Below are 72,089 nucleotides of genomic sequence, written 5' to 3'. Positions count from 1 at the left end.
GGTACCTCAGTTCTTGAGAGTGGCCACAATAAGGAAGCCAGCCTTTTCTCTAGAATTACAGAATAGTTAAAGTCTCCATGTATCTTCCTAAGATGTCATCTGGCATTTGTTATTACTCGGTTATGGACTGGCTTTGAATATTTTATGAAATATTTATGGCAGCAGGGGATGTGGGAATCATAAGAACAAAGCTACACACAAGAAATTGAAGATCATGCCAATTACCAACAGGATGAAGCAGTTTAATCAAGATGGCCCCAGCCCTCCCACTGCCATCGCCCGCCAATCATCTTTTGGAATTGTTCTAGCATGTTACCTCTATGCACAGGATCATGGATTCAAAGCTGGAAGGACCTTTAGAGGTCTTTTAGTCTAACCCCTTTATTTTTACAAATGAAGAAATTGAGGCACAGAGAAGGGAAATTACTGAAATCATAGGAATTTCAGAAGTCATCTAGTCCCACTCCATTTTACAAAGGAGGAAACTGAGGCCAGGGAAATGAAGTGATATTCTAAAGGTCATGCACAGGATCCTCCATCTAGAACTGGAAAGCACCTCAAAAACTCTCTCATCCAACCCCTTCAATTTACAAAGGAGGAAACCAGGGCCTAGCCAGGAGAAGCCTCTTACTGAAAACTGCAATGGCCCTCTCACTCTTTCTATTGTAATGTGAGGCCTCCCATCATATCCCAGGCCCTCCTCTGCCCCTTACTAGGACATGAGCTCACCAACGTACTATGATATCATCCATCTTTAAAAAACATAAAACTTCTTCATTTCTTAAAAGAAATATTAAAAAAAAACCTTTATTACCTCCTCACGCTATCATTCTCTAGCTCTTCTTCTTTTCCCTGCCAAACACCATTAGAGAATGATTTAGACTCAGTGCCTCAGCTTCCTACTTCATCACCTTAATGAAACTGCTTTCTCCAAAGACATTTTCTCTGTGCTTGCCGTCCTTGATATCTCTCCAACTTTTGGAACTCTTGATCACCTTTTCCTTGGCGAGGATCTTTCCTTCTTGTTTTTTAGGGACACTGCTCTCTTCTGGTCCTCTTTTACTACCAGTACTTTACTACCTTCTCACTCTCCTTGAAAGTGACCTTTTACCCCTCTGCCAAAAATGGGCATCCCTCAAGTCTCTGGGTCTAGGTTTTCTTTTCTCTCACTACAAACTACCTTGGTGAGCTCATCAGCTCATCTGGGTTCACGGTTGGTCGATTGGTTGTTGTCCTTCGGACTCGAAGACGATCAAAGGGACGTCAGAGCTGAGTTACAGTGTGCCCGACCGTGGCTGATCAGACCAATGTGAGCTCGGAATGCTTTGCCACACACCGGACATAAATAGTCCCTATGAACATCTGGGGACAGATTGACAGCTGGAAGGGTTCATTTTATAGTTCAGAAAACCGAGACTGAGAAGTTATCCCCAAGATCACATAGCTAGTAAATAGCCAAGGCTGGATTCTGGGTTCAAGTCCAGTGCGGAATCTATTACCCTATGGTTTAGTGACCTTAGCTATAAAAAGTGCTCCCAAATCAGTCTATTGAGACTTATTTCTGCATTACCAACTAACTGGATATTCATCAACACTTCAATCTCAATACATCTAAATTGGGATTTCTTATCTTCCTATGTAAACCTTTATTTCTCACCAAACTGACTCCTTGGGATTTTTCCATCACGTTCCAGAAACCTCTTCTTCCTAAAATATCCTCTATAAAAATGCTCATCCCCTTTTCATCTTTCCCATATTCTATCTTCCCTATTAGAATGTAAGCTCTGGAGGGCAGGACCTGTCTTCATTTTGGGTGATTTTTTAAAATTCCCTGGTACACAATAAGTGCTCAACAAATGTTAGTTGGCTATCTTCCTGACATGCCTTTCCCCTCCAGATTTTCTTATTTCTATTGAAGACATAACCATTTATGCAGTCAGTCAAGTTAGTCACCTCATCATCCTTGACTCTTCCCTCTGACTTCTGCTCCATGTTCAATCACTTGCCCATGTCTTGTCAATTCTGCCATCTATTCCCTTCTTTCCATCCATATAACCAATATCACCAGTCAAGTGAAGTTCTTGAATAAACCTCTTAATGGGGTTTCTCAGCTTCTACCATGAAGCTGCCAAAGGAATATTCCTAAAGGGCGGGTCTGACCATGTCACTCTCCTGCTCAATAATCTTCAGTAGGTCCCTGCTGCCTCTAGGATAAAATACACAATCCTCAATCTAGTATTGAAGGCCACACTGGCTTCCACTCACCTCTCTAGCTTTATTTTACACACTATCATTAATTATACATGTATATGGTATGCATACATATATGTATACTGTATGCATATACTGTGTGTGTACATATATATGTATGTATGCGGTGTGTATATAATGTATATGTATGTGTGTGTGTGTATACTCTATGTATACATATATAATATATACATTATAGTCAAACTAGGCTATATTCTGCATCCAGAACTCATTCTATCCCCTTCCTCAGTGCATTTGTATAGGTCACTCCCCATGCCTAGAAATCACCATCTCTTAGAGTTCATATTTTCCTTTCAAGATATAGCTCAGAATACCTCCTTATTAAAGAAAATTTCACAATCTCCCCAGTTCTTAGTATCCTTACCCACCTCCAATTTCCTTTCATTCATTTATATACAGCATCCACCCCAAAGAACGGAAGCTCGTTGAGGGTAAGGACTGCTTGAAAAGATGAGAGAGACTGCAACCTCCATGATTACCAAAGTTGTTGTTCAGTTGCATCTGACTCTCTATGACCTCATTTGGGTTTTTCTTGGCAAAGATATGGGAATGATTTGTCATTTCCTTCTCAGGCTCATTTCACAGATAAGGAAATGAAAGAAAACACGGTTAAGTTTCTTGCTTAAGGTCACACAACGAGCAAGTTTCCGAGGCAGGATTTGAACTCACAAAGAAGCGACAGTTCCAACTCCCGGCTCAGGACTCTATCAGAATCCTAAGTCCTAGACCGAATCAAATTGTTATCAACTTATCTGTAACTCACAGCAATCCAAGAGACTGAGACAAAAAGGAAAATCAGTTACGGGACAAGAAATTCAGATGAGTTTGTACCATTTGACTCTGGGTATGCTTCCCTTCAAAGGCAAGTCCTACAATGTCAGAGCCAGAACTCTTGCCCACTGTCTCCCTCATTCATGTCTTATTTTTGTTGTTTATTGGAGACACAAAGCCTCCCATAAATGATCGTTACTGTCTAGGCTATTTTAAAAATGTTAGGATATTCTCTCAAGGCTGGGAATCAATAGAGTACGACTTTTGGAAGCTGGGTTTTATTCACTTGTGATGCAGTGGGTTGCAAATGGCAGTTTGAGTATGTGCAAACACAGATAGGGATTAGTTCATCAATTGGAGTGTGTGGAAGTAGTGGGAATGACTCAGTGCATTATGAGGAGGGCATCAGCGAATGCTCCAGGTGAGGGGGACACAGCCCGCCTCTGACCCGGATGCCCTAGAGGAATCGAGGCTCTGGAATGAGTGAGCAGAGGCTGACACATTCTCCTGGGACATCGGGTGTTTAGATTGGATTGTCCAGGGCCTCGATGCTGAGCCCCTTAGAGTAATGTAAACATTTGCGGGGAAGGCGTGATGCCAGAAAGAACTGACAGAACTTAAATCTAACGGGAACAGTTGTCTCTGTGTGGGAAAAGAGCGTATCCAAAAGGACAAGAGCAGACCCGGCACCAGAGTGGGAATGTGTCTATACCAGCCCATCTTACCTACTGAATTGAGAGGCAAGCATCAAAGAATTACCAGAGAGCCGGCCACCTGGTACAAGCAGTCACCCTGAAACATCAATTCTTTTATGGAGATGGTTGGTTCTCCCTTCCCTTGCCTATCTCTAGCACTGATGAGCAGGCACAGTGAGGGCCCACCGCCTTCTCTTCTGACTCAGCCAAACTCATCAGATCATGGGCCTACACACCGTGAAAAGCTCCTGCAGACAATCTTTGCAATTATCCAAAAGGCCAGACTTCTCTGAGAAACCACTGAGGCAACTGGAAATTGAAGACTGGCATAAGAGCCCAGGTCTGCCATGCTGGGACATGCTAAGAAGTAGAGTCTGGAGAACACTTCATGTTGCCCAAGAGAGATATGAAACGGCTCGGAAGAAGCAGGGCTATTTACTTGTTGAGTTCTGAGTCATAAAAATCCCATACGCTGGGGTAGACGATCGGCTGAGACTCCGCTCCCAGCTCTCCCCAGCAGCTCCCGCTGAAGCCAAGAGTGTGTGTCAAGTTCATTTCATTCCTCAGATGTGACTCCATGAGGTCCACAGGGAGCTGAACTTCCCAAATCTATCAAGGGCTCATTTGAGGAGGTTTTGAAAACATGTCAAGTGCACATCTGCGAGTCGGGTATGAGCATAATTGGGGAACAGTTAAGACAATAAAGCTTCCAAGTCAGAGGGCAGCTGGTAAATTAAGCGGCCATTGATATTATAAAGAACCCAAGATTGTGTATTCTCATAATGAGCACGGGGCTCAGGCAATGCCAAAATGATCTCAGGATATGATAATGGATGCCCGCAATGATCTGTATTGAAAATAAAACCTCCATTTACTGTGGGTTAACCTCTTGGAGTCCACCACAAAGAAAAAGTACACATATCTTCTTGATATTTTATCAAAAGGAATATAAGGAGGAGCAGCTAGCCCTGAATCTGACCTCAGACATTTAACACTTCCTAACTGTGTGACCCTGGGCAAGTCACTTAACCCCAATTGCCTCGGGGTGAGGGTGGGGATATGTGTGTGTATATATATATATATATATATATATATATATATATATATATATATATATATATATATGGAGACAGCAGAAATTTAGGAAGAGAAAAACAACAAAATCAAATCAAAACAGCCTGGTGACATGATATGGGTTCAAGTCTGAGCTCTGAAAATTGTCATGTGACAGTAGTCAAATTGTTTAACTTCTTGAGGGCATGAGTTTACTCCTCTGCCAAACAAAAAAACAGAGATCCTTTCCACAGTCAGAGCTGGGATTATATGTATGACCTCAGACAAGAAATTTCACTCTCTGGGTCTCAGTTTCCTCTTCTGTAAAATGAAGGGGAATTTTAATGTAATTACATTGAATGTAATTACACCTCTCGAGTCGCTTCTAACTCTAGGTCAATGATGGCATGAAATAGTAAGAAGATGGATTTTGGCCTGTACATCTTTCAGTCCAATCTGAACCTGAAGGAACCAAAGAAGGAAAGACAGCAATGTTCAGAATGAACTGATGCTAGTGGAAACCCTAACAATTAACCCATTCGTTAATTTTCTTTGTTAGTTACTTTGGAGGAAAAAAAAGGATCAAAGAAGGGATCAGATTCCTGCTTCAGGTGGATGGCCTGAAGATAGTGGGAGAAGAGAAGGTGGAGCTGTTTAAATTCTGATTTTGTTTTCTTATCTCTGCCAAGGAGATTGATCTTTCCATTGGAAAGTGGGGAGAGATGGGGGAGAGTTAATAGGAAATTAAAACCCAAGATACTCAAGGGAGATAGAGGAAGTCTTCAGCTGCTTTGGGTGAGTTCAGGGAGCCCAGTATAGATCAACCACGTTACTGCAGACTGAAGGAACTAGCAAAATCTTTTAACGATTTTGGGAAAAAAAAAACAGAAGTATCAGAGGCCAGGAAAAGAAAGGATAAATGATGTTCTGATTTCCTAAGAAGGGATGAGAGTGGAATCTGAAAACCACGTTCGCTGACTTCCATTCTTGCCCATATTTTAGGAGTTATCGAAAGAAAAGTTGGTAATCATCATGAACAAAGTCGTGATCACAAAGGCTGATATGACGATGATGATGATGATGATGATGAGAGCTAACATTCCTCTAGTGCCTACTATGTGCCAGGCACTGTGCTAAACACTTGACAATTATTATCTCATTTCATCTTCATAACAATCCTGGGAGGTAGGTGAGGTTATTATCCATATGTTACAGAATGTTAGTAAGGTCAGGCCAGACATTGGGGAAATGGCATAGTTACGGCTTAGTGATACTTTAGCACTGCATCTAATAGTCTCTCACATTAATCTTGGAGAGAAGATGAAGATTCATAAACTAGACTCTAGCCACTAAATAACAGCAAGGTTAGATGGATTCGGAACCGGTTGAATTACCAGAATTACAAATAATAGTCATTGATATTTTGAGTCAACCTGGAAGAAAGTCTCAAATGGAGTGCCTCGGGGATCACTTCTGAGTTTTCTCTAACTTTTTTTTTTTTTTTTTTACCAATTTGTCCTATTTGGATCCAAAAATATCTTTGTTGTTGACAACATGGAAAAGAATCTCAAATTTCAAGTGAAATTTGAGAGTGTTTTATTTAACACTAAATCTGGAGTTAGAACACCTGAATTCAAATCTTGCCTCAGACATTTATTAGCTATGGATCCTGGGCAAGTCATTTCTGTCTGACTCAGTTTTCTCAATTGCAAAATGAGGATAATAATAGCATCTACTTTACAGGGTTCTATGGGACACAGTTTCCTCAATTGTAAAATGGGAAAAATAAGAGCATCCACTTTACATGGTTGTTGTGGGATCAAATGAGAGAATATGACTCACCCAGGGTCACATAGCTATTAAGTTTCTGAGAGCAGAGTCAGACTTGGGTTTTCCTGCCTACAGATCCAGTGCTGTATTGCTCATGACATCTAGATGGCTAGGGGCAAGGTGAGGATTTGAACCCAGGTCATCTGCCGCTGGATCCTGAGCTCTTTCTGACTGCCTCTCATACTCTGTCTCTCTCTAAAACTGTGCTAGGCACTGGGGATGCAAAGAGACAGTCCCTGCCCTCAAGGAGCTTCCATAGTAACAAAGAGTTTACATCGATCCACTGGAAAGCAAGAAGATCCCAATTTGCTGAGTAGTAAGGAGCTTCCAAGGCTGGAACAAAGGAGGCCTCAGGAGCCACGGGGACTGGGACAGGGAAAGAGACTTTGTCTGGGAGGTTGCTGCAGGCTCGGAGCCAACTGCCGGCCGAGGGGACAAAAACAAGCAGCGAGATGGCATTGCAAGGGCGACCCTTGGATAAGAAGGCCCCCGTGGCTGGACCTAACACAATCATTGTGGCCCGTAGCTATCTTTATAACCTTGGGAGCTTAGGATGAGTGTGGAGGAAGTGATACTGAAAGACAAATGTGGAGCAGCCACCAAAGTGACAGGAAGAAATAGCCCAAGGGGTGAAGATGGAGCATCTGCTCAAGGGAGGTGACTATCTGCAAATGGAAGGGAAAAGTCATTGTAACTAGTGGAGGCAGGTGAGGACTATGGGAGGGAGTCACTGTTGGAAAAGGGGGAGGGAACTGGGGAGAGAAAGCGGGGCCTCTGCAAATGGAAAAGAAAGATCACCATCTGTAAGGAGTGGGGAACAGGGGGAATATGGGGGGGAGTCACTGTCTGAAAATGGGGGGAACTGATTGAGGGGGAGACCAAGGCCACTGTCTGCAAAAGGCAGAAGCCACAGAGTTTGTTCACGGCCAGGAGGATGAGTGAAATCACTCCGGCCATTTGCTCTCATCAGGCACAATCCCAACTCTGCAGAGCCAAGCTGTTCTTTCTCTCTTCCCTTCCTGACAGGCTCTTTCCCCAGTGCAGGGGACGATGTTCTTGCCACTAATTGGACAGGCGGGTGGGATGCACCGTCTCTCCACAAGCACGAGCTGGAGCAGCCAAAGGGGAGAAAAGAAATGGGGAGAGCTTAACCTGATCGTTTTCTGACTCCCCCTCCACCCAGAGCATCTCTTAGCAGAATGTGATAACAGCTGGGTCCTTGTTACTAGATGTGAACGGATGTGGTCACTGCTATGGCCGGGCTTGAACCAAAAAAGTAAAGAAACAACAGAACGTCGCATTTGGGAGGGACTTCTGGGATCGTTTGGTTCAGTCATCTCATTTGAGGAGAAAACTCAAGCCCAGGAAGGTTAGATGACTCGTTCACAGTGTCAAAAAGTTAGTAAGCATCAGATGTGAAATTTGAACTCAGGTCCTCCTACCCCACATCAATTGGTCTTTCCACTACAGTACAATGGCTTTTAGATAAGAAGCGGAATCAGGGCATGACCCTAAGCCTCTGGACCCTTAGCCCATTGCTCCTTCCTTTCCTGAATCAAACTGTGAATTTCTCGCTCGACGTGCTTTTTGATTAAAAACACCCATTAGTAGAATGGCCTGCTGGAATAGGGATTCAGTCACTGGTCAGGAACAGTGTTTCTCTAATTGTTTTTTTCCTTCTTTCTCTAATGTGTATAAATGGGCGCTAGGTGGCGCTACAGTGGACAGCATGCGGGGGCCGGAATCGGAAAGGCCTGAGTTCAAATTTAACCTTAGACCCTTACTAGCTATGTTACCCCAAGAAAGTCACTTAACCCTGTTTGTCTTAGTTTTCTCATGTGTAAAAATAAGCTGCAGAAGCAATGGCTAAGCACTCCAGTATCTCTACCAAGAAAATCCAAAATGGGACCATAAAGCGTTGGACAAGACTCAAAAAACAACGGAAAGACGACAAATACATGTAAATCTCTTTCAAATTAGATTGAAAGGTACTTGAGGACAGGAGCTTCACATATCTTTTGCCACTTCTGCACTCCTTCCTCTCCCTCCATGACTGGGGACAGTCATGGGGTCCAATAAATACTTCTCGATTTCATGAAAAACAAACTAACTGGGCAGTTAGGTGGTACTGGGGACAGAGCACTATCCCTGAAGTCAGGAGAACCTGAGTTCAAATCTAGTTTCAGGCTTACTGGCTGTGTGACCCTGGGCAAGTCACTTAACCCCAATTGCCTCAGCAAATGCAAAAAAAAAAAAAAAAGCTAACCCTGGTAGAAATCATGGGCTCATAGATGCCTAAGACCATAGATTTCTAGTTGGAAGGAAATTGGCTCTAATCCCTACCCTGATCTCCTTCACGTGGTGCTTTAATCATCAATGTTAATCAGTCTTTTGGACAATCTTAGTGTCCCTTATCTGGAGAATTTGAGAACTTGCTTCCACCTCTCCACGATCCTCCCTGCAGTCCAACATCTGTCCTAACTCCATCTACAGAGACCGATAACAAGGTAGCTTGTCAACAAGTAGTGCCCAAGTCTCGAAGTCCCTACCTACTCGGACCCTTCCTGCCGGCTGCTTACAGACTGCTTTTCTTGGCCATGTTTCTGATGTCACACTGCTTTTCTCCTCCAAGACTTGAAATGGCTCCTCATTGTTTATGGAACAAAATTAGCTGCTTCTTGTGCCGTTCCAAGCCCTTCCCCTCCATCCATCTGTTTTCCATCCACTTTCCCAGCTGGACCTCCCTCCGGTCCCTCACATGCACAGTGCTCCTAGGCTCGGCCAATTACCATCTCGAAAACACCTTGCACTTTCTCGTTTCTATAGCTTTGCTCACACAGTTCCCGACCTCTGGAACTCTTCTACATTTGTCCCCTTACACGCGAAGCTTTTTGGCAATCCTTTAAGGCTCGGGGTAAATCCCAGCTCTTCCTGACACTCCCCAACCATAAATGATCTCTTTTCTACCTGATAACTCACAGTTCCTTGTGTTTATCTTCGCCACACCTTTACTCATTCTACTTGGTTCGACAGGGCTGATTGTTTGTTTTTGCGGTCTTTGATGTAAATTCTCTCTTACAGACACATGGAAAGCTGTTTGAGGGCAGGCTGATTATGCCTTCTACTGCTTGTGAATTTCTCCATGGGCCTGAACTAGGGCTTTACACACACACATACACACACACTCACACACATACCACACATACAACCACACACAATCACACACACACTATCTCACACACACACTCACACACTACCACAGACACACACTATCACACACACACACTCACACACTACCACAGACACACACTATCACACACACACACACAGACACACACACACTCACACACTACCACACACACACACTCATACACCACACACACAATCACACACACATACTCACACACTACCACACACACACACACAACCACACACTCACACATACACATACCACACACAGCCACACACACACACTCACACACACAATTACACATACACACATTCACACACACAACCACACACACTATCACACACACACTCACACACATACTCACAGACTGCCACAGACTGTGTATGTATCACATACACGCTCACACACAATCACATATACACAATCACACATACACACATTCACACACACAACCACACACACACTGCCACACACACACTCACACACACACACATACCACTCAATAAATACTTGTCAGTTTTGTGAAAACCAAAGGGGCCATTCATATACCATTCCTAGCGTGGTGTTTGCACTCAAGGCTTGATGGATGGATTTAACTTGTTCCTGATGTAGAGCTTAGAAACTATCAAATCCAAACCTTTTACTTTACACATTAGGAAATGGAGGACCAAACCCCAAGTGACTCCCCCAACAACTTACAGTTTTAATGTCTGAGACAAGGATTGAATTCAGGTTTCCCAAATTCGAAATCCAATACCCTATCCAAAATGAAAAGGCAGCTAGGTGGCGCTGCAATGGGCAGAGTGCCAGGCCTACAGAGTCAGAAAAAACTTTTTCCTGAGTTCAAATCCAGCCTCAAATACTTAGTAGGTGTGTGACCCTGAGCAAGTCACTTCACCCTGTTTGCTCAGTTTCCCCATCTGTAAAATGAAGGAAATGGCCGATCACTCCATAATCTCACACCAAAAAACCAAAAGGGGTCGCAGAGAGTCAGAGGTGACTGAAATGGTTGAACGACAACAGATCCAGTACACAATAAAGATACAGATCTGGCAATACATCTTTTTTCCTCTACTAGATGATAGGGTCCTTGAAGGCGTATACTATTTTATCTATCTTTGTGTCCTCCTCATCCCTGCCCCCACCCCAAGCAGAAGAATCAGGCGGAATGCCGCATCCTTCCAGTTCCGCAATATTTCCGAGGTACAGCCGTTTTGGTCTCCCAGGGGTAGGGAGGGGGACCAGCCACGGCACATCGTAACACATTTGTTTATCAAAACTCCAGGCTGGGCCGACTGTCGGGAGAATTTGTTTGGGAGTTTACGCTTCTCTGGGTGCCGATGTATAATGGCTGTCACTGTTGATGGGAATTGTACCACTTCCAAAGAGGGGGGAAAAGCCCCTCAAGAAGCTTGTAATGATGGCTCAGGAGAGTATATTGACAACATAAATGTTAACGCAGTTATGTATAGGCTCCATCTGCTTCCTAGCTGGATAAATTTAGGTGTGCTATTTATATAATTGAGTGCCTGGGTCTGTATATTTTGGGTGGCTGTTGCAGGAGTAGATGTTTATCTCGTGTTGGATTAAGGGAGCACAGCTAGCTTGGCCTTCAGGAGGCAACAGGCACTCCTTCTCCTTCTTAAAACCGTTACGGAGGGCTTTGTTTCCTGTGGGTTCCGTGGTGCCCAGTTAAGGAGCGGTCCGAGTTCGGCCTTGGCCAATGAGTTGAGAGAGCTAGCCTAGAATCAGAGGCTCCGTGAGATGGAGATGACCTCAGGGATCCCTTTGCCCAGCTTGGCTTCACACATCAATCTTTTCCACACCGCCGCTAAGGAGCAGTCTCTCCCTAAATAGCATCCCTCTTCTGTCTCATCTCATCTCATATTAGCAGTGTATTTTGGGAAAGAGGAACACAGTTGGGTCTGTGCATTGGAGATGAGTCTCCTAGATGCCTCCCTGACTTGATTTAGGGAAGGAGCATGTATTTAAGTTGACCTTGGACTGCCCTCAGTGCTGATGTGCCATTGGCAAATGAGTGCATCATCTGCAAGTTTTGCAGTGCAAAGTAAAAAGGAGCAGGGAAGCAAAGGACAAATGGGACTCTGAGGAGCTTCGGGCAGCTCCCATGCAGTTCGAGTTTTGTTTTTTTTTTCCCTGTAGTCTCCCTTGGCACTGCTGTATGTGGCCCTGGCTGTTCTGCTGCCGTGGAAGGTCAGCAGAAGTACACGTGGCATTTCTGAGCTTCCCCAAGTGTCTCGTGGGATGGCTCACCAAGCTCTATGCTGCTCCAAAGGCGGGACCCGAAGAAATCTGAAAGGGAACAGGCATTTCGTGCTCTCAGCCTGATGAGTGTATGTGTACCTGATGGACCTTCACCTCTCACTACAAGAGACTGTCCAGTGGAGGGACATTATCATAAAACGTTCATGCCCAGCCCGGAGGTCCTGCTCACTAGACTTCCTGACCTCAGGGAGGCAAAACATCTGATTTCTGGGTGTCCCTGCATTTTTCAACAATGAAAATTCTAAGAAAAGAGCAGATGGCCTCCCCAGTTAAGGAACTTCTGACGTATGGATGGAAAGAAAAGGGTAAGGAAGGTAATGATGTAAAAACTAAGAGAAGAATACAATTGCCATTCAAATACAAAACTGTAGTAGGACGTGCAGAAGGGCTACACGATTTTCCCCAAAGGCTTATTAGAAGAGATGGGCTTTGATTTGGCTCTGAAGAAGGAAGAGGGATAAGCAATATCAGGCAAGCTGGTAAAGCCAGTGTGGCCAGATTGAATGAAGTGCTCTGAGAACGGGAGGGCTGAAGTCAGACAGCTCTCCGACTCCTGGCCAGGCCTCCCGGGGGCAAGTCACTCTGATTGTTTCTGGCCCTTTCCAGCACAGAGAAGCAATATTTGTACAACACTGCAGCTCAACTTTTCTGCTTTCAATTAGCCTATTGATATTGCATCTTGCAGTCAATGGCTATAATAGCACCTGTTATACTTCTAACTAGGACATAAAACCCATTATTTTCTATCTTGCATGTTTATTGGAACCTCTCCAGTGTACGACAAATAACTGCCATAAAGCCTCTGAGGTTGAATATCACTTTACCTGTTCCCCTGTACCCATAAAGGTGAATAAATAGAGACTGCTACTTTTGCTTTGGATATAATATGCAATACACCAATTTGTTTAATGGCTTGCCTTAAAAAAAAATTAAATATGGTTCCGGAGGCATTTTGCTGCTTGACCGATCCGTACAAAGTTGAGAACAAGAAACAGTAAGCATTGCTAGGACTCTTGGGTGTCTCCTTCCTAAAGCAGGTTGTAAGGTGCTAACTTGGCAGTATTGAAATTGCAAGATCATGTCTACAGTTCCTGAATAGTTATGGGGCGGAAGGAGAATGAATTACCTTTGAAATGTGCCTTTATCCTAGCAGACAAGCTTTTCCCAAAGAGATGAGAAGTCATCAGATCACGGGATTAAAGATGGAAGAGCCCGAAGAAATCATCCAGTCCGACCGTGTCATTTAACCAAAGAGGAAACTGAAATCAAGAAAGGTCAAATGCTTTGTCTGAGGTCACACGGGAAGGAAGAGGCAGCATTGGGGTGATAAGTCAGGTCATCAGTCAGCACTTTCTTTAGTGGCTAAGTCTCCCCCTCCCGATCCATCCTTCACACTATTGATGGACTAGCTTTCTTTAGGCACCGTTCTGAGTACATTATCCTTGGAGTGCCAATGCCACTCCCAAATTGTGGATGGCTCTCCATTCAGATGCATTAGCTTCCATTCACAAAGAGGAGGAAGAAGAGGAGGAGAAGGAAGAAAAGGAAGAACAAAAACAAGAAGAACAGGAAGAAGAGGAAGAGGAGGAGGAGGAGGAAGGGAAAGAAGAAGAGGAAGAAGAAGAAAAAGAAGAAGAGGAGGAGGAGGAGATGAAGGAGAAGGAGAGCAGCAGCAGCAATAGCAACAAGAAGTAACATCTATAAGTTGGCAGTTTTACACTGGGAAATGGATGCTATAAGTCTCCCCATTGTACAGAAGAGCAAACTGAAGTTAAGTGACTTGCAGGGTCTCGTAGCTTCTGAGTCTTTAAGGCAGGATTCAATCTTCCTGACTCCCAACTCCAGCACTCTATCCATCTGCCAAGTTGTCCCTATGGTGGGGCCAAATGAGGGCTTTCCCAGAAAGGATCTTCTATACTTGAGTAAGAAGCCGGGGCACACATGTTCTTTCCCAAAGCAGACATCCCTAGCTCCATGGGAAGGGCTCCATTCCAACCCCATCTCCTCTCAGCATGAACCTTAAAGACCTATGGAAACATAAGCTGTTCTTTGAATCCAAGTGATGTAGGTCCTGAGAGCAGAGTCAATGCTGTGTGACTACATTACACTACTACATATAGTCACCACACAGCCATCACAAACACTCACCATCACTGGGCCTAATGTGTTCCGTTGCACGTTTAGATTTCAAACACTTCTGGGATGAAGTAGGTACTTTTAAAATGTTTATTACCTTACTTTCCCCTCCCCCAAAGCCAGCATGGACAGCTCCTTGGGAAATGCTCCCACCCAACCTTTCCACTCCTGAGTACACAAACTTTAAAGCATTCTAGAGACCCCAGCCATCATCACAAGGGTCAAAAAGCTGTCCTGCCAAAAACTTAGGGGCTCAAAAATGGAAAGGTTAGTCTTTCCACACAGGAGGTTTTATTTTTCTATCCTGACTGCCATCCCTACCTCGCTCTTCAGCAACCAGGCGGCAGAAGTCCTTACTGCCACCATCTTGGTCTTATTTCAGCCTGAGAATGAGTTTGAGAAGCTTTCCATCCAGGCAAAGCATGTTCAGACTTTACCCTCCCGTTATGAGGGGGTTAAAAAAAAGTAGTGACTGGGTGAGCACATTTCTGCTGGAAAGATGAGGTTTTTGAGATCCTTTTTCAAAGACAAATTCTGTCTGTGTCCTTGAGACAGTTAATGAGATATGCTAATTTGGGATAAATGGGTCTGCTATGAATTCTTGATAAGAAAACATCTGCTTGGCTCACTTTCTTTGCTTTCAAGGGAGGGAGTAGAGTCTAAAGACAATGAGGTATGATAAGGAGGTATAAGCAGCCGCCTTGAAGAAAACAATTTAAAGGAACTAATTGTTTCCCAAGTCTGAACTCCAAAAGTAGAAAGCACAGAGAAGAGATGGTTAGATTTCCTGAGGTGACAGGGCTGACATCCAAAGTGCCGGGGAGCTGAATGTTAGGAACCATAACAGGGTCCTTGGAAACCAGGTAATGGGGCCATTAGATGACAATTTCCTTAGCCAAAAGAGCACTTAAGGGATGCCGGGGGAGTAAAGGAGAAGGGGGAGGCGGTAGGAGTGGGAGAGACAGACAGACGCTAAGTGGAAATAAAGAACTGAAGTAAAATGAGTGAGAGTAGTCTCAAGACTTGGTCTCTCCTCAAGAATCCAAATGTCTAAGGTTCTGTCATAATCAAGTTTTCTTGTCTGGTCCTATTTCCCCTCCATTTCTTTGAACTTCTCCCTTTCTTTGTCAGTCTCATGAAGTCTTTCTCAGAATCATGTTTTTAAATGCAGAAAACAAAATGCATAAGTTATCTAATTTAACATGTCATTTTCTCCAATTACATGCAAAAACAATTTTAACATTCTTTTTTTTTCAAATTTTGAGTTCATTTTTTTTTCTCTCCCCCTATTGAGAAGGCAAGCAAATTTTCAAATTTAATTTACTATTTTTATTTTTCCCCAATTACCTATAACAATTTTTATTTTTTTAAATTTTGAGTTCCAAATTCTAATACATAAATTATTAATAAAAACAGTGATATTGAAATATAATCATATATATATACATATATGTGTATATATATATATATATATATACATATATATATATATATATATATATATACACACACACACACATATATATACATACAAACCCAATACACAGATCTTAGGCTAAGAACTGCTGGTTTAATGTTATAGAGTTTTTCTGTATATTGAAATGGCAAGCAATTATTCAAATTTAATTTAATATTTTTATTTTTCCTCAATTACCTATAAAAACAATTTAATTTTTTTTCAAATTGTGAGTTCCAAATTCTAAAACATAAATTATCAAGAAAAACAGTGACACTGAAATACAATCATACACACATACACACACACATATATATGTAAACAAACAAACAAATATACAGATCTGAGATAAAGAACTGCTGGTTTAATGTTATAGGGTTTTTCTATATATTGAGAAGGCAAGCAATTTAATATTTTCATTTTTTCCTCAATTACCTATAAAAACAATTTTAAGATTTTTTTCAAATTATATATATAAAAACAAACAAAAACACAGATGTCAGGCTAAGGACTGCTGGTTTAATGTTATAGAGTTTTTTCCTCTGTGGGGCAAGTCTCAACTCAAGATCTACCTTCTAAATGAGACCTTTCCTGCCTCCCCCCTCCCTATGGCAACTTTCAGTAACTTCCCTCCAAGTTATCGTGCATGTCTTTTGTACACCTGCATGGGTACATGTTTTCTACGGCTTCAATATAAGTTCCTGGAGAGAGCAGGAACTTTTGTCTGCCTAGCACAGCAGAAATGAATTATATTTGAGGCCTCTAGGTGGCACAGCCTATAGTCAGGAAGACCCAAGTTCAAATTCTACCCTAGACATTTACTCGCTAACCTTGGGAAATCCACTAAACACTCTGTTTGTCTTTGTCTCCTCCTTTACAGTCTCAGTGGTAAAATGGGAGCGATAATAGCATGTACCTGTCAGGGTTGTTGTGGGGATTACATGAGGTAACATTAGTAAAGTGCTTAGAATAGTACCTGGCATACAGTAGGAACAATATTATTATGCACTAAATAAATGCCTGTTTCTTAATCGATGGGAGTAGATGAGCTAGGGAAGGAAAATTTTTTGGTTTGTTCTTTTTTTTCCCTCTTTCTCCTTTTAAAACCCAAATCAAATTCCCATGATTCAATGGAAGAGTGATAGATTTGGAGGCAGACAAGTTGAATTCTTAAACAATGGCTCTTTACATCTTCCTCTATCCTTTCTTGAACCTTTTCATTTTGGGGGGAGGGTAAAGTACAAATAAGCGTTGCTTTAATGGAAAGAAGCCCTTTATCTACCTGAAATGGGACCAAGATGGTGTGGCTATTGACTTCAGTGACCTGATGACTGGTGGAGGTTGAATTCAATCACCTCTAATTCTTCAGTGCCGTAACCTATGATTCTAAAAGTAGGCTTAATCTGGGTTTATAGATCCTCAGAGAATAAGACTATGGATGCTGAAAGGCAATGTAGCAATGTAGCATTGATCTCCAAGGAGTGAGGATCCTCCAAAGCCATTTAGTGTCAACACGAATCTGATTTACGTTGCATCTTAAAGACATAAGGTCATCCCACTTTTACCTAAAGAGCTCCGATGAGGGGAAGTCACTACTTCCCATGGTAACTCATTCTCCTTGGAGACAGTCATAATTGTTAGGAAGTTTCTCCTGACATCAAGCCTTTCTGCTTTTTATATCTTAAGCACATCAAATCTAATCCTTCTTTCATGGGATAGCCTTTTGAAAATACTTGAAAACAGATATCATGTTGCCGCTCTATATATTCTCTTCTCCAAGATAAATTGTCCCAGTTTCTTTCACAAATCTTCATGTGGCATGATCTCAAGGTTCTTCAATATCCTAGTTTCTTGCTTCAGGAAGCTTTTCATCTTATCAACATCCTCATAAAAGGTAACTCCCCAGTCTGAACAAAGACATCTAAATATTTCCTGACCAGAACAAAATAGAGTATTGCATCTCCTTATTCCCCAAACCACGACCCTCTAAAACAGTCTAAGACTGTATTAGTTCTTTAGGATGCCATATAAAATTACTGACTCATATTGAACTTATACGAGATTGTGCTAGTAAATATTTAACAACCAGCTCTCCAAAAATGTACACATGACACATTTTTACATTTAATCTATATTATTAATGTTTTCTCCAGCACTTTCTTATGTCTACAAAATTAACAAAATAATAAATCAAGTCCTGGTTGGTAGCTTTTGACATCTTTCCACACTGCAAATACTCATAGCAATAATTTACCAATTAGTTCTCCCAGGTGGGGCACTGCCTCTAGTACAGCCCTAAGTTGTGGTTCTCTAAAATCTCCACAGTTTTCTCAGAATCTTATCAAATCACTTCTCTGTCATCTTGTACTTGAAGAATTAATTTCTTGAATCCAGGTGTATGATTTTTAAAATATCTCTATTAAATGTAGATCGAGTCTATTATTCAGTTTGAATATAACATTGTTGTTTTTTCTTATGGATATGATTAATTAGGCTAATAATTTTTCTGATTGTGTTCAACTACCCTTCTAACCCTTGTATAGGCTAATTTGATCATAATGAATCATTTTTACTCTACTGATAGAGTTGCTTTGCTATTATTTTATTTTAAAATGTTTATACAAACCTGCATTAATAATTCTGATGGATAGCTATCTTTCTCTGTTTATTTCTCCCTGGTTTCAGTATTAGGACCATATTTTTCTTAGACAAGGAGTCTGGCAAAGTACCATCTTTCTATTTTTGAGAGCATTTTTAGCATAGGAATTATTTGTTCATTGAACATTTGATGGAAATTTCTTTTAAATCTGTCTGGTACAATAGTTTTCTTATTTGCAAGTTCATTTATCTCTTGCTCCATTTTTCTTTCTGAAAACTATTCTTTTAGACTTTCTTTTTCTTGTTCTCTTAATTTGGCAAATTAAAATTTTTAAGGTATTCATTTCACTTAAGTTTTCCTTCTGTTGTCATATAATTGAGTAAAATATTTCCTGACAATTTCCTTTATTTTTCCTCCTTTTATTCCAAAGTTGAATTTAATTTTTCGATCTTTTAATTTTGCATATCTTTTATTTTTATAATGCATTCATTTCCCAACACATCCCTAATATTTATCCTACCCAATGAGTCCTCTCTATAACATAGTATTTTTTTAATCAACAAAACCAACTAACCCATGAATCACATGTGGCACCATATGCAATGTTGCTCAATATCCAATATTTGCAACGAAGAGAGGAAGGTGAATTTTTTCAACTCTTGTCTAAGATCAAGCTTGGTCATTATAATCATATATCATAAAGTTTCTTTTTCTTTTTGTTATTTTCATTATATATATATATATTTATATATATATATATATATATATATATATATATATATATATATTTATATTTATATTATTGTGCCTGTCTTCCCGCAAGTCCCATCTTCATTAATTATCTCCATCTTTTATCATCTTTGCCAATTTTCTGCATATGAACTAAATTCTCAGTTATTTTAATTTGGAATGAACTTATTATTAGTGATTTACATAAATCTGTCATATGGTTCTTAATATTCATCATTTCATCTTTTAAGAATTGGTTTTTTGTGTCCTCTAACCATGAATCCATTGGGAAATGGCTCTGGATCTTAGCTATTATTTCTAATTCCTTAGGTATTCCATAAAAAAAGAAAGAGATTATATTTTAGTCAAAAGAAAAAGACTTGCTATTTATGTGCAGATTTTCTCTGAGTCTGCTGACTATACAATCAGATCACCAACCTGTCAGATTTAAGATCAGAATGAGTAAAAATCAAGAAAGATTAGTAATGAGAACATATATTAAAAAATTGGACCAACTCAATCATGAGCTACAGTATTTACAATGAAAATGGTGTCAACTCCAATTGTAATAAGTTTATAAAGAAATTTAACCAATGCAAATCTATTGTCACAGCAGAAAACTCAAAAAAGCTCAGAGAACACTTCAATTGGAAAATATTTGGTTTGTTTGCCAAGTGGAGAAAAATGGCAGCCAAAGACAATACTATAGGTTGTTGGGTAATGTAACAGATACAGCACTAGACCTGAAGTCAGGAAGACCTGAGTTCAAATCTAGCCTTAAACACTTACTAATTGTGTGACCCTGGGCAAGTTACTTTACCCCTGTCTGACTCAATTTCCTCATCTGTAAAAATGGGGATAATAAAAAAGACCTACATTGCAATGTTGTTGGAAGGATCAAATGAGATAAACTGCAAAATGTACAATGCCTGGTACATATTAAGTGCTACAAAATATTGTTGTTGCTGTTGTTATTGTTGTTAAAAGTCATTTGTAAAATCATGATGAAGAACGATTAATAATCCTAAGCAATATTTTTCTCACAAAGCAGAACAAAGGAAGGGAGGGTATAATTTGTTTAAAGAAAGCTTGGCCAGAGATCTAATTACTCAAAGTCATCCTAAGGGCATTTAAGGATTAAAATATAAGGAGGAAACCAAACAGGAAAAAATAAGAAAATATCACCAAAGATTGCTATAGTGGACTATTTTTACCATCATGAGGAACTGCCTCACTCAAACACTAACATTACAGTTAGGGTACATAGTAATGGAAGTAAAGAGTAGAAAAGAAAGGATGGAGAGAAGATTAATGGTAGAAATATTACCACTGTAAAGTAGTTGAGTCGGTAATGGTCAAGGTATCTGATGAAATGAAAGATACCAACAAGGTGGGAAAATAATCTTTTTTTTTTTTTTTTGCTGAGGCAAAGTGTTTAAGTGACTTGCCCAGAGTCACACAACTAGGCAGTATTAACTGTGTGAAGCCAAATTTGAACTCGGATCCTCCTAACTTCAACACTGCTGCACTATCTACTGCACCATCTAGCTGCTCCAAAATATCAATTTTTTTAAAATAAGAAAACATCTATAACCATAGACCTATGTACCTACTTTCTGATCTACAGAAAATTTTATGAGAGTCATCTATACATAACTCAAGAGCATCCCTGGTGAATGTAAAAGAAGAGTGCAAGCATGCTTTTAAAAGTGATATTCAGTAGTCAATCACATCTCTATTATATCATGATTGACTGGGCACTTTAGAGAATATAAGTATTTAATGTTTGTTGATTATGAAAAAATTCTAAATTTGGTAAAGCAAAATGCCATTTTAATGCTGTTTCAACAGTGTCTCCTATACATACAGCAAAATTGTTTAACATTTCTTAAAAGCTATAACAGCTGACATAATCTTGTTCAACGATCATAAGCATCAAAGATGGCATAAAGCAAGAGGCATTTAGATGGCACTCTGGATAAGGTGTTGGACCTGGAGTCAAGAAGACCTTAGTTCTAATCCAGTGTCTGACGTTTATGAGTTGTGTGACCCTGGGCAAGTCCCTTCCCCCATTTGCCTTAGTTTCATCATCTGTACAATGATCTGGGAAAGGAAATGGCAAACCATCCCCCCTCCCCCATGTCTCTGTCAAGAAAACTCCAAATGGGGTCACCAAGAGCCAGACATGACTGAAAAATGACTGAACAATAACAAACAGCAGCATGATTTAGTGGACAGAACCAGGAGCACTTGGGCTCAAGACCCATCTGTGACACATACTGGAGCTCTGTCACTCTGGGAAAGGTACTTAACCTCTAAGTGCTCTAGCTCAAAGACTTACAGCTTATATAGCTTAAGACTCTAAGAAGCAGAGGTGATACTATTGGCTGCTATACTTGGTTCCTATTGTCCCATCATCATTTGCAATCTTCTCTTCCTCCCTCCCCAAAGATAGATCATCACCAGGGAACTCAGCATCATGAAGAGTTCTTTGGTATCCACATCTCATCAGTATCCTCAGTGACCTCTCTCCCCTCTGATTGGAGGGGATCAGCATCATCATTATCCCCACTCCAACAGGGTACCCTTTCTCCCTCCCCCTCTTTGTCCTTGTAGGCTTTTTGATGGTAAGGACTAGCTTTTGTTCTCTTATTTATATACCCTGACGCATAGTAGACACTTAATAAATGTGTATTGTATTGAATATCATTGAAAGAGGAAGTTCCTCATTAGCAAAGTCCTGCACCACTGATATGAGAGGTCATACACAATCACTGTGGCATAAAATGGGGAAATGGATGCCTTGCAGAAGGTATTTGCCAAGGTAGTAGAAGAAATCCAGCATATATAACAAACTGAAGCGAGGTGATCCATGGATAGGGAGATATCTGTTCACAGATGACATTATGCTTATAACTTCAAGCCCTAATTTGCTTATGTTATCACTCTTTATGTCTAATCCGTGTCATCATTTTGGCCTTATCTTAATATATGATGTGAGATGATGTTCTAAACCTAGTTTCTGTCAAACTGCTTTCCAGTTTTCCCAGCAGGTTCTACCAATATGGCAGAAACAAAAGAATAAAACTGGAGTTATCCACAGACAAAAAAAGAAACCTTTAGTGCTCCCAGAATTTTTGAGCACCTTCTTCTTCACTAAAAAAGTCCTGTTCATCATGTAGCACAGCAATATTGCATAAAGAAGTCACTTAGGAAATGTTTGTCAAAAAGAGTGAAATGAGGTCAGGTAAAGATGTGGTTTGGGGACAATGGGAGAAATAGGAGTCAGTTAATATCAGGCTGCATGGGTATTATATCACATAGATTATAGGAATCATTTACATTCCAGCAACTCACAGGAAGATGCAGGTAGTTGTTATCAGGAGCCATAAAGATCAGAAGGGCAGGGTTTGAGAAAAGCCAAGGAACAAGGACCATCAAGAGTCAGAAAGAGCCTCAGGTACACATATACCTGGAAAGCTCCCTGGATAGATTCTGAAGCTTTTAAAATATCTATATACTATAGGAGCAGCTAGGTGGTGCAGTGGATAGAGCACCAGTCCTGAAGTCAGGAGGAACTAAGTTCAAATCTGGACTCAGTCATTTAATACTTCCTGGCTGTGTGACCCTGGGCAAGTCACTTAACCCCAAGTGCCTCAGCAAAAACAAAATCTATATATTACAGATGTATATATACATGTATGTATATATGTATGTATGTGTGTATGTATGTATACACACACACATATCACAAGAATTAGACTCCCACACATATTTATTTGCTTCTTGGGAGGGGGGCTATCTAGTTTCAAAAAGGAATCACATTTTTAATTCTGTGCAGCTCTTTATTTACCTCAGATGAAAATCAGACATCCAAAGGGGATAATATAACACAAAATAGTTTTATTTGCAATGTTATGCAAAAAGAACAAAATATAGTACAAAAAAACACAACAACAAAATGTCCCTCAAGATCGGATGCCGAAACTTAGCTGGCATGTAATGGCATTCTAATGTGGTCTTCTGAAGACCAGATGATTTCAGGCAGATTTCAAAAAAAGTACAATCAACAACCCTGTGAAATAATTTCCAAGAAACTAATATGATAAATGTAAGTCTAAACAGCTCTGAAGTTAACCATAAATCCATCAGATTGTCAAAAATTATCAAAAGATAAAAATAAATTTTAAAGGGAATGTGAAAAGAAAAGCACAGAAATTCAATGCTCTGAGTTGAGATATTAATAGATCCCATTGTTCTGGAAAATTTGTAACTACTAGAAAAGTATCCAACCCGTATATAGACTGGGACCTAACAGTGCTGTTAATGGACATCTCTCAAAGAGGCCAAAGATAGAAGGAAACATCCCATAAACACAAGAAGACACAGCAGATATGTTTGTGCTAGTAAAAAAATCTAGAAACAATATATCAGGGGTCATCAATTGCTCAATGGCTGAACAAATTCTGTTACGTGAATTACTGTTCCAGGAGAAATGATGAATAGGAAGAGTTCTGAGATACTAGAGAAGTCACTCTTTTGACTTTGATCTAATATATTTGTTGCATCACTGCACTTTGAGTTTTGTCTCTTACATTCTCTGTCTCAAGATGTCTGTTGATTTATTAAATTGTTTTAACTTCTAGAAATCACCAATACTCTTTTCAAGTTTCTTTTAAGAACTTTAACTTCATTCCTTATCTCTTCCATCAATTTTTATTAGGCTTTTCAATCACTCTAGGAATTCTTGTGTCTCTATTCCATTTTCTTTCTGGAGTTGTAGCGGTGATCGTTGTAGAATTGTTTTCTTCCCAGCCCACCTGATAACATTTCATCATATTGGCAGCTTTTGCTGTTTACTCTTAGGAATTTCCTCTTAAGCATTACCTTTGTGACTACTGTTCTTTCATTTTATCATGTATACTTTATTGTGCTTTTTTTGGCTGATGAAAGGGAGCTAGACTTAGATCCAATCTTTCGTTCAGTCATTTTGCCAGAAGTTTTGACAATTTGTCTATTAGTTCCATATTTGTATTTTTAAAAAGGGAGCTCCAATATGAAAGACGATGATATTTTAAGTCCCAAAAGCAACCCACTGCATTCATAATAGAGGCTGGAGGTGCTATGCCTCAGGATTTGGTTCTTTAATTTTCCTAATGGGTTTGACTTAATCTCTCTCCAAATAAATATAAACTACTTACCTTTATCTGAAACTCATATAAGCTTTTCAAACAAAACTGAATTGGAAAGATTAAAGACTCAGATGGGGAAGGAAACCCCATTGCAATGATTTCTAAGTCAATTCATTAATTCTACTTCTTGGGAGCCTAGTGAAGAAATATTACTCATAAAGGAATTAGCACAGACAATGAGAAAATATAACTGCCATTCTTTGTAGATGTGATAGTATACTTGGAGAATCCTAGAGAATCAACTAAAAACTAGTTGAGATAATTAACAACTTTGACAGAGTTGCAGGATATAAGAAAAACCACATTAATCATCCTCACTTCTGTAAATTATCAGAAAAATTCTAGCAAGAAGAAATAAAAAGGGAAATTTTATTTAAAATAACTGTAGACAATATAAAATACTTGGAAATCTACCTGCCAAGACAAACCCAGGAACTACATGAATGCAATTACAAAATACTTTTCATACAAATAAGTCAGATCTAAACAAATGGAAAAATATTAATTGCTCATGAGTAGGTCAAGTCAATAAAATAAAAATGACAACCTAAATCAATTTACTTATTCAGTGCCATACCAATCAAACTACTAAAAAATACTCTATTGAGCTAGAAAAAATAATGACAAAATTCATCAGGAAGAACAAAATATCAAAGTAATCAATGAAAAAAATGTCACATACCATGTCTACATTACAAAGTAGTAATCATCAAAACAATCTAGTACTGGCTAAGAAATAGAGTGGTGGACTGGTGGAATGCATTAGGTACACAATACACAGTAGTATATGACCAGAGTAATCCTGTGCTTGATAGATACAAAAATCCAACTTTTTGAGATAGAACTCACTATTTGACAAAAACTGATGGAAAGACTGGAAAGCAGTTTGACAGAAATGAGGTATAAAATAACATCTCACACTATATCCTAAGATAAGATCAACATGAGAACATGATTTAGACACAGTCACATCATAAGCAAATTAGGGGAACATGAAAATACATTACCTGTCAGATCTATGGAAAAGGGAAGAGTTTGTGATTAAATAAAAGATAAAAGAGTACAGTAGATAGATCACTACCTTGGGAGTCAGGAGGACCTGAGTTCAAATCTGGCCTCAGTCACTTAAATACTTACTAGCTATATGATTCTGGGCAAGTCACTTAACCCCATTTGCCTCTCAAAAAATTTTTTAAAGAAGAGATAAAGAGCAATACGAAAAGTAAAAAGGATAAATTTGTTTATATTAAATTCAAAAGATTTTATATAAACAAATCCAATGCAGCTAATATGAGAAGAAAAGCAGACAGAAAACTGGGGGAAAGGAGAGAATTTACAGCAAGTTTCTCTGATAAAGTCTTTATTTCTTTTTTTGATGATTTTTATTAAAGATTTTATCTTCAAAACATATGCATGAATAATTTTCAACATTCACTCTTGCAAAACCTTGTGTTCCAAATTTTTTCCTCCCTCCTCTCCATCCTTCCCCTAGACAGCAAGTAATCCAATATATGTTAAACATGTGCAATTCTTCTATACATATTTCCATAATTATGCTGCACAAGAAAAATCAGATCAAAAAGGGAAAAAAATGAGAAAGAAAAATGCAAGCAAACAACAAGAAAAAGAGTGAAAATATTATGTTGTGATCCATACTCAGTTCCCATAGTCTTCTGAGTGCAGATGGCTCTTTTTATCACAAGACCACTATAATTGGTCTAAATCATCTCATTGTTGAAAAGAGCTTTGTCCATCAGAATGGACCATCATAAATCTTGTAAAGTCTTCATTTCTTAAATATATAGAAAACTGAGTTAAATTTATAAGAGTACAAGCTATTCCTCAATTGACAATTGGTCAAAGGAATAAATACAGTTTTCAGAAGAAGAAATCAAGTTATATTTAATCATATAAAATACTCGACATCACTATTGATTAGAGAAAAGCAAATTAAAACACAGCAGCTATCTGATTAGCTAGAAAAGGAAATGACAAATATGAGCAGGAACGTGGAAAAATTGGGACAACTAGTGCATTGTTGATTGAGTTGTGAACTGATCCAACCTTTTTGGAAAACAATTTGGGACTATGTCCAAAAGGCTATATAACACCATGCACACCCTTTGACCAAAAAAATACTTCTACTAAATCTATATCCTAAAGAGATTTTTTAAAGGGGGAGGGAAGCACCTCTTTATGCAAAAATATTTTAAGTAGCTTATTTTGTAGTGGCAAAGAATTGGAAATTGAAATGATGCCCCTCAATTGGGGAATGGCTAAAAAAGTTGTGGTCTATGACTGTGATGGAATAATATTGATGCTATAAGAAATGGTGAGCAGGATGCTTTCAGAAAATCCTGGAAAGACTAACATGAACTGATGTGGAGTGAAATGAGCTGAACCAAAAGAACACTGCACATAGAAACAACAAAGAGTAATTGTGAATGACTTACCTATTCTCAGCAATTCAATGAGCCAAAATAATTCTGAAAGATTTATGATGATGATACCCATCTCCAGAGAAAGGAGAAAAGAAGCCTGAATGCAGATTGAGGTATACTATTTTTAAATTTTTCTTTATTATTTGGGGGGGAGGGCAGTTGTTGGAGGGTTTTTTGGCAACTTGGCTTAATATGAAGATGTTTTACATGAATCATGCATACTCTATATTGAACTGTTTGCCTTCTTAGGGAAAAGAGAAGAAGAAAATGGAGAACTCAAAAAAAATTTTAATGAATGTTAATATTAACATTGTTGAATTAAATTAAAATTAAATGTTAAAAAAAAAAAAACAAATGCTAGGGTGGAGTAGATAACATACTCAGCTGAGCCCTCCCAACATTTTCTTATAAATAGCTCTAAAATAATGCCCCAATAATGTGGTAAAGTCTATGGACACCTCAGAATAATGATTTTAAATGCAGCAAATAAAATACATGGGATAACAAAAGAAATCAATAATATTAAAATAAAATTATAATTTCCCCCATCAAGGTTCATGGACTCTTTGAAATCTGTCCATAGACCCTTTGAGGTTCTGTGATCTCCAAGTTATCCCATCAACCTAAATTGTCCAATGCATATAATTTCAGATCTTCTCTGTCTTTGAAAAAATAGGAAAGCATTCATTCTGTATATTTGATATTATAAATGAAAATAATTGCACATAGTATGGAAGTCCATCTGTAGTGGATTAGCAATTGTGATGATGTGGACACATTGCTAAAGCTTAATGTTGCTAGAAAAGAAAAAAGAAAAAAAAAAAAGAAAATACAATAATGCCCCAAGTTGTTCTGGAACAGCATAACCAACAAAAGGTCAGAATGAGACATTCTCCCAGCCAAGACAACTTAGGAATTCAGCTAAATCTGTGACACAAGGATTGAGGCTACTTCTGAAACCACATGGAAGATACACCATTGGTGAGACTAGGTGGTTATGACAGAAATAGCAACAGTTTGGGAAGCTCCCAGGCCAGAGATGTTAAGGAGATCTGACAACTGGTCAGAAAGACTACAGCAAACTCCTATTCTAGCACTGGGTACAGGACCAGGCACTATTTAGCAAATCCACTGCCTGTAACAGTGGTTATTGTGAGTCATAGTTCAAGAGCAGGGAAGAGTTCAAGGGCAAGAGGGAGTGGCAGCTCTGTAGGAAAGAATCACTTTACATTCCAAGGAATCAGGGACCCTAAGGAGCTATATCACTTCCTGTGATGGGGGGAAAGGGACCTGCAGGAGCAGTATGGATTAAAATTCCAAGGAAATGGGGACTCTTCTTTGGTAAAGACTAGAATGCAGATCAGAAGAGGAATGACCACATTTCTCCAGATTACACCATTTTAGAAGCACCAAAACTTTAAAACCCACAGAACTATTTCTGAAAATAACAGTGTAGAAAAGCTTGAAGCCTGATACAGTGGCTCTCTTCCCTACCTCCACCCCCAGGAACAGAGCATAATATTAACATAAAACTCCAAATCAAGAAATAGAATAGAAAAAATGAGCAAACTACAAAAAGAGCATTACTGTAAAAAGCTACTATAATGAGAGGGAAGAGCAAGACTAAAATTTAGAAGACAATGAAGTCAAAACAGCTATAAGCAAAGTTTTAAAGAAAAATGTGAACTGGACACAATCCCAACAAGAATTACCAGAAGAGCTAAAAAATATATATTTTCCAAATCAAATAAGAGTGATAGAGAAAAAATTAGACAAAAGTGAAAACATAAGAATCAAATAAGAGTGACAGAGGGAAAATTAGACAAAAGTGAAAGCATAGGAAGAAAATTATGAAAAGACAATTAACATTTTAGGGAAAAGAAGCACAAAAATACAGATGAAAATAACACCTTAAAAACAGAATTGATCAAATGGAAAAGAGATACAAGAGCTCACTAAAGAAAATAAATTCTTAAACATTAGAATTGGGCAAGTGGAAGTTAATGATGCTTTGAGACAACAAGAAACAATAACACAAGTTTAAAAGAATAAAAATAAGAAAATGTGGAAATACTTCATTGGAAAAACAACTAACCTGGAAAAGAGATTGAGGAGGTAATTTTTAAATGCTTGAATTATCTGAAATCAAAGAAATGGCCTAGACATCAAATTTCAGGAAATTTTCAAGGAAAACTTCTCGGATATCCATGAGCCATAGGGTAAAGTAGAAATTAGAAGAATCCATCTGATAGAGATTCCAAAATGAAAACTCCCAGGAATATTATAACTAAATTCCAAGGGTCTGAGGCTAAAGGGAAAATACTTCAAGATGCCAAAAAGAAACCATTCAAATACCAGAGTCATAGTGAGGATCACAAAAGATTTAGCAGCTACCACATTAAAGGAATGGAAGGCTTGGAATATAATATTCCAGTAGGCAAAAGACTTGGATTGAAGCCAAGAATAACCTATCCATCAAAACACCATAATCCTTCAAGGGAAAATGTATATTTAATGAAATAAAGATCTTTCAAGTATTTCTGATAAAAAGATCAGAGAAGAGAAAATTTGACTTTCAAAGGCTCAAAAGAAATATATAAAGGTAAACATGAAAGAGAAATCATAAGGGACTCTGAAAGAAAGTTAAACTGTTTATCTTTCTATATCATAAGATGATACATGTATCTTCTTGTCCAGAACCGGCTGGACAGAGTATGTGTATAAGGGCCCTGCGAAGAGAGAAGAGAAAGGGCGGGACAAGAGAAGCACAGAATTGGAGACAAGACAGGCTTTCTGATCAAGTCTTGTTTATTGTGGGCAAAAGTACAAGTATTTATGGTGGTTTGTGAGGGAGTGGGGGTCGTGCAAACTCAGTACAGAGGAGACCCTAGACAAAGGGTTTGTTTCCCGCCTAAAGAGGAGTTGACCAGAGGCCTTTGATGATGTAGGAAGCTCCAGGAGGCGTCTAGATGTCTGTTTGTTCAAGGTTAGAGGAGTCTTAGGAATGTGGCTTTATCACCTGTAGATTAGTGCCGGCTCCCCACATCTTCTAACTTTATTATTAATAATTTTACATAGAAAGAGAGTATGGGAGTAAGTTGATTATACAGGAATGATGATTTTTAAAATAGCTAGAAGAGAAAGAAATAATCCTTATGAGAAGGGGGAAGGGAGAGGAAGAAGGGGAAAAAATTATTTCACATAAAAGAGGTGTGAAAGGAAGAACTTTTACAGTAGTGGGGAAGGGGGAAAGGACAGACCAATGCTTGAACTTTATTGACATCTACATTGGTTCATAGAGGGAGATACACACACATACATGAGCAAATAGTAATAGAAATCTATCATACCCCACAGGGAAGAGAAGGAAATAGAGTAGGAGGTGGGTGTAGTAATCAAAGCGAAGTCAAATAAAAGAAGGTACCCCCGATAGGGCACAAATATGTTGTATGAAAATTTAGAGTAGATATGTCTCTAAATTTGCACATCTCATCTTTTGAGCTACCGCAATTCTGCTTTGCTCACAGAGCACAGTGCCTTCCTTGATGATCCTTCCATGCTGGGAAGTCCTCGGCCAGGGTTTTCCATGACATGCAATTAATTTCAAAGTTTTTTTTTGAGATAAGACTCTCTTCAGTGAGACATTGAGAGTGTCATTGTATTGCTTCTTCTGACCTCCATGTGAGAATGAAAAGCTTAGTGGTTAGGGTATGTATGTTGAAGTCACTTAGTACAAGGGCAGGAGTTGGGGTAAAATCAGAGAAGCGATACGTGATAAAGCTGGTATCTAAATGCAGATTCTCAGACTTTAAATCCAGTGATCTACTGAAATAAAGTCACAGATTCATTTCTGAAGCAGCAATTGTTCTAAAACTCTGCCCCATCATCCAGGCTCTACCTATTTTTTGCAACCACAAAAAGAGGTGCTATAAATATTTTTGTACAAATAGATTGCTGTTACCCTTTGATCCAGCAGTGTTACTACTGGGCTTATATCCCAAAAAGATCATAAAGAAGGGAAAGGGACCTGTATGTGCCAAAATGTTTGTGGCAGCCCTCTTTGTAGTGGCCAGAAACTGGAAACTGAGTGGATGCCCATCAATTGGAGAATGGCTGAATAAATTGTGGTATATGAATATTATGGAATATTATTGTTCTGTAAGAAATGATCAACAGAATGATTTCAGAAAGGCCTGGAGAGACTTACATGAACTGATGCTGAATGAAATGAGCAGGGCCAGGAGATCCTTATGTACTTCAACAACAATACTATATGATGATCAATTCGGATGGATGTGGCCCTCTTCAACAATGAGATGAACCAAATCAGTTCCAATGGAGCAGTAATGAACTGAACCAGCTACATCCAGCGAAAGAACTCTGGGAGCTGACTAAGAACCATTACATTGAATTCCCAATCCCTATATTTTTTACCCACCTGCATTTTTTATTTCCTGCACAGGCTAATTGTACAATATTTCAGAGTCCAATTCTTTTTGTACAGCAAAATAACGGTTTGGACATATATACTTATTTTGTATTTAATTTATACTTTAATATATTTAACATGTATTGGTCATCCTGCCATCTAGGGGAGGGGGTGGGGAGAAGGAAGGGAAAACTTGGAACAAAAGAGTTGGCAATTGTCAATGCTATAAAATTACCCATGCATATAACTTGTAAATAAAAAGCTATTAAAATTTTAAAAAATAAAGTACATATGGAAACAAAAAAAAAATAGATTGCTGTTTTATAGCCCTTTAGACATAGTTCCAAGTTGTTCTCCAGAATTGTTGAATCAGTTCCCAATTCCCCTGGCAGTACATTAGTATCCCAATTTTTCCACACTCCCTCCAATATTTCTCATTTTCCTCTTCTGTTATTTTAACCTATCTGACATGTATGAAGTAGTATATGGGAGTTATTTTAATTTGCATTTCTCTAATCAATAATGACTTAGAGAATTTTTTCATAATAACCATATCCTGAATAAAAACAATTACTTTACAATCTGATTTTTAAATGACTATCATAGATTACCCCAGCATTCCATGAAATCGTCTTTGTTCCTTGCTGTTCAGTTTAGCTCAAGACCCCATTTGGGGTTTTCTTGTCAAAGATATTGGAATGGTTTGCCATATCCTTCTTCAGCTCATTTTATAAGAAAAAAACTGAAGTAAACAGGGAAAAGTGATTTACCCAGGGTCACACAGTTAGTAAGTGTCTAAAGCTAGATTTGAATTAAGGAAGATGAGTCTTCTTGACTCCAGGCCTGAAGCTCTATCCATTGAAGTACCATATAACTACCGCCATGAGATCTTAGACACCAGGAAATATAGGGACTACTCCAAAATTCCCATTATGAAATGCCATGAACTAATGTTGTCATGTGATTTTAACTCATGTTTAAAAAAAAAAACAGAAATAACCTGAGGATAAACTCATTCCCCTTCACTACATCAGTCAGAAACTTTATACATGCAGAAATAATACAGTACCCTTGGCATGGCTGTAAAATATTAAAATTTAAATTATATTCTATCCTGCTGTCGAGATCCCATTAACCAAGTTTAAATATACAAAACAGAAACAATACAAAAGATTGTACAATAAAACACAGAGCATGGTAAATCACTAGGTTTCTGTGTTTCATATATGTAAAGAGAGGAATAAATCTAGATTTTGAATTACGCTGCCCAAACTTATACTCAGTGTTCCCATGTTTTCAACGGGAAAGGAATATACCATATTTTAAATCAGTGTCCAATTCTAACCCCAGGAGCCATTTCCTGGCTTGGTCAGAAGTTGCTGTGACAATGGAGGGAAATCAATTTGCAGTCAACATTCACTACTGTGCAAATTGAGTATGGCAGGGTGAGTGCTGAAGAACTTAATTGAGGTTCAGCTGAAGAGTTGGAAGTCCAGAGTCACATGGATTCCAGCACTAAGCCTATTAGGAGGCAAGAGAAGCCTTTTCTTCCATAATTAGAGATATGGCAAGGGAAGAAATTTTGTGGTTAATTTCACCTTCAGTTGGCGATATCACAAGAGGATTAAATAATTTAGACTTGAATGGGTCCCTTAAGATTATCTAACCCAGAGTTCTTAACCTTTTGGAGGTGTTACGGACCCCTTTCCCACTATAGTAAAGCCTATGGGTCCCTTCTTGGTATAGAGTTTTAAATAAATTAATTGAAGGAAATCCATTAAATTTAATGGAATTAATTAAATTAAATTTAAATTTAGAGATTATTGAAAATAAAGATATCATTCTTTTCCCATCCAAATTCGCAGTCTCCCTAAGATCATTAAGAAGCCTCAGTCTAAATCAACCCTCTCATTTACCATATAAAACAGCAGCTTATAGAGTGACTAAGTGAACGTAATACAGGCAATAATTAGGAGAATCGGAATTTGAATTCCAAATTCAGTAGCTTTTCCCTTATACTACATTGTCTCTTCACAAAAGCTTTCTAGATGTGAAATTAGCTTGGATGAAACCCAATTACTAGACCCCATTTCTCATTTGATCCTCAGGTTTCCTGACTGAAATAAAACACACAGAAGAGTTTAGACAGTACCAGGAAAGCAACTAGAAACAGAGCAGGAAGCACACTTCTTCCCTTTGTTTATGTAATCCCTGGTCTAGAAACAAAGCTTTGAGTGTAAAGGGGAAAATGACACATGCCCACATCCATGCCTTTCTCTGGGAACAACCAAAGTTAGGTCTGATTGAGATGTCCACAATGAGAGATAAAAGACCCTTAATTCAGGCTAACAAGATATTAAATATAGGACAGACTATTTGACTAGGAAAATGATGATGATGATGAAGTAGAAGAATTAGAAGAAAGAAGGAAGAAGAAGATGATGACAACAATGATGATGATAATGCTGATGCTGATGATATGGCTAGATCTGCAAAGCACTTTATATACAGAGTGATCCCAAAAGTCTTGGTGCCTTATAACCATACAAGGAGACATGGTGGGCACATCTTTTTATCCTCACAACCACCCTCAGATGTAGGTTTGATTATTATCCTCATTTTACAGCAAAAGAAATTAAGGCAGTGTTACAAAGCTAGTAAGTAGCTGAGGCCAGATTTCAACTTGGTCCATCCATTATTAATACTCTCTCGACAATGCCATCTACCAAAGGACTTATATGTAACTGACAAAAACAAACCTCCTCTTTCTAGTGATTCCCACCTCTCCAGCGACTTATATAATTCTTTTTTAAAAATTTTATTTTATAATAACTTTATATTGACAGAATCCATGCCAGGGTAATTTTTTTACAACATTATCCCTTGCACTCGTTTCTGTTCTGATTTTCCCCTCCCTCCCTCTCCCCCCCTCCCCTAGATGGCAAGCAGTCCTATATATGTTAAATATGTTGCAGTATATCCTAGATGCAATATATGTGTGCAGAACCGAGCAGTTCTCTTGTTGCACAGGGAGAATTGGATTCAGAAGGTAAAAACAACTCGGAAAGACAAACAAAAATGCAAATAGTTCACATTCGTTTCCCAGTGTTCTTTCTTTGGGTGTAGCTGCTTCTGTCCATCATTTATCAATTGAAATTGAGTCTTTGTCAAAGAAATCCACTTCCATCAGAATACATCCTCATACAATATCGTTGTCGAAGTATAAAGTGATCTCCTGGTTCTGCTCATTTCACTTAGCATCAGTTCATGTAAGTCTCTCCAAGCCTCTCTGTATTCATCCTGCTGGTCATTCCTTATAGAGCAATAATATTCCATAACATTCATATACCACAATTTACCCAGCCATTCTCCAATGGATGGGCATCCATTCAATTTCCAGTTTCTAGCCACTACAAACAGGGCTGCCACAAACATTTTAGCACATACAGGTCCCTTTCCCTTCTTTAGTATTTCTTTGGGGTATAAGCCCAATAGAAACACTGCTGGATCAAAGGGTATGCACAATTTGGTAACTTTTTGGTCATAATTCCAGATTGCTCTCCAGAAAGGTTGGATTCGTTCACAGTTCCACCAACAATGCATTAGTGTCCCAGTTTTCCCGCATCCCCTCCAACATTCAGCATTATTTTTTCCTGTCATCTTAGCCAATCTGACAGGTGTGTAGTGGTATCTCAGAGTTGTCTTAATTTGCATTTCTCTGATCAATAATGATTTGGAACACTCTTTCATATGAGTGGTAATAGTTTCAATTTCATCCTCTGAAAATTGTCTGTTCATATCCTTTGACCATTTATCAATTGGAGAATGGCTTGATTTCTTATAAATTTGAGTCAGTTCTCTATATATTTTGGAAATGAGGCCTTTATCAGAACCTTTAACTGTGAAGATGTTTTCCCAGTTTGTTGCTTCCCTTCTAATCTTGTTTGCATTAGTTTTGTTTGTACAAAGGCTTTTTAATTTGATATAATCAAAATTTTCTATGTGATCGGTAATAGTCTCTAGTTCATCTTTGGTCACAAATTTCTTTCTCCTCCACAAGTCTAAGAGATAAACTATCCTATGTTCCTCCAATTTATTTATAATCTCGTTCTTTATGCCTAAGTCATGGACCCATTTCGATCTTATCTTGGTATATGGTGTTAAGTGTGGGTCCATGCCTAATTTCTGCCATACTAATTTCCAGTTATCCCAGCAGTTTTTATCGAATAATGAATTCTTATCCCCAAAGTTAGGATCTTTGGGTTTGTCAAACACTAGATACCTATAGTTGACTATTCTGTCTTGTGAACCTAACCTTTTCCACTGATCCACTAATCTATTTCTTAGCCAATACCAAATGGTTTTGGTGACTGCTGCTTTATAATATAATTTTAGATCAGGTACAGCTAGGCCACCTTCATTTGATTTTTTTTTCATTAATTCCCTTGAGAGTCTCGACTTTTTATTGTTCAATATGAATTTTGTTGTTATTTTTTCTAGATCATTAAAATATTTTCTTGGAAGTCTGATTGGTATAGCACTAAATAAATAGATTATTTAGTGAGTATTGTCATCTTTATTATATTCGCTCGGCCAATCCAAGAGCACTTAATATTTTTCCAATTATTTAAGTCTGACTTTATTTGTGTGGAAACTTTTTTGTAATTTTGTTCATATAATTCTTGACTTTCCTTTGGTAGATAGATTCCCAAATATTTTATGGTATCAACAGTTATTCTGAATGGAATTTCTCTTTGTATCTCTTGCTGTTGGTTTTTGTTGGTGATGTATAAAAATGCTGAGGATTTATGGGGATTTATTTTGTATCCAACTACTTTGCTAAAATTGTGAATTATTTCTAGTAGCTTTTTAGTAGAATCTCTGGGGTTCTCTAGGTATACCATCATATCATCTGCAAAGAGTGATAGTTTGGTTTCCTCATTGCCTACTCTAATTCCTTTAATATCTTTCTCGACTCTTATTGCAGAGGCTAGTGTTTCTAATACGATATTGAATAATAATGGTGATAATGGGCAACCTTGCTTCACTCCAGATCTTACTGGGAAGGATTCCAGTTTTTCCCCATTGCATATGATGCTTACTGATGGTTTTAAATATATGCTCCTGACTATTTTAAGGAAAAATCCATTTATTCCTATGCTCTCAAGTGTTTTTATTAGGAATGGATGTTGAATTTTATCAAATGCTTTTTCTGCATCTATTGAGATGATCATATGGTTTTTGTTTGGTTGGTTATTGATATAGTCAATTATGCTAATTGTTTCCTAATATTGAACCAGCCCTGCATTCCTGGTATAAATCCTACTTGGTCATAGTGTATTATCCTGGGGATGGTTTTCTGTAATCTTTTTGCTAATATTTTATTTAAGATTTTAGCATCAATATTCATTAGGGAGATTGGTCTATAATTTTCTTTCTCTGTTTTCAGCCTACCTGGTTTAGGTATCAGTACCATGTCTGTGTCATAAAAGGAGTTTGGTAGGACTCCTTCAATCCCTATTTTTTCAAATTGTTTATTTAGCATTGGAGTTAATCGTTCTTTAAATGTTTGGTAGAATTCACATGTAAATCCATCTGGTCCTGGGGATTTTTTCTTAGGGAGTTGGTTGATAGTTTGTTCTATTTCTTTTTCTGAGATGGGACTGTTTAGGATATTTACTTCTTCCTCTGTTAGTTTGGGCAAGCTATATTTTTGGAGGTATTCTATTTCATTTAAGTTGCCAAATTTATTGGAATAAAGTTGGCAAAGTAACTCCTAATTATTGCTCTAATTTCCTCTTCGTTAGTGGCGAGTTCTCCCTTTTCATTTTTAAGACTAACAATTTGATTTTCTTCTTTCCTTTTTTTAATCAGATTTACTAAGGGTTTGTCTATTTTATTGGTTTTTTTTCATAGAACCAACTCTTAGTTTTATTAATTAATTCAATAGTTTTTTTACTTTCAATTTTATTGATCTCTCCTTTTATTTTTAGAATTTCAAGTTTAGTATTTGACTGGGGGTTTTTAATTTGTTCCTTTTCTAGCATTTTTAGTTGCAAGCCCAATTCATTGAGCTTCTCTTTCTCTATTTTATGCAAATAGGCCTCTAGAGATATGAAATTTCCCCTTATTACCGCTTTGGCTGTATCCCATACATTTTCATGTTTCATTATTATCATTTTCTTGGGTGAAATTATTAATTATGTCTATGATTTGCTGTTTCACCCAATCATTCTTTAGTATAAGATTATTTAGTTTCCAATTATTTTTTGGTCTACTTTCCCCTGGCTTTTTGTTGAATGTAATTTTCATTGCATCGTGGTCTGAAAAGGATGCATTTACTATTTCCGCCTTACTGCATTTGAATTTGAGGGTTTTATGTCCTAATATATGGTCAATTTTTGTATAGGTTCCATGAACTGCTGAAAAGAAGGTGTACTCCTTTCTGTCCCCATTACATTTTCTCCAGAGATCTATCGTATCTAACTTTTCTAGTATTCTATTTACCTCTTTGACTTCTTTCTTATTTATTTTGTGGTTTGATTTATCTAATTCTGAGAGTGCAAGGTTGAGATCTCCCACTATTATAGTTTTACTGTCTATTTCTTCTTGCAGCTCTCTTAATTTTTCTTTTAAGAAATTAGATGCTACACCACTTGGCGCGTATATGTTTAATAGTGATATTGCTTCATTATCCATGCTACCCTTTAGCAAGATATAGTGCCCTTCCTTATCTCTTTTAATTAGATCAATTTTTGCTTTAGCTTGATCTGAGATCAGGATGGCTACCCCTGCTTTTTTTACTTCACCTGAAGCATAGTAGATTTTGCTCCAACCTTTTATCTTTAACCTGCATTTATCTCCTCGCTTCCGGTGTGTTTCCTGTAAACAACATATTGTAGGATTCTGGCTTTTAATCCATTCTGCTAACCACTTCCTCTTTATGGGGGAGTTTACCCTGTTCACATTTATGGTTAAAATGACCAATTCTGTATTACTTGCTATCTTGTTAACCCCGGTTTATGCTTTTCTCCCTTCTTTCTCCCTTCCCCCCCTTCCCAGTATTAAGCTTGTGAGCAACCCTTGCTTCTCACAGCCCTCCCTTTTTAGTATCTCCCCCCCCACCTTAGATTTCCTTCCCCTATCTTACCCCTTTCCCTCCCTGTATCCGTATTCCCTTCCGCTTAGCTTATTCCTTCCCTTTCCACTTTTCCCTTCTCACTTCTCAATGAGGTGGGAGAAGTTTCACCATAAATTAAATATGTCTAAAATGTTTCTCTTAAAGCTAATTCTGAAGGCAGTAAGATACCCACTATATTCATCCCCCTCCATTCTTTCTCTCAGATATACTAGGTTTCCTTTGCCTCTTCATGAGATGTACTACCCCCACTTTACCCTTTTTCTGGTACAATGTCCTTTCCACATCAATTTCTAGAACAAGGTATACATGTATTCTTTATACATCTATATAGTCAAAATATAGTTCCCAAGATTAATCTTTACCTTTTTAGATTTCTCTTGAGTTCTATATTTGTAAATCAAACTTTTTGTTAAGTTCTGGTTTTTTCATCAGAAATAGATGAAATTCGCTTACTTCGTTGAATGTCCATCTTCTTCCCTGGAAAAAGATGCTCATTCTCGCTGGGTAAGCTATTTTTGGTTGCATACCAAGTTTCTTAGCCTTTCGGAATATCATATTCCAGGCCCTTCGATCTTTTAATGTGGATGCTGCCAGATCCTGGGTGATCCTTATTGTGGCTCCTCGATACTTAAATTGGGTTTTTCTAGCCGCTTGCAATATTTTTTCCTTCATCTGAGGGTTCTGGCATTTGGCCACTATATTCCTTGGTGTTTTGATTTTAGGATCCCTTTCAGTGGGTGATTGATGAATTCTTTCAATGTCTATTTTATCCTCTGTTCCTATGCTTTCTGGGCAGTTCTCTTTGATAATTTCCTGGAAAATAGTGTCCAGGCTCTTTTTTTCATCATGCTTTTCTGGGAGTCCAATGATTCTCAGATTGTCTCTCCTGGATCTGTTTTCCAGGTCTGTTGTCTTCCCCAGAAGGTATTTCACATTCTTTTCCATTGTTTGATTTTTTTTGGATTTGCTTGACTGATTCTTCTTGTCTCCTTGAGTCATTCAATTCTAATTGTTCGATTCTGATTTTTAATGAAGTGTTTTCTTCACTCACTCTTTTAAAATCTTTTTCTAATTTTCCCATTGAGTTCTTTTGTTCTGTGGAATTTTTTTCCATTTTGCCAATTTTGTTTTTTAGAGAGCTGTTTTCTGTTTCCAGTTCACCAATCCTATTTTTCAAGGATTTTATTTCTTTATCCACTCTCTCTTTAACTGACTTCTCCATACTCTCTTGCCAAGCCTCCCTCTCCTTTTCCCATTTTTCTCCTAGCTCCCTTGTGAGAGCCTTTTTAATTACTTCTATGAGGTTCATCTGTGCTGAGGAACAGATGATCTCCTCCTTTGGGGATTCACCTGGGGACTGTCTGTTTTTAGTCTCCTCAAGATTTGGAGTCTGCTCTCTTTCTGTATAGAAGCTGTCAAGAGTTAAAGTCCTCTTCAGTTTTTTGCTCATTATGTCAAAGAATCAAAGACAAACTAGCAAAAAGAGAAAAAGAAATCACCCCTAATTTGGAGTCTGCTTTTGGGGGGGAGGGGCTGGGTGATGTTACCAAGCTTCCTCTACAGATTGCGGGGGGCAGCAGTGAGGCACTAGCAGGACTGTGCTGAGCCTGCGCTCTGAGATCCCAGAGCGTGCTGAGTCACTGTGGGGGGGAAGGGGGGGTGGCCAGGTCCCGAGAGACTCCAGCTGTTTGGGGTTGTATTCTTCGTCCCAGTGTTTTTAGCTTCTCTGCTGGGCTGCTGACTTGCTGCTGGAGCAAAGTATCCAAACCTGTAGCAAAGCTCTCCCCGCAGAGACGGCTGTGATCACTCCCCACCCCCTCTCCAGTCTGCTCGGCTGTGAGCCGCCTTCCATGCTCTCAGCTGCCTGCCTCACCCTGTGCTCGATCCAAGACCGTCCCAGCCCTGGCGCAAAAACAGACCTTTCTTGGCGAATCTCAAGGATGGCTTCTCTTGGTAACTATTTGTGGGGTTTTTTCAGTCAAGCATCAATTCAGAGGCTTGTAATGAAATGGATAGTGAGAGAAAAACACAGAGCTTCACAGCTGTGTGCCTCCTCTCCGCCATCTTGATGGAAAGTCGACTTATATAATTCTTGAGCTTAATAGTGCCACCCTTAGGTAAGGGCTCATAGTATTTAAAGCTAGATGAACCCTAAAAGATCATTTAACCAAAAATCCTCAATTACACGAGAAAATTGAGGCCTACAGTCAAACAAAACAGCCCTTTAATAAGCTCTAGATTATAGAGAATATAGTTATTCTGATTCCTAACACTTCTCTGGCTGGGACCTACCTTAAAAAGAGAAATCAATTCAGCTCAATTGACATTTAATTTTTCTCCCTCATATCTACATAATCCATGGAGATCAAGGTACCTGTAAAGATCCAGATTTACTGCATTAAATCATGGCTCTGGCCCTTGGTATTCCTACCCACATTCTGATTGGTTGTTTTGGGAATTGGGAGTGGTCTGGGAACATTTCTGCTGTTCTAGGAACCCCTCCATCTCTCTACCATTCTCCACTTGCTTACATTTCTGTGGTGGCCAGGCTTGGCCCAAGAGCTCCTTGTTGTTCTCCCATCTCTTCTATATTTTGCCACCTCTGGTGTTATATGGATCCCGGAAGAGGATCCCTGGCTTTGTTTACCTTCTCTCTTTTGATCACCAAACCTTTCTTTTATTTTTTACAATAGCATTTTATTTTTCCAATTGCATGTAAAGATTTTTTTCAACATTCATTTTTGTAAGATTTTGAGTTTAAAATTTTTCTCCTCTCCTTTATCATCCCTCTCCCCAAGACAGCAAGCAATCTGATATAGGTTATACATGTACAATCGTTTTAAACATATTTCCATTTTATTCATATTGTGAAAGAAAAAAAATCATATCAAAAGGGAGAAACCATGAGAGAGAAAAAAACAAACAAAAAAGGTGAAAATAATATGCTTCCATCCACATCCAGTCTCCATAGTTCTCTCTCTGGATGTGGATAGCATTTTCCATCCCCGGTCTATTGAAATTGACTTGAATCGCCTCTTGGTTGAGAAGAGCCAAGTTTATCACAGTTGATCATTACATAATCTTGCTGTTACTGTGTACAATGTTCTCCTGGTTCTGCTCACTTTACTCAGCATTTGTTCATGTAAGTCTTTCCAGCCTTTTCTGATAGTAGCCTGCTCATCATTTCTTATGGAGCAAAAATCTCCCATTATTTTCATATACCATCACTTATTCAGCCATTCCCCAGTTGATGGGTATCCACTCAATTTCCAATTTCTTGCCATTACAAAAAGGGCTGCAACAAACAGTTTTGCACATGTGGGTCCTTTTCCCTCGTTTATGATCTCTGGATCTTGCTGGATCAAACAAACCTTCCTTGTGTAGATCAATCCCCAAGAGTGTAGATCAGGTCTATGAAACAGCTATGAATCATCCTTCATGACTGATACGTTATCAGTGGAGCAACAAGTACTCAAAAAACGGTAAAGAATTCCCTGATGATTGAGGATACTCATCAATCCAGACCAACATCCTCCAAAGCGGGACAGTGAGGACTTTGGCAAGGAGCCACCATCAGCGCCGGAATAAAAGGACATGTCCAATGGAGCATTAAGGACAGCGGGACAACAGGATAATGCCTGGACACATTTACATTTAAAACCATAGAGAATCCATTCAGAGAATATTATATTTGAGAAAAAGTGTAATGGAGAAGCAAAACCATTGGATTTCAAGTCAGAGAACCTGAGTTCACAACCAGCTTTGATGTGACTTAGACACTTAACTTTTCTGGAATTAAATTTCCTCCTAGGTAAAGTGAGGAAATTGAACCAGATGACATCAAAGGACCCTTCTAGATCTAATTACTTTGATTTCCTCCCCCTGTAGAGATTTCACAGTGACAGAGGGACAAGAGATTAATATTCAGATGGCTATTCTCAAAAGATCTAGGGGGATAAAGGCAACTAGGCTTCCATAAGAATACAGACTAATAGATTTAACACTCATATGTTAGGGAAAAAAAATCAAGTCTGGGAAGGCTGTGATGGAAACCTACAAAATCATAACACCATTAGAGAGAGTGAACTTGTTCATCGAATTCTGGGATACTATAGTTATTAATTACTAGGGAGATACCCTTGAAACCTTAAAGGGACACTCGGGGAAAATCAAAAATAGGCCTACTTTGCACAGTTGGCTAAATGTTGATGAAACTCATCACCACAGGGTGAGTCGGGCCAAGAATACAAACAAGTTAAGGCAGGTTAACAAAGCGAGAGTCAGGTCCCCTGAACAATTAATAAAGGATATTATGGGAAGATATGGAAGAGAACTGTACAGGATTAGAAGGTATAGAGGATCTGTACTCGTAGAAAGATCTCACTGGTGAAAGCACAGGTTCACTGGAGCGAGCAAGAGGGTGTAAGGAAAATGTATGGTTACCAGCTCCACAATGTAGGATTTAGTGGTGTTTGGGAGAACTCAAACCTTTTTAGGGGACACCACAGTGAACAGTTCTCATGATTTTCTTGAAGTGTCTCAGTAGCAGTGTCGGGGGGCAAAATGGCAATACTTAGAGTTTGTTCTTGCCTCACTCATCTCCATCCCTTTCAGAGCTACTTCTAAAAGATGCCCCACTCCAAGCTTCCTCTCAGAATCATCCTTGGGGGACAGACCCCCTTCTACTGTATCTCTTACTTGAGTGACCATGAAAAGGTTTCCTTTCTAAGATTTTTGCAGTTGCAAATTCTATAATACCTATTCTCTTCCCTGACCTTGCTTCTATTATACTGACAGTCTGCACAACTTAGGGATATAGTCCCCAGGGTATGGCTGCCATTGATTGCACACACCCCCATCGGTCCTTTGATGACTTTTTTCCCTTTTCAATGCTGCTTTTGATGTTAAATGTAACTTGATTTCACAAGCCAGATCTAGAGCTAGAAAGAATCTCAGAGACTCTCTAATCTTGCTTTCTCATTTCCTCAGGAAACTGAGGCCCAGGGAGATCAAGTGACTTGGCTGAGGTCACATATTGAGTCTGTGGCAGAGTACAATCGAAAGCATGTTCCTTGACCCTCGTTCTAGTGTTCTTTCTAACCCCAGTACCCGGCATTTTACTCCTTGAAATGTCAAGTGATCAATCAACAAGCTTTCATTAAGCACCTACTATGTTCCAGTCAGTATGCCAATTACTAGGGATACAAAAACAAGTTGTTCCTGATTTCAAGGGGTTTATATTCCGTTGGAGGAGACAACATGTGTACGTACAAATATAGACAACATATACACTAAATAGAGATGCTATCCCATGCCCCCTGTTAAGTTCCCACTTGTAGTGGAATTCTGTACTAGGTGTTGTGTGGGGTAACAGGACACCCTCTCGTTGAGAGAGTTGGGAATGAAGCGAGTGTACACATGCTGCTATCTGGGCCACAAATGCCCCTCCACAGTTCTCATTGCTCTGGAACGGCTAGGGAGACGAATTCATTTCAACCTCAAGATATTTAGAGGGGCCGAAAAAATAGACAGATTGCCCGTACATGCTGAAATGTGGTAGCTGTGGTGGCCAGTTGGTGCGGGACACGTGAGGATACAGCCTGAGAATCAGCACTCGGGATGTATCACACATATCTTGGATTCAGAGGGTGCCAAGAAAAGACAAACAAGTTTCAAAGTTGCCATTACAGTGATGGATCCCCAGATTTTGGCTTGGTTCTCCTTTCCTGGAATTGGCACTGAGGGATATGTATGATGGGTATGTGTATGGATGTGGTGTGCATATGGGTGAGGTACATGGTGTGTGTATATATGTATATGCAAGTGGTGTGCATGGGGCTATGTGTATATACACTTGCATATATATATATATATATATATGTATATATATATATATATATATATACACACACATACATATACATACACACACCATATGTGTGTGTGTGTGTGTAATATATGTATAAAAGCAAGCATGCACTAGTTTTGGATGGGGGTCATGGCTCTAGCCCACCCCACCCCTAGAATATACCAATTCAAATTTAAGCTTTTGAGGGTTCTTGACTTGGTTCACCAATCCTGTTACATAATAGGTGATTAATAAATGTTTGTTGAATTGGATTAGATTGGACCAGCTGCAATCTGTGACTCTTGCTCCATGGGAGATTTTCAGCAAATTGCTTTTTGTCTCTGGTCTTCAGTTTCTTCATCTGTAAAATGAAAGTGTCCCCCTAAAATAGTCTCTGGGGTCCCTTCTTAGCTTTATGACTATGTGACCCTATGACAAAGCAACAATGACAGCTGAGTGAGCACCTTCATTCTAACCTTGCTTATCTAAATTGTGCCAGAATTGTGATTATTCCTTTTCTGGTTCACTAACAAGAATGTCTGAGAGATAGGGAAGGGCAGAGGAAACTACTAATTGACATTAGACATCTGTAGTTTCAAGGGACTATCAAAAGAGTTGTAAAGAAGATGATATGGGGGCAGCTAGGTGGCGCTGCAGTGGATAGAGCACCAGCTCTGAAGTCAGGAGGACCTGAGTTCAAATCAGATCTCAGACACTTAACACTTCCTAGCTTTGTGACCCTGGGCAAGTCACTTAACCCCAATTGCCTCAGGGGAAAAAAAGATGATGTAAGTATTGAAGTACTTGTCATCAATCTGGGTGCTCCTCCAATTGTACAACATGACCCTTCTCCATTCCTGGGGTGACCAATAGCCAGTTTTCTAGTGATGAGCCATTGAAAAAAGCCTCAAAACCAAATTGAGATCTGAAGAGATATCTAAGGTCATCTAGTCCAATCCCCTCTACTTACACATAGTGTAAGTATCTCACCACAAGGATGCCTCAATAGGGCATTAATAACTGATAAAGGCTCTGCTGAAAGGAAAGATGCTTTCAAAATCATTTTTGTTAGGTCAATTCATATCGTAAATCTAACCTCGGTATAGGAATGCTGAAAGACTGTGGAATAATGGAATGGCCAGAGAGACCGGGATTAATTAAGGCTTCCTGGAGGAGGTGAATCAAGTGTATTCACAAGGAGCATTTATTTACCATTTCCAAAGCTGCCCCCAGATATGCAACATCAGGTCTAATCACCTGAGTACAAAGTGGTCAGGAGGAAATATAAATTCTAATCCTACTTATCTCCCACCCTGGACAAATAATTAACCTCCGTGTCTTGTTGTCTATGACTGTGGCTTATAACATGTTCATCTTACTTAACCCACTTTACAAGGACACTGGGAGGATTCAAGTTCATGTTTACAAAGTACTTCGAATGACATGAATCAAAGTTGCATTTAAAGTGTCAAATAGTGTAATTGCACAGAGGAGTCTGTATTGTTCCACTCTTCTATGTTTTTCTCCAATCTAAGATATCACTCCAGGATATTCATGTTAAAAATTCGTTTAATTGTCCCAGAAAAGCTTAATAAAATCTATTCTGTGCTTTTAAAGTTGGAGAAATTTACATAGTGTTTCATTTCAAATAAGTTTCGTGTAGTATATAGAATGCCTCTGCAGCCCTGGGGAGCCCCGAACATTACTGCTGTAACTTGCGTGTTGACTGGCGTATACACCAGGCTTATCAGTCATTAATATTCCAGATGGCTTGTGTCCCTACACAGAGAGTCTCTACATTTGGCTCTCTTCTGGCTTTTATCTGGGCTTCCTCGGTTCTTTTGAAAAGCCCTAAACTATCAAGGCATAGAACGTAGAACAAGTTTAAACATACACAATGGGGCACGGAAGGAATCTATATGTGAACTCATAGATGGTGAGGAATACTGTCTTCTTGGATTTGCTCCCACCTTCCTCAGGGCTCCTTATAGTCACACTAGACTTCAAGTGCCACCCTGGGATTGATGAATATCATACGGCAGGTAAGATAGGGAATTCAGTTCAATTCAATAAGCATCTATTAAGCACCTAACTCTCTGCCAGGTGTTGTCCAATGTGACAAACTGGGAAAGACAAAATAAAATAATTCCGGTCCTTAAGGAGTTTCTATTCTATTTGGGAGAGGAAAGGCATGGCGAGTACACAGATGAGCAAATAAAAACACGTGTGCAAAATAAAACTGAAAAGTACGTAGGGCATTGAGGAGTCAGGAAAATTTTAAAGGGGTAGTAATGGAGCCAAGCCTTGAAGAGAGTTAGAGAGAGAACATTCTTTTTTTTGAGGTGCCTCAGATATCTATCTATTTATTTATTTAAATTTTATTTTTCAGGACAGTGGACAATTTTTCTACATTGGCCCTTGCAAAACCGTGTTCCAATTCCCCCCTTTCCCCCACACTCTCCCCTAGATGGCAAGCAGTCCAATATATGTTAAACATAGTAGAGATATATGTTAAATCCAATATATGTATACATATTTATATGATTATTGTGACACATAAGGAAGGAGAACATTCTTTTTTTTATTATAACTTTTTATTTACAAGTTATATGTATGCATAATTTTACAGCATTGACAATTGCAAAACTCTTTGTTCGAATTTTTCCCCTCCTTCCCCCCACCCCCTCCCCCAGATGGCAGGATGACCAGTAGATGTTAAATATATTAAAGTATAAATTAGATACACAATAAGTATGCATGACCAAATCATTCTTTTGCTGTACAAAAAGAATCGGACTCTGAAATATTGTACAATTGGCCTGTGAAGGAAATGCAAAAATGCAAGAGGACAAAAATATAGGGATTGGGAATTCAATATAATGGTTCATAGTCATCTCCCAGAACTCTTTCGCTGGGTGTAGCTGGTTCAGTTCATTACTGTTCCATTGGAACTGATTTGGTTCATCTCATTATTGGAGAGCCACGTCCATCAGCATTGATCATCATACAGTATTGTTGTTGAAGTACATAATGATCTCCTAGTCCTGCTCATTTCACTTAGCATCAGTTCATGTCTCTCCAGGCCTTTCTGAGATCATCCTGTTGGTCATTTCTTACAGAACAATAATATTCCATAATATTCATATACCACAATTTACCCAGCCATTCTCCATTGATGGGCATCCACTCAGTGTCCAGCTTCTAGCCACTACAAACAGGGCTGCCACAAACATTTGTGCACATACAGGTCCCTTCCCCTCTTTAGTATTTCTTTGTGATATAAGCCCAGTAGTAGCACTGCTGGGTCAAAAGGTATGCACAAGGAGAACATTATTAATGCAATCTTAGACTATATCAAGAGAAACAAAGTTTCAACGACTAAGGCAGAGGTAGCCATGTTGTACTCTACTCTAGTCATCTCATATCTGGAGTATCCTGTTCGGCTCCATGTTACAACAGTGTCAAAGGGCCTTAAGTTCCTGAAATATAGGAAGTAGTAGAAAGAACGGGGGATATTTAGACATCAGAAGAAAGGACCCAGGGAGGAGAAAAGCTGCCAGACTTCAACAATTTGAAGCGCCATCATGTGAAAGAGATATTACTCTAATAATCGGCCAGCAATTTCATCAGTTTGGAAATTCCCTGGTGATGGACATAGCCACTTACACACACCTGCCTAACCTGGGGCTCTTTTCTCCCTGAAGTTCTCCAGAGGGAGTCCACCCAAGCTGCTGCATGCCTTGCTAACTTCCTTTCAGTTTCATGAGAGCATCAGGCGAGCTGGCCCATTTTTCTCTTCCTATTATTCCTTGATGATCTTTTTTAAGCCTGTTCTTTGAAGTTCCTCATATGTTACATTTTTTGTTCCAGTCTGTATAGACCCTCCATGTATCTCTCCGTTAAGAGAGTCAATTTTAATTCTTTAGAGAACATTGCTTTCCACGTCGTTCTGCCCTTAAAAAGATGGGCCTTCGCTTTCATGGGAAGCTTAGGTCATTAAAGAAGTTTTAAAATTTCCTAAAGCCATTTAGCCCACTCTCCTACTCTTTCCTTTTAATTCTGGGCCCAAATCACTATTCGTCTGTACTATCTGCCCCATTGCTAGACAAGAACTATTGATCAAGCACTCAAATAAATGTTGAAACCTGGACATTTTAATTCAAAAAGCTTTTTAATGCACCTACTATGTGCCAGCACTGAGTTAAGTGTTGAGATACAAAAAGAAGCAAAAGATAATCCCTGTCCTCAATGAGCTTATGTTCTAAAAATATAATATACATATAACTAATATATAACTAAAATATATATATAACATATGAACTATATGAAGGATACATGGGAAATCTTTAACAATGGAAAGACACTGGAATTAAGAAGGATTGGGAAAGACTTTCTAGAGGAGGGATTTTAGTTGGGACTTAAAACAAGGCAGAAAGGTCAGTAATCAGAGTGGAAGAGGGATAATATTGCAGACACAGGGGACAGCCAGAGAGAATGCTCACAGCTGAAGGTGGAGAGTCTTGTTCAATGAACAGCTTAGGAGACTGGTATTACTGTGTGGAAGACCATATAACAGGGGCAAAAGGTGTGAGAAGAGTAGAAAGGTAAGAGGGAGAGGGGTTATGAAAGGCTCTGAATGCTAAACAGAGCATTGTGTATTTGCTCTTGAAAGCAACAGAAAGCCATTGGGGTTTATTAAGTTGGGTGGGGGAATGACATAATCAGACTTGTGTTTTAGGAAAATCACTTTAGTGACTGAATGGAGAATGGATTGGAGTAAGAGAGACCTGAGGCAGATGAAACAACTAGTAAGATCTTGCAGTAACTGAAGCACATGAGGGCCTGTACTAAAATGGTAGCAGTGTCAGAGAAGAGAAGGGGGCATATTCAGAACACGTGGCAAAAGTGAAATCAACAGACCTTGGCAACCGCTTGGATATGGTGGGGAGGGACTGAGAGTTCCATGTTAAGAGCCTGAAGGAGTAGAAAGATGCTGTTGACGTCTACAGAAATAGGGAAGGGTTACATGGATAAGCCAACTTCCTTTGAATGACTACTCTTTTCTTTCAGGAAGTTTTGCAATATCGCAGACTTGATGCAATCACAGATACACAGACACACACATTCAAACTCAGAGGCATCCGGGGCACCTCAGCACCACAGGGAACATCCCGTCCACCTGGTCTCTTGTGTTGGCTCTCCTCCATCACGGTAATGAATACCTTTGGTGAGCAGACATTTCTTCCTGTGTTATGCCTTGTTTGATGTTATGATCAAAGGGTTATTGAATAGAGCTCTTTCTGTTGTTCTATCTTCCAAGGAATCCTGAATGATCCTGACATGGGGATGGGAGACATTTGGCTAGCAAAAGGTCTGCAAAGCACTGTTTTGTTCTTCCAAATCAAGTTTATAATCAACAAACAATAAGCACACTGACGCTTTAGATTCTGCATCTTTCAGTTAATGGCACAGCGGTAAAGATATAACCCATTGTTGAAAATTACTTGTGAACACCTGCTTGTTCCCTACTCATTTCCTCATCAAGGATGTTCCCGATTCCTTTATAGATGACATTCGAGCTTTATTTCTATAGATATGAGAGCAGACATCTAGTTCTTTTAATAACCTTTTTTATACTAACAAGTTCTGAGATTTTCCCCATGACTTCCATGTCTTTTACTCTTTTTAAATACTTTCCATATCAGTCCGTCGATACCCTGATAATTTTATTGCTTCCAGCATGGACCTCGTCAATATATACGTGGTGGAATCTGGATTTGTTTTCTTTAGTGTCATTTCTACCCCCTTTTTAAGTACCTCAGGGACTACAGTGTTAAGGTCCAAGTAGGGTAGTTCCCCTATCTTTGATGGAAAAGTAACATTGTTAAAATAGCTTTTGCAAATCTTTTCCATTTTTCTTTGGTTTGTAGTTCTCCTTCCATTTTCATTCCTCAATGCTCAAGGGATGACTTTGCTTAGTAAGATCTCTTGCCAAGCTTTTGTTAAATTAGTTTTATCCTCCATTTCTTCTCTCTGCTTTATGAAATTACACCACTCATAATCATCCATCATCCTCTTTATAAAATTTTAGACTGAGTTTATATTTCTAACCCGGTGTTGACCCAGAAGGCAAAAACAAAAGCAATCAGTCAACGTTGCCAAGAGGCAAATTTAAGCTTGACCTCAGAAAAAAACTTCTTAATAGAGCTATCCAAGAGTAGAATGGGCTTTTGTAGAAAATCCCCTTTCATGGAAGGTATGCAAACAAGAGAGGATGGCCACTTGTCAAATATGCTGCAAAGGGAATTTTTTTCAGGTATTTATTGGAGAAATGGACAATGAAATACTTTTCAATCCTAAAATTCTATGATTCTGAGATCTTCCCATACAGAAAAAGAAATTGAGATTATTAGGAAGGCAACCTAACCTAGAAATCACTTTGGACGAAAGTGCCACCCTCGGATGGAAGCTCCTCTGAGACCTCATGATTTATAGAGATTTGACTCTTTCTCCTGGACCTACATGTATTCCACATGCTTTACAGTACTGGAGAAGTGTAAGAACTGGATTTTGTCCTCTCTGTGCTTCCTCTTTCCTTTTGGGTTCAGGCTACTATTGCAATGAGCTTGAACTAGGTCCACTTCTTGGTATTGGATCTCCCTGGCTACTTACTCAGTTCTTCTAGATTGTGTTCTTGAAGCACTCATTTGGTTTGGAACTCCTTGCTTTGATCTAAGAATTTCCTGTCGATCTTCCATTGCCACTCTGCCCAGTATCCCCTTGCTTCTATCTGGCATTCAATGACTTCACATGCTGTCATCCATCCTTTTCCCCATATCCTAGCCCCATCTGCTTTCTCAGGTAAGTGTCTTAGTTCTTTTAGAAAGTGCCTGTTCAGGCCAACATGCTCTAGGACTAGTCAACCCACTTCTATTTACTTTGTAAAGAGTAGAACCTTAAGAAGTTGGAACAAAAGAGTCTCATCAGGGGCTGCTGGGTCATAACTGGGTTAGAATTATAAACTAGTTGATGAAACTTTATAAATAGGATAATGGATGGTTATAAGTAGTATAATTTTATAAAGCAGAAAAAAAACAGTAGAGGATAGAATTCACTTAATGAGGACTTGGCAAGACACCTAACTAAGCAAAGTCATCCCTTGAGCATTGAAAGATGAAAATGGAAGGGGGGATACAAGCCACAGAAAAATGGAAAAGCCATCTTAACAATGTTATTTTTCCAACAAGGATAGTGGAACCACCCTATTTACACCTTCATATCTGTGTCCTATCAACCAGCTGTGAAGACTTCCATAATTATACTATACCATAGGTATACAACATAGGACTCTGAGCATCATGTGGCAGCCAGAACCAGATTAAAATGTAATCGGGAAAAATTCGGCAAAATAAATAAAAATACAATGAAACAGATAGTGTTACATTTGAAAGCTAAGTCAACACAGCCCTCAGAGATCTTTATGGATGGACAGGGGGCCCTATTTCGATTTGGATTGTCCACTACTGCTTGACTGCTCTATTAAAGGTAGTCTTATTAAAGTCTATTAAAGGCTTTCATTCCTAGCCAAGTTGAGGTTTCTAAATTACATCTTTATTTTCCCCATCGTAGGGTACAGGCAGCAAGCCCAAAATGGGGTTCATACATATCCCCTGAATCTCTAAGGTGGAAGAAAAGCCTCCCCCTGCAGATTTCTACTTGCTTCTCCAATCTCCTCCCTCTTCCCCAACCTCCCATGTCATACAAATTATGGTGAAGTTCTCAGGAGCCTCAAGGTCACCCCAGGAACACTGGAGAGGGAAAAACCAGAGCTGGGATCCTCTTTCCCAAAGGCACACATAAAAACACAAGGTTTGGCTCACATGTTAAAATGGAAGGTCTCTGTGAGACAGAATTCTTTCCTTCAGAGTAATTGTATCCTCAGGAATAACACAGTACCTGCCATACAGTATACACTTAAGAAATTCTTCCTGATTGATGGATACATATTTTATAAACTTGCTTTCTAAGTTCAATGAAGGGCTCCAAAAGGATAAGAATATGGCGAGTTTGCACCTAGAAGTTCACTTCTGTTCCCAACCTAATGGTTTATTTCTGTTCCTGGAATTACCTGGAGTGATTAGGCCATCAAAACAGCATTTTCTACTGCAGAGAATTTAAGACTAATGAGCATTTCTGGCTTTCTGAAGGTCCCAAGACCAAGGGTTGGTTTTCCTCCAGTGTTGTAGCCGGAGATGTGCTTTTCTGGCCATATCCCAAAGCATAAATATAAACTCTTTAGAAGGCGTGAGAGGGAGACTGGAAAGCTTTCATAGCCCAGATGCCTAGAGACCTGGAATGTACAAAGGCAAGTACATCAAGAATCCAAAGACCTGGATTCTAGTACGGTGTGTTATGACAGCAGTTTAGTGCCCAGAGGCCCTTCCTCAAAAGCTCAGGTCAGGCTAAGAATGTATTTATTATCATCATCCCACCTGGTGTTCTTGCTTCAGCTCCATAGCCCGGCAATCTCAATTAATTTGGCCAAGATAAATGCTTTTGATAATATGTCAGGTGGAACAGATTTTTCCTCACGAGGGGTTTAGTTTTTAATTTTCTATACGGAGAAAAAAGCAGCATCAAAGAGCAGGATAGCATCTGATGTAGTCCAGTTCATTCCGGAATGTTAGATTACCTTAATTTACTATAATATTCCTTTTATAAATGTAACCAGCTCCTTGATGCGTGGAATCATACCTGCCACATACACTTAGGTATAAATTACCTTGTTCAATCCTCCTCTTGTTTCAGGGGCCTTGCTTCTGGTTCTTTCTTGCTTAATCGAACTATACTCTCCTCTCCCCCACCATCTCCCACATAGGGGCAGCTTGGTGTAGAAGAAAAAGTGTAGGGCTTAGAATTTAAAGAACTGTGTTTCAATCCAAGTAGTAACTGAAGTGATTTAGAGAAAGTGACTAAATCTCTCAGTTTGCACCTTAAAAATTGGGGCATTGTACTAGAATCACTGGTATTAAATAGAAATGGGGGGTTGGGGTGGTACTAAACCATTCATAAGCATCCCCTGCAGGCAGCATACTGACTTAGAAAACTACATATTCACATCACCTTTGTTGTAGATTTTTATTTATTTTGTTAAAGATTTCTCAATTATATTTTAATCTAGTTCATCACTCACTTAGTGGTCTTTGGGAGGTGTGTTTGATATGTCTGTACTAAAGAATCTTCTAGACAGGATATAATAATGAAGCCAAAAGCGATCAGATGGGGCCCACAAGATTGGTCCTCCTCACTCCAGGGCTGGTGCCCTGAGTTCAAATCCAGCCTTAGACACCTAACACTTGCTAGCTGTGTGGTTCTGGACAAGCCATTTAACCCCAACTGCCTCGAAAACAATTTTTTAAAAATTGGATGCTTCTGGGACTGGAGGAGGGGAAGATATGGAAGGAAGCACTTCAAATGCCAATTCGGCCACTATCCATGTGGCTTCTGGTAGGTCACCTTCCCTCTCTGGGAATCAGTTCCCTGATCTGTATAATCTTTCAAAGATGAACTGATAGTACCTCAGCAATCATAATCCATTGGTTCTTTCGGTATTCACAGATAAGATCCATTTATATCAAGTGATAAATTCATGAGAGCGAGGTGCTGTCTTATTATCTTCCTGCTTGACTTTTCAAAACTTAACATCCTTTTCATGATTTGTATTCTGTCTTTTTTTCACACATAGATCATTCTCTTTGGGAAAGAAAACAGAAGCAAAGAACTGAGTGGCTCTACCTAATGCTCTTGTCAACTGCAATTGTCCTCGGCACCTTGAGAAGGGATCCTGTTTTTGACTCTGATGCACTTCATTTTCCCAAAACAGCAGCAGCAGCAACAACAATAACAACAACCAACAATATCTTATTTTGCTTCTCAACTACAGATTGGTCTAAACTTTAACTCCTCCAACAGGACCATTTTAAGTCTTCAAATTCGGCTTGGATTACCTGCCCTTACCTCCATCAGATGGATATTAAACAAAACCTATTTAATAAGTTCCCTGTGCATCCGTATCCATTATTTTTGGCTAGAGGTTACAGACCTTCTTTCTTGTCATGGCTTCCTTTGGCAGGCTGGCCTCCCCACAATAATACTCTAAAATGCATAAAATAACATAAGAGGATTATTAAAAAAACAATTGCATTGAAAACTAGTTATAGATAATAAGTTAATGAGCCATTAAGAATCTCTGCTTTATGGGAAACGGTGGGGGAAATTCCCATTTTCCCTCTCATCAGAATTCTTCTCTGAATCTCCCAAATGTTATTCTTCAGGAGTTTCCTGAACCTCCTTAGTTGACTTCCCCATAACATTTTGGCTTATGGGATCCTATCTATCTTCTTTTGAACTCTTTGAAATCTGTGCTCCTTAAATCTTTTTTAAAGTACACATTTAGTTATTTCCAGTTTTCTTCTCCTTTATCACAAACTCTAAGATTAAATATACTCCCTTCCCAAGTTTCTCATCATTTCATTTCTACCCCATCAACCATTTCTCCCCGTTGGTAAAAAAAAAAAAAAAAAAAAAAAAAAAAAAGATCCAGAATAGAATGTCTCTTTCTTGGCAACTCTATCCTTTAAAGGAAAAATGATGATTAAAGCATGTCAAGGTATTACTATCTGCTCCGCATTTGGCAGCTGTCCCCAGAGTCCTCATCATTATTAAATCATGTCTCTGCTAGGTGCGTGATGTTTCCTAAAAAACCTCCATTTCTTCCTTCTCTCCAGGTAGTGTGTAGTGCACTCTAATGAGGATATCAATTCTCTTTCTGCATCTCTTGATATTTACCCAAATAATCTCCACCATGCTTCCCACCATGTTTGCCAAATCAGTAAATCTTTTAAATGTACAATGTTACCTTATGAAATAATCCAACCATTCTCGGGAGAGCAATTTGTAACTATGTCCAAAGTGCTATAAAAACGTGCATATTCTTTGATCAAGAGTTCCACTACTACGGGGCTATATCCCAAAGAACTCATGAAAGAGGAGAAAAGGACCCACATGTGCAAAAATGTTTGTAGCAGCTCTTTTTGTAGTGGCAAAGAATTGGAAAATGAGTAGATTCCCATTGATTGGGGAAAGGCTGAATAAGTTACGGTATATGAAAGTAATGGAATATTATTATTCGATAAAAATGATGAACAGGCTGATTTTAGAAAGGTCTGGAAATTTTTACAAGAACTGGTGCTAAGTAAAACAAGCAGAACCAGGAAAACATCATACATAGCAACAGCAGGATGGTGTGATGATCAACTATGATAAACTTGGTTCTTCTCAGTGGTTCAGTGATCCAAAGCAATCCCAATAGACTTCGGATGGAAGACACCATCTGTATCTAGAGAGAGAACTATGGAGACTGAATGTAAATCAACACAAACTATTTTCACCTTTGTCTTTCTTCTGTTTTTTTTTCCCTCGTGGTTCCTCCTTTTGTTCTGATTTTTTTGTCTTCCAACATGATTTATATGGAAATGTGCAAAAAATGAACATACGTGTATAATCAAAAATTTTGTTTTATATATAATTGAGGAAAATAAAAATTAGAAAAAATGCAATACTACCATCCACAGTACCCCTTTTTTCCTCATCCTATTTCTTTTGAATAATGCTATGTCCTTTCAGAACCACATTGGACTCATAGAGCTCATGCTACCAAGGCCAGTGATATGATATCAAATATGTCTTCTTGGGGTAGTATCTCCAGTCCATCTCACCTAGTGGTTGTATTTTGTATATTTGCTTTGTATATAGACATCAGAAGTCATATGTTTCTTATATTTTGTCTTCTTTCAATTTCTGGGTATCTCTACTATGATCCATCTTTCTACTTGTGGTATCTAGCTTGGTGGACATATATGGCTTCTTTTATCTCTCTTTCTTTTAAGCTTAAAATCAGGAAATAGCTGAGTTTGTACAATTGACAACTGGGAAAAGATCTCGTTGAGACTTTCATTCATTCATTCAATATAAATCAAAACCCCACAAGATACTGAAGTACTTTGCCCGTGGCCCAGAATTTAGACTTACCCATTAGAAGAATGGAGAAAGAAGGATCAGAAAGGGGAAAAAACCTCAATTGATTTCTAAAAAACGAAAGACTGCCTGCCTGTCTTTGTGGCGATTAGGATGTAAAAAGAGGGAGAAGAGACTAGTTATCTACATAGGGGAAAGAAAACCAGGTGGATGAAGAATGAATATTGTCTCTAATGGGGGGAAATTCATCACTTCCTAATGCAATCCATTGTTTCCTCTCCTAGAAGTTCTTTTTCCCCTGGTGTTAAAATGCCTCTGGTCAGGATCTGTCTCTCTGTAACTCCCACCTATTGCTCCAGGCTCCACCTTCTGCAGCCAAACAGAACAAATCTTTTTTCCTTTTCCACAGGACAGCCCTTCAAACACTTGAAAGAGGCTAGTACATCTTCTCTCCCACTCCCTGCCTTCCTATTACCAAGTCTCCTCTCCTCCAGCTTTCTTCTCCTTAATTTGATCCTTGTATGGTGACCAAGGTGGTCACCCTCCCCCGGAATATCTCTAGCACACAATGGCCTTCCTAAAATGATAGAGTCAGAAAGGAACTTCGAGATCATTTAGCGCAACTCTCATTTTATAAGTGAAGAAATCGAGGGCCAATGAGGGGGAGTGAGAGGCATAGGGAAGAGACCTGTGATTTCACTGCTAAAGGAAACTTTCAGATGAGTAAACTCAGTCTACAAATGCAGGTCAGTATCTCTACCATTTATAGCCTTAGACCTTAGAAGCTTAGAGTCCAGCTTTTTAAACTGTGACCCTATATGGGGATCTCATAACTGAATATGGGGGTTGAAAATTAATGACTTATCATACTCAGGGTCACATAAAAATTTCTCCGGTGAAAAGGGGTCATGAATGGGAAAAGTTTAAGAGGTCCTGGCCTAAAATTCCCAAATATTGTCTTCTCCAGGGGCATGCAGCCAGCGTGGCTCATAGGTGGCACTTCAAGCCACAGCTCCATGTTTCTAAGGCCAGCTCTCTATGATCCACACCATAGTTCCTTTTATACTGTCCAAAGTCTAACACGGAGTAATGTCAGAAGTAGGATTCAATCCCAAATTGCCTCCAAATCCAGTGCTGTTCCCCAATATTAAACCACCTCCTTCCAGGTACCTTGGCTATTCTCTGCCCAATGGCCTCTCCTTTTTTTGAACCCCCATTCCCATTCACTGTCAGCAGCTATAGATGTAACCAAAAGGAAGGTAACTCAAGAAGCAAAGGAAAAATAACAAGACTTATTTTCTTCCAAATAGCACATCTTGGCCATTCTAAATAACCTCTCCAGATCTCAGATCACACTTGTTAAGAAGGAACGTTTGGACACTAATGTTAAAATAACTGAATAAACATCTTCCAGATGACTTCTCACTGGAGATAATAGCACCCACTCTCTGCAGCAAACTGTAGGTCGTTTTCACAAGTTTTCTTGTTGTTTCTTTAAAGGTCAAAGGACAGTTCTTTTGGCATTTAAGCTCAACAACTGCTGCAATCTAGTGAGAGAGACAAAGTCAGAAGTAGGAGGTCTCCTTGGTAAGGTTGTATCAATGGTGGATTGACTAAAGTGCTTTTTTTCTTTCGATTTAAAAGACCAAAGGTACTTTTCATTTTTCCCCATTGTTGAAATTTGCTTTGGTCACCCCAGGATTTCCAACATATTATAATTCTACGGATTTGTCTCGTCTTGTCTTGTTTCATGCCAATACATACACACGCACCCACAAGTACGCATCTGCAACTTGCTGACTTCCTGTCTGGAAAGCTAAATAAGAGTTCAGTACTTAGTTTCCAATCTAGGTAAAACATGCAAAGAAAGGGAGTGAATGACAGAAGCTATGATACCATCCCGTATTCATGGAATCATAAATTACTGAAAGCCACATGCCATGCAAGAAGGAAATCATGATGAATAGGAGACACCATTAGGAAAGGAATCAGAATTAAAGTTCGGGTACTATCTCTGTGTCTTACTAGCTCTGTGACCTGGAATAAGCCATTCAATCTCTCTAGGTTTTAGTCTCCCCATCTTAAAGACAAAAGATTTAGGTTAGTGGTCTCTAAGTTATCCTATCATATGCGAAGGTTGCTGCTAGCTGTGCCATGTTACATTCTAAAATTCCATGCTCTGAATTTATCTTCTGGTCCAGAAAAAGAGGTATTCTGTATTCTAAGGTCACTTTCAGCTCTGACATTCTATGTTCTAAGGTCCTTTCCAATTCCAACATATTTTGTTCTAATGTCAAATAAAAAAATTCCAGAAGAGGGAAGAACCTTAAACATGGTAAGTTCTGAGGTCCCTTCTAGTTCTAGACTTTTTTATATGCTCTATGATATTTGTCTTAGGAAGAAACTGACATATCAAATGGTAGAGGTGGAAGAAAGAAAGGCAGGAAAAAGGAAGGTAGGGAACAAACGAGCATTTATTAAGCAGTTATTCTGTGCCAGTACTAAACAGTTTACAAATATTATCTCATTTAATCTTTGCAATAATCTTGAAAGGTAGATGCTATTATTATACCCATTTTACAGTGGAGGAAATTGAGGGAGGATACATTCCTTACCCCGGGTCATAAAGCTAGTGCCTGAGATCTTATTTAACCTCAGGTCTTCCTGATTTCAGGTCTAACACTCTAATTACTGTTCCACTAGCTATCTCTAGCTAGCTCAAAGATATTGGAGTGGTTTGCCGTGTCTATCTCCAGCTCTTTTTCCAGATGAGGAAACTGAGGCAAACCGGGAGAAGTGATTTTTCCAGGGTCACACAGCTAGTTAGTGTCTGAGGCTGGATTTGAATTCCTGACTTCAGGATATGAACTTTTTCCCCTGCAGAGCTACCTAGCTGCCATTTTAAGAAAGAACTTAGAGACTATTTGGTCCAACCTTTTTATTTTATAGAGCAGGATACTGACTCTCAGAAAAATGAAATGACTTGCTGCCAAGTACACAGGTAGTCTAGAACCAGTATCTGAATCCCAATCTCAGCCTACAAATCTCGCAAGTTTTCCATTTTTAAATCATCCTGTTTACATAGGAGAAACTGAGGAACAGAACCATAATAGGATTTCCCTAAGATCACAGAGTGAATTAGTTATAGACCGAGGAGCTAGGACTCCCGATTCCTTATACAGATTTTGATTTTCATTGGCTTTGTTTGTGCTATAGCCTTGGCACTGAAATAATTCTAGATTCCATAGAGGCTGGGAGTTGGAAGAGTTCTTGGAATTTATGTAATCCAATATCTTCACAAATAAATGGTATGTTGGATTCAGGGTCAGAACGACCTGGGTTCAAATTCTGCCTCTGTGACTATGACTCTGAACTTCAACTTTTTCTCATCTGTAAAACCAGAACAAGAATCTTACCTCTAATTGCTACCTCAAGGAGTTACTGTAAGGCTCCAAAGAGATAAGATGATGTTAAATAGGATGCCTTTAAATGCTATAAAATATCAGTCTTTTTATTATCCGTGAATGTGCTTTATCCAAGATTAGTAGGAATGCCCAGATTCGTGTATTCAACCACCTTCCAGTTCTTTGCCCTACCCCTGAATCAGTCAGCCACTTCACCTTGACTTGCTCAGACCAGTTAACAAGGGGAAGGAGACTCCAAACTCCAATTTCTAACCTCTGGGCTCCTTCGAGTAGTCCCTGTGCCTTGTGGAGGACAATCAGATCTCATCTACGAGAAGAATGGTTAATATCTCCCGCTTCCAAAATGGAATGAGAGGCTTGAAAATGGAAATCGCTTCCTTAATTCACTCTAAATCAATGTCTTTGTTGATAATGCCTCTGTCAATGGAAGTATCAGGAATCCAGCTGAGCACTGGTGCAGAGCCCCTCAGTCATTCGTTGTCTCAAGCCGTCCTTGGGACGGGAACTAGAAGAAACAATTTTCAATTAGGCCTCAGCTGTATGACCTTTTTTCCCCATACAGATATTACAATATACTTCAGATGACCTCCCTCCAAGGGACAAATAGAGAGGAAAGTTTTCCAAAGAGACTGATCAAAAGGCATAGGGCCCATCTGGAATCCACAGTTAGGATAATAAATAGAAAGTCTTTAAGGGGCTCAAAGAATGCTTCAAAAATCCACCGTAACAGTTCCAATGGTCTTGCGATGGAGAGAGTCGTCTGCAGCCAGAGAGAGGACTGGGGCGACTCAGAGTGGATCACAACATGGCATTTTCCCTCTTTTTGTTGTTCTTTGCTCGCTTTTTGTTTTCTTTCTCATTTTTTTTCCTTTTTTGATCCGATTTTTCTCATTCAGCATATAATTGTGGAAATACATACAGAAAAAGGGCACATGTTTAACATATATCGGATTACTTGCCATCTAGGGGAGGAGGTAAGGGGAAAGAAGGGAGAAAAAAATTGGAACACAAGGCTTTGCAAGGGTGAATGGTGCAAACTATGTTGCAAACTATCTATGCATATGTTTTGAAAATAAAAAGCTTTAAAAAAATAAAAAACCAAAAATCTGCTTTAAGTTTTGATGAAGCCTTAAAGTATTGAACAGGTGCCCTGTGGGCTTGAGTTTAATGGCAAGGAAAGGGAAATCATTTCTCAGAAAAGGCTATCTTTTTAGAGACTCAGACAAGTTACATATATTGCTATCCAATTAAATGACTCAACTCATAAGACAATCTTGGGACAAGCATGCAGATACCTACTATGTGCTAGGTGCTGAAGATACATAGAAATGAAATGGTCTCTCTCCTCCCAGGACTGTTGTTATAGAAGAGAGAGGGCCCTGACATACACAAATGTACATATACCCTGACTACAGACAAAGAAAGGACAGGGTAGAGACTAGATTTATGACTTCAATGGCTTAGGAAGATCTTTGTGAGGAAATTTCTCTACCAGTGCAAATGGGCAAATTCTATGCAAATGATAATTGTTGAAAATACTAATTATTGCTGCTATTATTGTTGTTGTTGTTGTTGTTGTTGTTGTTGTTGTTGTTGTTGTTGTTGTTGTTGTTGTTAATGTTACTATTTGACAAGACCCACAATTTTATTGGTGTCAGGAGATTTGTCTGGGGAACTGTGGTTTGTCTAAAAGTCAAACAGCCAATATATGTAAAAGAGAGATTTTTAACTCCAAAGACCCACTCTTCAATCCCTGTGCTTCAATCCCAACCACTTTACACGTATCTTGTAGGATATTTTACTAATATGCATGAACTTAGGTAAGTCCTTCCCCTCCTATGACTCAGTTTCCTTTTCTGTAAAATGAGGGAATTGGCCTAGATGGCTTCTGAGGTCCCTTCCAGGGAGATCCATCCATGATCCCATGATCCAAGCTTTTATTAGTGTCAGCAACATCTTGGAAAGAGCACTAGACTTGGAGTTAGGAAGACTTGAGTTCACACTGTGTGACTCTAGGCCAGTCACTTTGCTTCTGTCAACCTCAGTTTTCTCATCTGTAAACTGGAAATAATAAAAGCATCTATCTCCAAGGGGGTATTTTCAGTATCAACTGAGATAAAACACATCAAATATTTTGGAAAGCTTAATATGCTATAGAAAGTTTAGTTATTACAGATATTTGCCTTTAATTCTTATCACTCCTACTACATCGTGAGCTTCTTGAAGGCAAGGAGCACGTTCATCTGTGTATCATCCCCCATGTCAAGCACAGGATCTTAGACCATGCTCAGAGTTGAGGGCATATAGTTCAGCACACTTCATGAATTATCTTCATGGGTGGAAAATGTTCTCAGCAAGTGGAGTTTAATGTCACAGAGGCACCATTAGTTTGGGGCCATTGACATCATCCTAGTGACCATGCATCCTGGTTTACCTCACTTTGTGGAGGCAGCCTCATTCTATTATACAGAACAGCTACCATCATCGGCTGGATAACCTTGAAAAGGGGAAAACGGTCCATAGCCTAGACACACTAAGGCCCCTGGGGTCAGAAGCCAAAAGTTCCAAGAAGGAGCTTCCGGCTGGACAACGGGGAAAGAGAGAGCAGTTTTGTAAATTTCTTTGAAAAATCAATTTCAACATATCTTGTTTTGAGCTGGGAAACAGACTAGCAGGAAGCTAGTAGCAGAGCCGGCCATTCAATTAGCTAACTATGTTTTGGGCCCTACTCAGAAAATAGCTTATTTGCAAATGGGCTAACCCATTGGAAAAAGAACTTGGACAAGCTCAATACAGTCCTGTATCGATGAAAATAATAATTAAACTTTATTCAGTTAACAGGTAATTTCCAAAATGAAAATGTCAAAAAGTCACTTTGAGTAAAAAAAAAAAACTCCAACAGTGAGATTTTTATTCCCTTCCCTTCCCTTCTGCTTTGGAATTCACATAACTGGGTTTTTAATTAGCTTCCTTTAAAAATAACTGCGATTCCAATTTTCCTCTTCACTTGGCGAGGTGCCATCAGCATATTTTCAAATGGGCCAATTTCTGCATATGGGTTATAGTAGACTGATATTTTTCAAGTAGCCACTCACGCCAAGCAAGCTGTAAAGGCTGCCAATATCATTTTGATCCCTTCCTAATGGAAGGGGGTGTGACAGGAAAACAGTCTATAAGCTGGCTACATTTTAATAATCCTCCATAAGGCCGCCACACAAACACACACACACACACACACACACACACACACACACACACACACACGTTTGACCCATATGCCACTTCCCCTTTTAGAAATTGTGTTATAATCTAATCTCATTTGTACCCATTTGCATTCAAATCTGTCATTGCTCTTCAGGACCCAAATGTTGGGTTTCTGGTACCCTCCACCCCCAGGCATTCTACATCAGAAATGGAAACCTGAAAGCGAAGTTCAGCTGCCCACATCTTGGCTTCATTTCTATTAGTTAACACTATAGAGGGGTACTGCAACCAGGCTGCAAGCCCCTGTCCCCCATTCGATCACACACACACGCACACACACACACGCGCGCATGTGCACACACATACATACAAGTAGGCACACAAAACAACACAATGAGCATTCAGGGCGCCACAGGATGCCCAGCCTCTGGCTTCATAAGCATTACCAGCTCTTTCCCCTTAAGCCACACGGGCTTTGAGCCACTATCGTGTCCCAGTCACTCTCTGCTCTCATGCTGAAATGGAGACGGAAGATACAGTCCCACTGTCATTGCTACTGCTCTCACAGCAACCAGCCTAGTTTCTCACTACATACTCTGTCCACTGCCATCTCCTTGCTACCACTCAATGTACCTCCAAGAAGCATAATCACTGGCTCTCCATTGCCGCTGCCCACCCCATTCCCCTATCCAATGACAAGAGGTGAGGAGGAAAACATTTTGGACAGATGTAAACATCTGCACCTGCCTGGAATTGCCACCTGCATGGCAACGTCTCCCGACTCTCTCCACTGCGCCCATTGTGGCCAACAGGTCTGGCACACTAAAGTACTCACACTAGGGATTGCCAACCCCCATCATACTCCTACACTGATAGAGCAGTTCTTATCCTGGTTCTCCCCAAAGATCTCTGTGAGAAAGAATGATCAAATCCCCAGGTTAGACCACAATACTCACTTGGAACTGTCCATAATGTGACCATTCCTTAGGTGCCGATGGTGGAGTTAGGGAGGGAAACAGTTGCATGGTAGGTTGTTACCCAGCCTCTGAAGGCTGTCTCCATCTCTCTTCATCGGGGACTTGTTCATTTCCGTGTCCCAGATGTTGCCCAAACCTTTTCTTATTAACGTGGTCTACTGAGCACCCTGCACATCGGAAAGCTGATGGAGCTAGTAGCTCAGGGCCCTCGGTGACCACTGCCCACAAGGCTGCCGATTTCCACGAGATCTCATTTATCTTTACAATAAAAGTTGTTTACTTTAGTCTCTCATGTCATCCCTTCTTCCACCTGCTACTTTGAACTCGAGCACTGATTGACTGGCCTGACAGGCAAGGCTATGCTATGTACTTGTAGTTAAATCAGATTGTGTTTATTCCACTTTATATTCAATGGCCTTGGGCTTTCTCAATCAGCTCTCTCAAGCAAAGGTCTGGTTCACATGTTCAGTTCTGATGAATTCTGTCTGCTAACATTAACCACACAGACGCTGAGCAAAGACAAGCACACTAATACACTGTTGGTGGAGCAGTCGCTTGTTTCTACAATTCTGAAAAAAAAAAGAAATCTCTTTTGACCCAGAGAGCCTACTGCTGAGACCAGATGGGAAGACCCCATAAACACCAAAACAGACATTGTAGCATTTTTCATGGAAATAAAAATATTTGAGCCAAAGTAGGCGCTCATAGGCCAAAAAAAGGGTAAACACGTTGTGCTGTAAGAGAAGATGAGTAGGAAGAATTTGGAGAACATGGGGTGACCCGTGAACTGATGCAGTACAGAGTGAGCAAAACCAGCAGGACAACACAGACGATAACCATAACAATGTCAGATGTGAAACAGAACATCAAGCAATTGGAAATTGTCCCTAAGGAAGACTGAGAAAATCTAACTCCTTCCTTTCTTTATAGAGGTGCCTATGGGTAAGGACCACCTTTTATTTCCCTTTCTCTCTCTTGTTTGTTTACTGTTGCAAGGGTAGTTCATAGAATAGGAAAAGTAGAGAGAGATGTATTTGCAGGTTCCTCTACTGTACAATGAAGATAATATTAAACCAAATGACCCCTAAAGGCCTTCTAGTTCCACATCTAGGTTCCCAAGATGCTACTTTATTTGTAAATGAAGGTGATATAAAAATACATGAGGGAAAAAAAACCAAACTTCTCTCTCACCACTTGTGTTATCCAAGCTCAGGGCAGGTCATGGCCCATATTATTTCCTTGAGATAACCATACCACCACGGTCTATAGCCACAAGGAGTTACAAGGAGTGGGAGGAAGGAGGCAGAGGGCCCTCTCCCTTTTGGGAGTGTCACCTAGGAAGAGTTTACACTTAGATGCGGGTGCAGAAAACCCCCCTAACGATTCTCAGTGAGACAATTTTAATGACACATACAGTTCCAGCACCGCAATTAGATCATACATGTTCCGGTCCCACTAGAAGCAGGCCCTCAGTGACTTCCTTTTGGGCGATTCCATATTAGGTGGTCTAAGCATACCAATTACACCAGAGACTTGGGAAGCTTCTTTTGCTCCTCTGGGACTGTTTCCTTCTCTGTCAAATGTAGAAGTTGTCCTAGACTCCAAGGTCCCCGACAATTTTAAATCTACACTTCTCCCTCCCTGTGCTAAACCTATACCTCCTCTAGCAGAACATGAACTCAACCACCATTTATTTGATTGATTGAACATGCAATGTAAAAAGCCATCTCCTGGGCATCTTCTTAGAGATCCATAGAGAATTTTCACTTGAGGAATGGAATCCAGGATACCTAGAACTCCCACGGATGTGTCAGCTCACCATGTTGGAAGCCATTCTTGACTCCCACGGGGATTTCAACTGCTGCTCTGTTCTTCATTCTGCTGCAGGCAAATGACACTGTCCACTTTCAGTCACTATTGGCTCCCCACCTCTGAAGCTCACATTAAGTAGGTTTCTATACTTTAGCAGGATTCCCTGTTTTCTCTCTTTGAGACTCCATGGTCCTTCTGTGTTCTTCTCACTCACAAACTAAATGTTTGCTTCTTTCTTTCCTTCATCCCTTCTTTCTTCCCTCCCTCTTTCCCTCCCTCTTTCTTTTTTTCTTTCTTTTTCCCTCTGTCCCTCCCTCCCTTCCTACTCTTCTTTCCTGTCTCCCTCCCTTTCTTCCTTTTTTTCCTTCTTCATTCCTTCCTCCCTCCAATTACATCTGGAATGTCAAAGGCAATGTCAAAAATGTCATTTTTGGATGGAAATGTCAAAGCAAAAGGAGGCATCTCTTACCCAATAGTGAAATCAGCAAGAACTGCACATAATTTGAAAGGGAAAGGGGAACGATAATGTCCTAACAAAAAGTCCCCAAAGAATTCTGGGAAACCTAAGTCAACGGGGGTGCCTTCGGAAACAGCACACTCCTGGCCTGGATTAGGATGCCCGGTGAGGTGAATACCACCTTTCCTGGGCTATGTGCCACTGGCAAGCAGAGTCTCATTGCCCAGTCTTTTCTCTTGATTGAGTGGGGGATTAGGGGAGGCTGGGGTGGGACCAGAGTCTCAAGGGTGCCCTAGGCAAGCAGGGAGTTTTTGGAGTGGCAATCAGTCCTCTTGGAGCCTGCTGTGCAAATGCAGCTGTCAGAGAAACCTACGCTTGTTGTTTTTTTCTGCCAAGGGACTCCTAGGGAGGGGGAAAAAATAGGACACAGTGTGAATGAATGAATCAGAATTAGTGCTCCACAGGTGGTGGAGAACTCATTAAATCACAAGCTTTACCACCCAGAGGACTCCAAATCTAACTGGCATCTCCTTGTCCCCACATAGAAGCCTCGCAAATCAAGGAGAGAGGGCTGTGCCAGGCCTTCCTTGCCCTTAATTCAGTCACTTGTACCCGTTCCCCTAAATTTTCCCAACAAAACAGCAAGGAAAGGTCGAGGATAATTAATTCCTTGATGGGACTCAAAGCTCAACAACACTCATTTGTGGACTTCCGGGACTCTTTTTAACTGTATCACTTATTTACTGACTGATGAGAGGATTGACTTCCATGCTGGACCCTGGGTATACTGTGGGGTGGGATTCACTGGGCAGATCCCCCACCCTCAGTGAAACCAGCAAGATCTCAGGCTTTTGCTGTTCTTATTCCACTGAATTCTAGTCTCTGGATACATGGGTAACTTGTCTTGTCATTCCGAAAGGAGAAAAACCACCAGTTCCCAGAATACCTAGGAGTGCTAGGCCTTCAAGGACTCCAAATAATATATCTACGCAATTGTCTCCCACCATGCTTTACTCCCCCCACCAAATCTCATCACCATAAAAGCCGACTCTACTAATTTAGGAGTCATGTTTGTTTCAACAAAGAAAATTGTTGTTACAAGAATTCTTCATTCCGTGGGTTCCACAGACACACACACTCTCTATTAATGCAAACCAAAAGCCATCCGTGTTTTTTCTGATGTAATTCCTATTTATGTTCTCCATTCCCATAAGTCCTGACCTATGTCTTGCCAGTGGACTCCGATGACCCTGGAGGAAAGAGTGAAGCTGATGGTTTTGCACAGGCCTGTCTCGCTGAAATCCAATCCGCTTGCAAATCAAGACATCACCGGGCTGATGTCATTGATCCTCTCGGAGAATGAAGGATGAACAATAACAAGGAATCTCCACAGACAGGCGACATGGCCTTGAAACCCGGCCATGCTGGATTCCCAGCTCTGACATATCCGGTCTGTGTGACCGTGAGCAAGTTCACTAGTTTTCAATGCTCTAGGCAATTCGCTGAGACTTTATATGAAGTTTCAGCCAAAGTGCCAACACACGGTGGCAGAGTGAATTTTCTCGTTTGGAGCAAAGGAAATCACAGGTCCTATTCCTAGCCATCGATAACCTAAACAAGGTGTTGGACCCCTTCCTTTGGACTTTAAATATTTATTAAATAAATATTTATGGACTTTTAAATAGGGTAAGAGGGGAACCTTGGAACTGTTCATCTGTAACTTTTCACTTTCACTCCGCAAGCAACCTCTGTCTTTTGTAAGCTTCTGCTATACTCTGATGAGGTGGTTTATGCCATGTCTCACATGTGAGTAAGCATTGGTACTGACTGCACTGCAGTCTACTCTTCCCACTTCTATTCCTATTAAAGAGATTGAAAAAAAAAAACACAAAGTAGAGAAATAGAAAAAAAACCCAGCCCTGAAATCAGAAATGAGAGCATATATTTGTACCTCCAAAATAAAAGGCTATAAAGGCTCTGTATTATTTTAAACTAAAAAACCCCCTAACAACATAAAGATCATCTAGCCTCCATTATTTGGCTAATATGAGTCTTATGGGGTTTGGAACCCTTGGGGTAGTCAATGTAGGGAAAAGCACTGTTTATGATGGAAACAAAGATAGCCCCTTTACAATCACATCGCCACCAGCACTAGTTCTGCAGGCATAAATGGTAACACTGACAAAAGCAAGTAGGAGATTCCTCTGGAGACAGAACAGTTCACCTCAGCCACTGCTTGGGGATTTGCAAAGAGGAAAGCTGTTTGGAACCTTCCTAGTAAGGTAGAAGAGGCTTCCCATCATGGTCCCCACTTGGGAGTTTGGGGTTCTTGCCTTCACTTGCTCCCCAAGGCCCCTTCCCAATCCCCACTTCCAGTCTTTCAGTTCCTCCACGTGATCCTGAAGAGGTGGAGAATTAAACATTTCTCCTCAAGGGTTAGATTATGGGTATGTTTAGATCCCCCTGCCTCCACTCTGCCCGGCCTTACCTCTATTTTACAGAGACTTCTCACAGAAATGGACCAGTTGAGAAATGAAGCATTTTCTTTTTCTCAGTTAAGGTCTTTTCTCAAAGCAAATTCTCTTAAGAGAGAAAAGTTTCTCTCTTATTTTTGTACAATCACCGAGTAGTCATCCTTGGCAGCTGGTAGGAAATCTTAGAGTAAACCAATAGTACCTATTGCTTAACAGAACCATAACTAGATCATATTGTAACCAGTGCTAATTCAGGCAGAGGGAGCCCTGGAAGCCACATAGTAGCACAGAGGACAGTCTCATTATGCTAAAAAGGTGTGACATGCTTCAGAGAGAGCAAACCCCTGTGGGGTTTGAGAAGAAAGGCAGGCCCTTGGCAATGGGTACTACATTGATGAAACCCTGAAGATAGGGGTAGCCATGGAGGGGCAAACTGTGCCATCACAGGGCCATGGAGAAAGCTGAGGAGGTGGTGACCTGTCAGAAAGGAAGCATAACCCCCTCCCAAATGTTAGCTCCTAGGAGAGGAACATCTAATCTTGGACTCATCAGGAGCTACTCCACAGTCACACAGTGATTATTTGATCACTTAAGTATTTTAAGAGGTGAAGTCAACAAGCAAGAGGCAGTGTGAGACAGGAAGACATACATGGATTAAGAGCCTGAGAGCCTGGATTCAAATCTTTATTTTACAGTTTCCTGTCTATGTGGATCTGGGCATAATTGTTCCTCTCCCTGAGCCTCAAGAGAATGGAGAGATTATGGTAGCTGACCACTAAGATCCTCCTTGCTCTAAAACTCTCATCATATATAGTCAATTCCAGCTTTTATTAGCGCAGAAATTCTCATTTAATCAGATTGTGTATAAGTAAGAAGTTCAAATAGCCAAAATAGTGAGTTGTTTCTCTGTCCCAGTTACAGGTAACACAACATTGTTCATAACACTGGCTATGAGTCACTGAATGGATGTTCAATGAAGAGAGGAAAAGACAGAGGCAGAGAAAGAAGGAAAGAGGGAAGGAAAGAAGGAAGGAAGGAAGGAAGGAAGGAAGGAAGGAAGGAAGGAAGGAAGGAAGGAAGGAAGGAAGGAAGGAAGGAAGGAAGGAAGGAAAATATTGTTTATGTGCAGTCATGAGAAACATATTTCCATATTAGTCATGTTCTGAAAGAAAGAAAAAAATAAAGAAAAAAAACTAAGGTAAATAAAGAAGTTATTTTTTTAAAGTATGCTTCAATCTGCAGTCAAACTCCATCAGTTCTTTCTCTGTAGGTGGATAGCACTTTTCATCAGAAGTCCTTTGGAAGTGTTCTGAATGGTTGTATTACTGATAATAGCTGTCATTTGCAACTAATCATTTGATAATATTGCTATTACTAAATACAATATTCTCCTGGTTCTATTCACTTCACTTCGAATCAGTTCATGGAAGTTTTCCTGGGTTTTTCTGAAAGCATCCTGGCTCATCATTACTTACAGCACAGTAGTACTCCATCACAATCATATACCACACTTTGTTCAGCCATTCCCCAATTAGTGGATATCTCCTCAATTTCCAATTCTTTGCCACCATAACAACTGCAATAAATATTGTTGTACTATAGGTCCTTTTCCTCTTTTTTGATATCTGTGTACTAGTTCCAAATTGCTCTCTACTCTGCTATTTGCTTTCATTTTATAAGTGAGTTTGTCCCATAACATTTTCAATTATGATTACTAACTGTATATTTCCCTGTATCCTACTTTTTTCATTTCATCCTTCTCTCCCTCTTTTCACCCTGTATCTCCTCCAAAATGTTTTGTTTCTGACCACTACATCTTTCAATGCACTCCTTTATCTTATTCTCCTTCCTTACTCCTTTCTTGTAGGGTAAGATAGGTTTCTATCCCAAGCTGAGTGTGTATGTTATTCCTTCTTTCCCATTCCAATAAGAGTAAGGTTCAAGAATTACCTGCCCCTTCTATTTTCTTCTCCTCTGTAAAAGCTTGTTCATGCCTTTTTTATGTGAAATAGTTCACCTCATTCTACCTTTACTTTCCCTCATTCTCCCTGTGCATCCCTCTTTCTCATTGTTTAATTATCTTTTTATTTAGATATCATCCAATCATCATCTACTCACATTCATGCCCTCTATCTATGCATGCTTCTAACTGACATAGTCCTTAGGAGTTATAAGTATTATCTTACCATGTAGAAATATAAACAGTTTAACCTTATTGAATCCTTTAAGCTTTCTTTCTGTTTACCTTTTTATGCTTCTCTTGAGTCTTGTATTTTAAAGTAAAATTTTCCATTCAGCTCAAATATTTTCATCAGGAATGCTTGAAAGTCATGCAAATTAAGACAACTCTGAGATACCACTACACACCTGTCAGATTGGCTAAGATGACAGGAAGAGATAATGATGAATGTTGGAGAGGATGTGGGAAAACTGGGACACTGATGCATTGTTGGTAGAGTTGTGAATGAATCCAACATTCTGGAGAGCAATCTAGAATTATGCCCCAAAACTTATCAAACTGTGCATACCCTTTGATCCAGCAGTGTCTCTACTGGGCTTATATCCCAAAGAGATACTAAAGAAGGGAAAGGGACCTGTATGTGCCAAAATGTTTGTGGCAGCCCTGTTTGTAGTGGCCAGAAACTGGAAAATGAGTGGATGCCATTGGAGAATGGTTGGGTAAATGGTGGTATATGAATGTTATGGAATATTATTGTTCTGTAAGAAATGACCAGCAGGATGAATACAGAGAGGACTGGAGATATTTACATGAACTGATGCTAAGTGATATGAGCAGGACCAGGAGATCATTATATACTTCAACAACAATACTGTATGAGGACATATTCTGATGGAAGTGGACTTTGACAAAGAGAAGATCCAACTCAGTTCCAATGGATCAATGATGGACAGAAACAGCTACACCTAAAGAAAGAACACTGGGAAATGAATGTAATCTCTTTGCATTTTTGTCTTTCTTCCCAGGTTATTTTTACCTTCTGAATCTAATCCTTCCTGTGCAACAAGAGAACTGTTCGGTTCTGCACACATATATTGTATCTAGGATACACTGCGACATATTTAACATGTATAGGACTGCTTGCCATCTAGGGGAGGGGGTGGAGGAAGAAAGGGGAAAAGTCGGAACAGAAGTGAGTGCAAGGGATAATGTTGTAAAAAATTACCCTGGCATGGTTTCTGTCAATAAAAATTTATTAAAAAAATAAAAATAAAATAAAAAAAGAAAGTCCTCTATTTCACTAGGACTTGTATGTTTCCGATTGTGGCTCCAGCATATTTGGATTTTGTTTTGTTTTGTTGTTGTTGTTTATAAAATTTTCTCTTTGATCTGTGGTTTTCAAAATTTAGCAATAATATTCTTCTAGGTTTTCCTTGTAGGATCTCTTTTAGGCAGTGATGGGTGTATCATTTTTTCTATTTCTACTTTTCCCCTCTTATTTTAACACTGAGAATTTTCTTCAATTATCTCTTGTATAAGTATTCAGATTCTTTTTGTGGTCATAGCTTTCAGGTAGTCCAATTATTCTTATGTTTTTCTTCTTGATCCATTCTCTAGATGTTTTATTTTTCTTATGAGATATCTCATGTTCTCTTCTATTTTTCTATTCTTTATATT

The sequence above is a fragment of the Antechinus flavipes genome, chromosome X, assembly GCF_016432865.1.
Source record: "Antechinus flavipes isolate AdamAnt ecotype Samford, QLD, Australia chromosome X, AdamAnt_v2, whole genome shotgun sequence".
Taxonomy (NCBI): Eukaryota; Metazoa; Chordata; class Mammalia; order Dasyuromorphia; family Dasyuridae; genus Antechinus; species Antechinus flavipes.
Note: the sequence above shows the minus strand (reverse complement) of the source record.